Genomic DNA, 72,089 nt, shown 5'->3' with positions numbered 1-72,089 from the left:
TCTTTCCCTCTTTTGCAGGTGCTTTCGAAAAATCCGGCGATGGAAGAATCGACGGTGTTGATAGAGGCCTGAAGTCTGGCGGTGGTGTCAGTGAGGCGCTGATTACGGAGGCAGAGCCTTGAGTGATGACCTCGATTGGGGAGCTGGACAGACGCTCCCCGAACTTTCCAGAAGCAGTTGCGGCGCAAGGGAAAAAAGCTAGGGTTGGAAACCTAGCTGGAAATTTTTTGGTTCTGGGCCTAGTTTATTTTGGGCCGTTGTATTGGGTTAAAGGTAGGCTTAGAAATGGGATTGTAATGTAGTGGGTTGAGTCTGCCGGGTAATGTTGTAATTGGGCCTCGCGTGTAATGGGTTTATGGGGTATAATTTGGGCTGTAAAAGGACTGTTTGGGGTTTTGGGTAGCAACAGTGGGTCAATGTAAATGGACTGTTTAAAAACAATTAATTATTTATTTATTTTTCAATTTTAAACCCCGGGCAAATTTTGGTTTCTACAGTCGGGATTCCCCAAAAAAAGTTCATGAAGCTTAGAATCAGCACTTAACCTTCTCAACGAGTATTCATCATTTCTCCGCATTATGAGACTGACGCTTCTGTCCATGTCCTTCCAAAAGTGATCTTTACATCTTGTGCAAAAGTGACTGCTTTGTATGTTTTGGGAAGGTTGCACAGTCGATTCGTTAACTTACTACATCAGCGGTTGTTGAGCCCAAGAGACAAAATGGCGTGGCATTCGCCATTGAGAAGTAATGATCTAGTGTAAGACGATCCCACAAAAGTGACGGTTGGCTAGAGTCAGGTTCTTTCAAATCGTAAGTCTAAAATCTAAATGGAGCTGGTGGTCGTAGGTGTTCTTTTCCACTATAACTGGCTTATTCTGTTCGAGAAGGATCATCTAAAAGCCTAGGAGTGAACCCAAGGAGGATCGAGATAACCGGAGGCTGAAATCTCTCAATCAAATAATTTTTTTTCTCAATTTTGTTTCTCCTTACAATTTTGATTTTAATGTATACAATTTCAATCTCTCTATATTTTTAATTCTGTTTTTTTTTAATGTACGCCGTTTTTCTTGGGCATGACTGTGCTCGGGATATCGAGGAACAAGAATTTGTGCAAATCCAGTCCTTGAGGATTTGACCCTACTTCCCTTATACTATTCTTTTCGTTATTTTATAGGGATAGGATATTTTTTGTGCTCTCAACGACACATCAAGATTAGAAAAAAAAATTGGATTTACAATTCTATTCCCTTAATTTTCTATGATTAATGAAAAATTCTTCTCAAATTTTTGTTTGCATGCAACAAAGTGATGGTGAGGAAGATGTTTATGATGATGACGATAACAAAGAGGTGAAGGAAAAACTCATTCTTATTTTTTGTTATTTACATTTTTCTAGTATTTTTGTTTAGGTGCTATAATAAAATTTTACGAAAATTATAATCCTATCTAATTCTTACAAAAAATGATGATCTTGAAAAGAATTTATGTAACTTATCATGTGTCGATTTATTATTTGAAATACATTAAATTATTATTTTATTTTCACTCCAAACACTTGGTTCAATAATGGTATGGTCAAAAGGGGAGATTCGAATCGTTTCCCCAATCAATGTATATTTTTACTTTATAAATTGGAGAAGAATTTATTAGTAAGAGAGAAAGTAGTGAATTGTATTTTTCCTTTTCAATATTTTTTTATTGGAGCTTCCCTCATTCATTTTATCAAGCATAATTACGCAAATCAAGCTTTAATGAGTTTTAATATGCAACGCCAAGTGTAAGCACTAAATTTTTGTCTGACTAGAGTTTATGTTTAATTTTCAAAATTTCAAAAAAAATAAAAATAAAAATAAAAAATTTTTGAAAAATAAAAAATTACATTTTAACCCCTAAACTTTTCTTAAATTTTATTTTGACCCCTAAACTTTTCCTAAATTTCATTTTGACCCCCAAACTTTCTTTAGATTTCACTTTAATCCCTAAAATTTTCTTAAATTTCATTTTGACCTTAAATTTTATAAAAATTACACTTTGGCCCCAGAAGTTTTACTACATTTGTGATTTGGTCCTTCTGACAGATTACGTGATTTGGGGCACCCACTCTCCGGATTTTCAGGCCACCAGCATGGGTGGCTGCTCCTTCTTCACCCACTACCTACAAATAGCATGGGAAACAAGCAAAATGGTAGAAATAAAAAAGAAAAAACCACACCATAAAAGGGAGGGTTTTTTTTTCGAAAAAAAAGGAGGAGGAGGAGGATTCCCCCATTGGATATTCGGTGAAGAGCAAAAAAAAAGAAAGAAATTCTCCAGAAAAAAAACAAAAAAGGAACATTCCTCAATCTAAGTAAAAAAAAACTCCAATATCCGGCAAACAACCAAGCAACCAAGGACCAACCACCATTAACACAACAACCAAGCTCCCAAACCGAAACTCACTCCGAATAGCCGAGCCAATTGATTATCAGCCACCCTGAAATCCAAACCTCAACTACCCGTAGCTTGATTTCACACGGCACACACGATTGCTATTGGTGGCGCGCACGGTAGAAGGAGAAAGAGGGGTTCGGCGGCTTGAAGCTTGGATCTCTTCTTTCTTTCTTTGTTTGCTGCTGGAAACTTGTTTGTTTGGGGGGTTTAGTATTGAAAAAAAGAAATATTTTAGTTAATGGGTTGGTTTATGTTAGATTTGATGGGTTAAATTTGGTTTGGGTTAATTAGTGGGTTGGGTGATATGTTAAGTTAGTGGGTTGGGTTGGTTGTGTTGGGTTTCTTAAGTTAGTGAGTTGGGTTTAGTTTAGTTTGAAATATTAAGTTAGTTGGGCTGGGATTATTTTGTAATAGGCTGAAATGATTTGAATCTTTTGTTTTTATGTGAATTTTATGTGGGCCATGCAAAAATTTGGTCTAAAAAAGAAGAAAATAAATTTTAAAATAGCCGGGTCAACCCGACTCTATTTATGACAATCGATCCAAAGGATTGATCGCCAACAAAGGCCCATTTCAAAGATTTCGAGGAGAAAAGAGATTAATTTCAGCAACCCATAACATTGAGCTTCGGTATATTCTTACCCTTTTTATTATTATTTACCCATTCCGAATTTAATATATATTTTAGATCACATATTATTACAACGTTATTATTAGTTTTCTTTTTATTATTTTAGAAATATTTTTATTTTCTTTTAATTAATTTCAATAAATAAGGCTACGATCGATTTAACATTAAATGGGACGTCCTTTTAAAAAAAAATCGAAAAATTTCAAAATTCTTGTGTTTTGAAATAGGATATTTATTTTTGTGATTATTGGTAAGTGATCAAATTTTATTTTTAAAATGTAGATGAGGAAATGTAATTTTTCAAAATTCTAGTGTTGTAAACTTTTCGTGTTTCTAAAATTTTTCGTGTTTTTTATAAAAAAATTCGGGTTTCAAAAATTTTCGTGTTTTCAAAATTTTTTTTTAAAATTTCTCGGGTTTCAAAGATTCTCAGGTTTTCAAGAATTTTTGTGTTTTCAAAATCTCTTGGGTTTCAAAAAAAACATTTCAAGTTTCAAAATTTTCGTGTTTTCAAAATTCTCGTGTTTCAATCGGATCATGATTAAATATTAAATTGAATTCGTTTTTTTTTTAAATTAAAGACAACGCATGTTTAATGGGATACCAATTTTGGGTATCGCGAGGGTGCCAATACCTTCCTCGTGCGTAACCGACTTCCGAACCCTATTTTTCTCTAGATTTTGATATAGACCTAAACTCGGCCTTCTTCTTTTTACTCAAAAATAATTTTTTTTCTAAAAAGAAGATTTATTAGGTGTACGGTCACACCTAGAAAAAAGATCGGTGGCGACTCCCTTTTTTAATAAAATCGAAAGTTGGTTTTCAAATTTTCAATAATCGCCTCAATTAGCGACCAAAGCAAATTTTTACGTAGCTACACCAAGTAGGTTCGCTTTCTCTTTCCAAGAAGTGCATTGTTGGAACTGGGTTGGAATGCAAACTGGCTCTAGATTCAAGAGTTCCCGCTATAGCTGATCACGAAGGAAAGATCATTTCTACCAATACTGACAAGATTATTTTATCGGGCAATAGAGATAATCTAGGCATTCCATTAGTTATGTATCAATGTTCCAACGAAATACTTGTATGCATTAAACTTGAAACACCCCAAAATATATAGGGTTAATTGAAATTAGTAACTAATAAATGACCTAGATATAATGGTTAAGTAGCTAGTGCACTTTCTAGAGGTCTTAGGTTTTATCCACTTATGATAAAATATTAGTGTACTGATTCACTTATACAATGTGTATAGATATTAAACTGCTAAGATTTCCGTGTGTTTGGTCATTCATTTAACACTGCTTATTTACGTTTGTTTTAAAATCACATTGAACTTTCATAGCTCACTCCCTCAGTTTCCTCTTTTCAGGTAAACTGCAAGGTTAGTTCTCCGACTCAGCAAATCGAAGAATCTCAATATATTTCGTTTTGGTCTGTTTAAATAAGTTTTCTATAGTACTTTGTTTCGATTCAGTTGGTTTTGTAATTAACTTTAAATGAATTACATAATGGGATTTTTGGTTTAAGTTAACTTAATTGTTTTGGTACTTTTATGTCGTATAACTTTAATATTATGATTACCAAATTCAGTTCGGTTTCAAAGCTATTACATAATTATTTTTATATGGTTTTAAGATAACTAAATGACATTTTATTTTGAGTCATCTCGGTGGCAAATGTGACTCTGGTCGAAACTTCTAAGTCGGGTTTTGGGTTATTACATTTGTAACACCGCAAACTCGGCCTAGACATTATGGCTGAATCTGGCGATGTCACATGGAATGGAATTTGAAAATCGAATTCATCAAGTTAAAGCTGTTTCCGTTTATTAGCTTTTATTTATCTCTCGTCAATTTCAAAACTTATTTCCTCGCTAATTTGACTCGTTTAAAAACATATCTTGTGGCGGAAGCTATTAAACCATGATATTTGAAGAAAACCGTTCACATTTAAAAAAAACATTGATTTTAATAATATCGAGTTTTCATTGCATTTTAAAATCTCATGAAAATAGTTTAAACCCAAAACAAAAGCAAATAGTCCAAAAGTCCAAGTTACATCAAAACAACCCATAAAAATAGAGAATAAAACCATAAATGAAGTTTTAATAGTGTGATAAACATGTGGTCACTGTAGAGTCCTCCTCTGCGCCGAACCATCAAGTCTAGGGATTACCTGCACAGTTAACAGAAAGGAGTGAATTTATGTAAACTCAGTGTGTAATCCCCACAGAAAACATGCATACAGTCAATTAGCAGTAAACAGTCATATGCAACTTGAGCCTAAGCCCATTACAGTTCCAGTAGCAGTTTGGGCCTTAGCCTAGTTCAGTTTTAGTATTCAGTATCAGTTATGCACTAGGGTCTTAGCCCATCACAGTAACAGTCATGTATACAGTAACTAGTAACAGAGTCCTACCCATCTTCGTCTATCCCTACACTCCATGTGGGGTTTAAAAATTCCCACTTATCTCTACACTCTAAGTAGTACTGAATGCAGCACATTATCAGTAGATTTGCAACTATGTTACTAGATATTAGGCTTAAGAGTCTTTCAGTACACTTCCTTTATATATCATCATCCCAACCCAATGCAATGCAAACATACAATAAATGACATGCTATTTCATAATTAGCAATTACACATACAGTTCAGTATACATGCATAAGCATCATGCTCTGTACATTTATCATGCATTCAATTTACGCATATAGGGATCTAAATAGTGCTTATCGACCCCCACAGTAGGTTCACAGTAGACTTGGGCAACTCGTCCAACCTTAAGAAACTTTTCAGTTAAATGGGCCCACACGCCCATGTAACCTGCCCGTGTGGGCCCACACGACCTGGCCCAAAATCCCAGAAGCTCGTGTGGCCCACACGGCCCAAATCAATCTAGCCTGTGTGTCATACGTGACTTACCTGACCATTACACAGCCGTGTCCCAAGTGCACGGCCTGGCCTCATCGATCACACGCCTTTGTTATGGCACACGGCTTACCACACGAGTGACCATACGCCCGTGTGGCGTCGACAATAAGGTTTTTGGCTTTCGCTGCAATCACGTTTTCTGTACAATTAGGTAAACATCTAGTATCTTCTCGATGCGAAACCACTCCCGAGCCTTCAGAAACCTAAATTGACCAACAAATCACTCAATTAGCCGTTTTAAAACTAAACTCGAATCAAGTTATTCCTCCATTGAACAACTAAACCTTACCTTCGATCGAACAACGGTACTTTCCAAAGAACTAAGTCTCCGTCAGCAATTTTGAGCCTCCGAATCTTAACCTAATCGGCACTAACGATACTCATCAATGACAAAATTAATGAACGAAAACCAAACCATCTTACCAAAACTTTCCGATTCAAGATGTAATCAACCGCAACACAAGCGAGAGAGACGAATTGAAAGGAAAACGAACAAGGAGAAAGGAAAAAAAGGAAAAGGCGAAAATCAGCAGAAAGAAACAGAACATGAGATTTTTGCAGAAAAACGTCAAACTGAGTAGCAAAAATATGCAAGAGAGAGGGAATTTTTCAGAAAAATAATAAAATCAAACGAATAATTCCCATAACTCCCATATCCCTCAAATCTATCCACTAAATCCCACTACCCAGACTTTTCATTCCACCAAAACTCATACACTTATCTGAGCAGAAATAAACTCCCTTGCAGGGATTCAAACTCAAGACCTCCAACATATCAACACTCCACCTAACCACCAAACCAACAAACCCATTCTGATATGAGATTACAAGTAATTAAATATAAGTCTGCTGAACTAGTATCAGGCTTAATTCCAAAATAACCCAAAATTTGTCAAAAGCAAGGCTTGAACTTGAGACCACTCACACACACCCAAAACACATAACCATTAAAGCAAATACACAATTGTCACATTTTCACAATAACAAAAATAAGAATTTTGGGGCGTTACAACATTATTCAAGCAAAACTTATCTATCCTTGTCCTTCCTCTATGTGTCAAATAAATAGTTTTTCTTTAATAACCAAATATATTTTTTGACTTGATTATTATAAATTTCAGAAAAGTATGCAGATCAACAAAGAGTATAACATTATTTTTATTTGACAACTTTATTTTTAATATAAAATGCAATATATGCATGTAATAATGAAATAACTTCTTAATTTTCAAAAAACAATGTACTTTCGTTAAAAAACAATATGTACTTTAATGTGTTTTGTTCTCTCATTAATGATAGATGTAGTCTCTTACTAAGTTTTTAATGTTCAATGTGTCTAGAAAATTATAAATAAATAATTTTTTTGAAAATAATATAGATAAAAATATTTAAATAAAGTTTGAGAGAAATTTTTTATTTGAGATTTAATATGATTGCAAAATAATAGGGACTTGATATAATTATTGAATATTAACAAGTCTTAAATATTACAATTTTTTTTGTTTGGTGCTTTGGCCTTTATGGCATATCTTTCTCATTTGTTTTTTTGGTAAGCTTGACGATGTTGGAGATTAAGTGATGGAGACAACTGAAGGTTTGAAAGCAACCTTATTACTCAAATTTCTTTTTTCTTTTTTTTTTTCATCATCTTATTATCAACTAGCAACGAGAGGAAGAAGAAAAAAAAATGAGAGAAGGTTATAAATAACTTTGAATGAGAGAAGAATTAAATTTGTTTGAGTGAGAAGAGAGAATATATAAAGATACACAGTGACATTGAGTAATGCTATGTGTTAATATATATTACTAAAGAAAAAATATATATTACTTTTCCTTTAGTTATGCACTTTTATATTCTTTCTCTTCTCACTAAAATAAACTTAATCCCTTTCCCATTCAAACTTATTTCTTCTCTTCTCTCATTCCTTTTTTCTTCCTCTCTTTGTTAGTTTAAGTTAAGAATTAATTGTATCAGACATCCCCAAATTATGATTCTCATTTTAAATTGGTTTTAAATGTCAAAGTATCCTAATTACATCCCCAAACTATGAAGTTATATCAAATAAGTCATTTCATTATTAAAATCATTAAATAACACGTCAAATCTTATATAATTAAATTTAAATTGATCTTTTTTAAAAATATAGATATGACGTTACAACTTAACTTTTAAAAGCAAAACTAAAAACAAAAGTAAAACTAGAAAGAAAGAGAGCGAATGATAAAACATCAAGAAAAGTTTTGAAAATCTCAAAACCAATATTTTGGCAACATCTATTTTAACAATATTTCATTTTTTTCTTAAAATTTTCATTTTATATTATGTCATATAAGATCTTATGTATCATGTCACGCTTAAATTAATTATTTTAGTAATGGAAAGACCTAATTAATATACCATCGGTAGTTTGAAGATGTAATTAGAATGATTGGAAGTTTGAAGACCAATTTGAAATAAGAGCCATAATTTAGAGATGCATGATGGAATTAACTCAAAAGTTATTATAAAACATTAAGAGGTCGACAGTCTAGTTTGATCTTATCCAACTAATTAATCAGCGATTATCCTTAAATTACAATGCTTCTTTAGCTTCGTTTTTTGAGCTTTATGGCACACACACACACACATATTGTTGGTGTTCTTCCTCTATCTGCCTTTAAGTTGTAGAATTGAAATAATGAAAATAAAAGTCGATGTAGTTTCCTTTTTGTTTTTTTTCCTTTAAGTGTGTGTTTTAGTCGAGGTTTAGGGCTTTTAATGTTGTAATCTTGTTTTAGGGGTGTTGATCTTGTAAATAAAGCAATATATATATTGACATCTGGCATTACTCAATGCCAGTATGAACCTCTTTATAATCTCTCTTCTCACTCAAATAAACATAATTATTCTCCCATTCAAACTTATTTCTTCTCTTCTCTTCTCTCATTTCTTCATATTTTTCTCTTTGTTAGTTGATGTTAAAATGATAAAAGGAAAAGAAAAAGTGAGTAATGAGGCTGCTACCAAACCTTCAGATGTTTCCATCACTTAATCTCCAACACTGCCAAACCTACCACCAAGAAATAGGTTTAAATTTATGAGTAAAATCATCCAAAATTCCTTCTTAATTCTTGTTTAAAACAAAGGTAGTTTGTAATTGTATATTTTTTTTATCTATGTCTTTAGGTCCGACACAATTTCTAGACGATTCGTTGCTAATGAATCACAATGGGGCAGGTAAATCTCTCATCTTTGTCCATAGATTATAATACAAATTGGATTTACATTTCTATTCCCTTAATTTTCTTTCATTAATGAAAAATTCTTCTCAAAATTTCATTTGCATGCAATAAAGTGAAGAAGAGGAAGATGTTTATGATGATGACAATACTGAAGAGGTGAAGAAATAACTCATTCTATTTTTTTTCCTTTACATTTTGCTAGTATTTTTCTTTTGGTATTATAATAAAATTTTACAAAAATTATTATCCTATCCAATTTTGATAGAAAAGACGATGATCTTGAAAAGAATTTATGTCACTTATCACGTGTCGATTTATTATTTAAAATACATTAAATTATTATCTATTTTTCAGTCCAAACATTAGGTTTGGTAATGATATAATAGAAAGGGTAGATTCAAATCTTTTCCCCAATCAATGTAAATTTATATATGTATGTATAAACCCTTTATAAATTAGGGAAAAATTTATTAATAAGAGAGAAAGTAGTGAATAATTTGTCATGGTTTAATACTTGTGGTATAAATAGCTTAATTGATTGCAGATATTAGTTCAGGATTTCCAAAGATATCTTCAAGAAATACACCGAAGAATACAGGCAACGCTAAAGACACAACGGTATACATATATCTATATATTTTTTTGAAATAATACATTCCACTATTGTTGAAGCATGGTTATTATGTATTTCAGATGGAAACCATTTGCTGGTGCTTAAGCTTTGATGGATATGAAGATCAGCAAATAGCATAACGTTGTTTCTCTTTTACAATTTTGGTGTTTAATATAAAATGTAATATATGATTGTAATAATGAAATAATTTATTATTTTTCCAAAAATAATGTACATTAATGTGTTTTGTTTTCATCAACAATAAATATAGTCTCTTACTAAGTTTATCATGTTCAATATGTCTAGAAAATTATAGATTCAAAATAAAAGATTAATCTTGAAAAGTGAAACGTATTTAAATAAAAGTTTGAGAGAAAATTTTTTATTTGAGATTTAATATAATTTGATTACAAAGTAATTGGCACTTAATGTAACTATTGAATATTAACTAGGCTTAAAAATTATAAATTTTGAATTTCAAATTTTCATTAGTCGATTTAAAAAGAAAGTTCGTAATTAATTGTATTAGACATCCCAAACTATGATTCTCATTTTAAATTGGTTCTCAAACTTCAAAATATTCTAATTATATCATTAAACTATCTAAGTTATGTCAATCGGTCCTTTTGTTATTAAACTCATTAAATGACACGTCAAATCTTATGTAGCTTAATTTAAAAGGATTGTTTTAGAAAAAAAAAGACATTGCAACATAACTTTAAAAGCAAAAATTGAAATTAAAGTAAATAGTAAAAACTTTGAAAACCTCAAATTAAGATTTTGACAACATCTATTTTAATAATATTTCAATTTTTTCTTAAAATTTTCATTGCAGATTATGTCATTCAAGATCTTATATATCATTTCACAAATAAATTAATGATTTAAGCAACAAAAGGCCTAAATAAAATAATATTAGTAGTTTGAAGATGTAATTAGAATGATTTAAAGTTTGAGAACTAATTTAAAATAAGAGTCATAATTTAAACTCAATAATTAATATAAAAACATCGGAGGTCCACAATCTAGTTTGAACTTATCCAACTAAATAATAAGGGATTATCCTTAAATTAGTTCAAAAATAAAGCAAGCGAGTTAATACCATTTATTAGTCCCCAAAAAAGGCACACAATTTGAAGTGACACACCCCAAAACAAAAACAGTTTTAATTTGATTTCCATATAAGCCAAGGAATCTTTGTTTCAAAGTGTGAAACCTGGCATTAGTTTGGTGTAGTGTAACTAACCAGAAAATTAATCTTGAGTGTTGTTTGGCTGTCCCAAATTGAAAAATGTTCGCTCCGGTAAGGTCTTACTTACCTTAGACGTTAAAATTTTCCATTAATCCCTGTACTTTGATAAAGCTTTAGATTTAGTCCATGTACTTCAAAATTTACAGAATTAAGTCCTACTTTTGTATTTGGGACAATGATTTCATCGAGAAAGTTCAGATTCTACCCAAAAAGGTAATGGGATTTTTGGGATTTTTTAGATTTTCCTCTTTTTAGTTCACTCGGAGGTCACAAGCCTCGACCCATCATCGTTGATGAGGTCTCCTCGGCGTTTAGTCAACTCGAAGGTCAGAATCTTCATCCTCATGACTCAAGCTCAATCCACTTGCCTCCAATGTCGCCATTATCAAGCTCAATCCACTTGCCTCCAATGTCGCCATTATTGAGTACTCATCACTTTGCTTTCCCTTTCCCATCTTGTCTTCTACGTTTCAATGGCCTAGACCTTGAGGTGCATCAATGGGTTGAAGTACCAGAGATGGTGCCACAAGTTGACTCTTGGCCTTGCTATTGCTATTGATAAGCTTAGAGGAATGAACAAGGGCGAGTTGATGGGTTTGGAGAAAATGGTGAGTTTGAGATTCATTACCAAGAGGAACTAGGCAGTTTCATCAAAAACAACATCTCTGCTAATCACAACTTTTCTATTTTCAGGACACCATAACTTATAGCCTTTTACACCAGCTTTATAACTAAGAAAAACGTATTTAATGGATCTCGGTTCCAATTTTCCATTATCAACATGAGCATACGCAGACACCCAAAAATCTTTAAATCGTAATAATTAGCAGGATTACCGCACCATACCTCTTGTGGAATCTTTTTCTCAATGGCAACGGATGGAGATCGGTTGATCAAAAAACATGCAGTAGAGGCTGCTTCTGCCCAAAATGTCTTCGGTAAGTTGGAATTTGACAACATACATCGAACCTTCTCCATGATCGTTCTGTTCATTCGTTCTGCAACGCTGTTTTGCTGTGGAGTATGACAAACTGTCAAGTGTCTCATGATCCCTTCTGACTTGCACGATCTATTAAGCTCATCAGAACAGAACTCTAAGCCATTGTCTGTACGGAGGTATTTTATCTGTTTTCCCGTCTGTTTTTCAATCATAATTTTCCAAGACTTAAATGCGAAAAACACATCACTTTTCTCGCTTCAGAAGAACGCCCAAACTTTTCCGAAAAATCATCAATAAAGGTTAGCATATAATTAGCTCCACCTCTCAAGGCACTCGGATGGCCCCACAGATCGTAATGAATATACTCCAACGCTTCCTTCGTGTTATAGATTCCTCTAGTGAATCGAACTCTCTTTGCTTCCCAAAACACAAAGTGCTCACGTAAATTCGGTTTGCAAATTCCTTGCCCATCAAGAAGTCCTCTTTGCTCAATTCACCATGCCATTCTCACTCATATGCCCTAGGCGATATGCCAAAGTTTAGTAATATCATCATCCGAAAAGGAAGAGGAAGCGACAATTTGCATCACCAAGAATGAGAGAACACGCAAAACATATAACTTGGCAATTTTTCTCCGCCTTTCATCACAACAAGGACCCTTTGAAAATCTTTAAACTCCACTTTCAATCACAGATTCTGCATTCTTTTGAATCAAGAGTACTTAACGAAATTAAATTTCTTTTCAATTCTGGAACATGCCTACGTTGCTAAGTGTTCTGACAACTCCATCAAACATCTTAACTTTAATTGTTCCAATACCTGCGATTTTACACGAAGCATTATTTCCCATCAAAACAACACCTTCAGACACTATTTCGTAAGTTGTAAACCAATCCCGATTGGGATTCATGTGGAAGGTGCAACCTGAATCAAGTATCCACTCCTCACTTACTTTAGAATCATTGACAGAAGCGACTAGAAGTTCACCATCGCTGTAGTCTTCTACAACATCAGCTTCACCAGAATTTTCTGGTTGTTTTCCCTTTTGATTCGCAGCCTCTCTTTTAATCTTATTTTGTAGCTTATAACACTCAGATTTAATGTGCCCTTTCTTCTTGCAGAAGTTACAAGTTTTACTTCTATTTGAAGACTTCGATCTACCCTTAGATTTACCACGAGGATTCCGTTCCTGTGTCCTACCACGATCATTATCAGCATTCCGATCTTGTCTCCCACGAACAATGAGACCCTCTCCCGAGAGTCGGGTTTAACCATAAGATGTTTCATCTTATCATACGAGGTTAAAGAATCATAAACCTCATCAACGTGAGAGACTCATGCTATATAAAATCGTGTCTCTAAAGGTTGAATAAGACGGGGGCAACGAACAAAGTAGAATCAACCCTAAATTTTCCTTATCATACTGAACCTCCATGGCCTCCAAGTTTGAGAGAATTTCTTTAAACACTGTTAAGTGTTCGTGTACAGACGCACCTTCCTCCAAACGATGAGCATAAAGACGCTGCTTCATATGCAACTTGCTTGTTAGAGTTTTCGACATACATATTTGTTCTAGCCTCTTCCATAATGCAGCGGCAGTCTTCTCTTTCATTACATCTTGCAAAATTTCGTTGGACAAATGCAGATGTAATTGTGTTAATGCCTTTCGATCCTTACGCTTCTTCTCTTCATCTGTTAATATCGAAGGCATCTTATCTATCCCTAGCAGGGCATCCTCCAGATCCATCTGCGCAAGAACTGCTTGTATCTTAATCTACCACAATGCAAATCTGTTGTTGCGATCCAACAGCAGAATTTCATACTTCAAAGATGCCATTACTGTGATTGAGATGAACAACCCAGAAGCTCTGATACCAATTCGTGAAAAAAATAAAATAAAATAAAATAAAGAAAAAATAAAATAACACACAAATTTTACGTGAAAACCCTTTCGGGGAAAAAAACCACGGGCAGAGGAGAAGAAAATTCACTATGTCGAAAATTTGACTCAATACAAGAGGAATAGACTATATCTATTTATAGGCTTGTAAAGCCATATTCTAGTAGGATTGAAACACCTTATCCTAATTAATATAAAATAGATGGAGTTTAATAAGGTTTAAAACCTTATTCTAAAATAAAATAAAAGAAGTCTAGTTCTATATGGATTTTACTTTTATTTTATTTTCTATCGTATTTTATTTAAATAAGAATTTGGGTCACTTAATTCTAACAAGGATGTTGTTTGGTCAATGTTCTTGAGGCTTAATTGATTTGAATATTTTTTTCCAGTGTTCTTAAGAAAGAAGAAGAAAATAGAAGCAAATTAGAGAGAAGAAATTTGTAAAAAGTTTCAATTGTGGTAAAAGTGTTTGGAATGATTTTTTTAAAAACATTTGATTTTCTATAAAAGAAGAATATTATGCATAAAATAATAAATTATATATAATATAAAAATAAATAATTGATAACAAAAGACTCTCCTAAATTTTATAATTACAATTATAAACTTTTTAACTACGTAAAAATTATATTCTTTATAATACCTAATTAAAATTATTGATTTATTTTAAGAATTATAGTTTAAAATTTTCACTTATGATTAAATTAACAATTATATATATTTAAAATTATTATACCAAATCAATTAATTGATTTTTATTGTAAAATAATATAATATTGATATTTTAAAATTCACCTGTAAATGCATATAAAAGAATTTAAATAAAGAAACTTTCATGTTAATTTTATTGATTATACTTTAAATTTATTTATATTTTGAAATTAAATTTAAACTTTATATTAATTTTATATAATGGTGATTATTTTAATTATAATTTTATAAACATGATTAAATCATAACTCAAAATTTTAGGGAGCGAAGTTTGCAAAAAGCTACAAATCTTGCAGAAGAAACAGGGTCAGTCACCAGAATCCTTGCTTGCTTTAATCTAACAGGGAACTAATACTTGATCCACAAGGAAGAACATACAAATGGATTGAAACTTTTCCTATTCTTAAGGAAAATATTTAATTACATTAACAAGCGCAGTTGGAAAGTGTCTTCAAGGATTTTAAACCAGAGAAAAATTTGTACACTGGATATCAATCTTCCATGCTTTTCCAGCCATGAAACTGTGATTGACTGTAATTAACTGGAATGGTAAAGAGACAGATTTAAAACAGCCTCTAAGTTTCCTTTTCAAACCAATACACACTAAAGTAGCCAATTATTAGGACAAGTTGGCCGACTTTTATTCAACTTGCTTGAAGTTCTTGATTAAGTAGTAGTTAATCAAGAACTGGTATTGTACAGTATGAAGCCATTAATTACAAGTTGTTGATTGCTAATTTAGAAGCAAGGCATGCATCCACAGCTTCAGCAACTGTGAGGAAAATCCCATCAGCTCCAATTTTCTCCACAAGTTTTGACAGCTTTAGCTTGTGGATCACTTGCCACCTAAGATTCACCATTACCAACTGCAAAAAAAAAAAAAAAGAAAAAAGAAGAAAAATTGTAGTTTTAAAATCAGTCATGTAATTCCAGGAATAGTTAAAAAGATCACAATCTCTATTGATGTTATAATAAGCTTACTTTCATGCCTAGTGAAACCAGCTCGGTGTGCAGTTCTTCTAGCGCCAGAATTCCAGAAGTGTCAATGTTCATCACATCTGTCACAGGGGAGAATCAGTTATACTCTGACATAGGCTGTTCTTTTCTTGGAAACTACAAGAAGATTATTTAAACTTACTGGTCATGTCGAGGATTAAGACTTGAACTCTGTCTTTTGCAGTTTCTTCTGTTCCATTCTCATCTTGTGTAAGGAGCTTTAGTATTCTGAAACAAACAAGTGCAATGTTATGTTTGGGAGTGGAATGGAGCCAATTGTTTGTTTCTCTTGTGAATTGCAGCTATACACCTACCTTTCTCTCAGGAAATTGGCATTGGCAAAGCAAAGTAAGCTCGAGTTTATGCGAAGTGTGAATAGTCCTGGTGTTTTAACAGCCATGGGATATTGATCCACCTCACAAAAGATATCTGTTCTTGGAAGTCTTCCTAGTTGTTCAACGGCTGGTCGGATGGAATTCAGCAACACCTTGGCAAATGAAATAGCTACCTGCAATTTATTGCAAATTTAATTTCCCTATTAGTAAACAATTGATCCCTCTCCAAATTCTACATGCAAAATTGTAATTAATTATTTATTAAAAGTTTCAAACAGGATGGTTTTATGTGAGTAACACAAAAAAAAAAAAACCCCCATTTATACAAATCACGCCTCGTTTGAAAAAATGAAAAAACAAACAGTTCAATCTGGAAAGTTGAATAGGTTTTGAAGAATGAGACGGAGAGAAATTTTGTGAAATTTGTAGGCATGGAAAATCAAAGCCACCGAGTATAGGACTAAAAGAGTTGTTGAGTAAAAACTTATTTGTTTTATAGGGGACTGAAACACGAGTAATTACTGTGCTGTATATGCTACTTACTTTTTTGTCTATACATTAGCTTACAAGCAAACCGTGATCTACTCGTTCCCATAGCTGGGTGAAAGCAATAGTTGCAAGTAGTGGATAACAGACCGCTGGGGGTCCATAAGTCTGGTAAAAAAAATAATTACGGGTTTCAAGAGGGTGTGAACTTTTGACTCTCTGTGTAGGTAATTGTATGGATCAATCAAAAATCAATTATGAGATGGAATAGAACCCACAAGTCGCAATGAGTTTTAATTTCTTTCAATTCTGAACATTCAATGTTTGAAATAACATAGCATCCCCTGTTGATCATATCCACATGTTTTTTAGTTGGTAGTGAATTTATAATATCGTGTGGTCTGGTTTGTGCCCTTGTTGCTATTATCCAGGCTGGGAATATTAAATAGGTAATGTACTATTATATATTAGGTGTATGATATATATATTAAGCTTTTTATATATTTAAGTGTAGAAGAAAAGGACAAGAAATTACCGCTACTAGAAGACCGATCTCCACTGATTTGAACAAGACTCCGATAAAGGCACCGAGGCAAGCTAGGAAATCTAGTTTGTCAACCTTCCAGATACGGTAAGCTTCATTGATGTCAATAAGTCCAGGAAGTGCAGACATGATGATGGAAGCAAGGATGGCGACAGGGGTGTAATACAGTAGCCTGGTAAACAACTCCAATGCCAATATCACTGTAATCGCCATCACTATATTTGACACGACAGTTTTGCAGCCTGCGCTAAAGTTCACTGCAGTCCTGGAAAATGAACCTGCCAATACGTATATAATTAATTTTATGTATGACGGGAATATGTGATATAATTTATGGGATTCAGTTTACCAGTGGCTACGTAGCAAGAAGTTAGAGATCCTGCAAGGTTCATGAACCCCATTGCCAACATTTCCTTTGTACCGTCTAAATGGTATCGATTAATTGAAGCAAATGATCGGCCAACTGCGATGGCTTCCTGAGAAGAATATGTTTCAATGGAGTTGCCGTAAACAAGCTAAAAAAGAAAGATGGGAGTGAGATGAAGAGTAGTTACGCACAGTGAGAGCAACAATGGCAGAAATCAACCCGATTTTGGCTGCTTCTGAAACATGTGTGCCATTAAATTGTAAACGATGGACTGAGCTTGGATTGAGGCCTCCTTTCAAGTGTTTTACTATCTTCACCCCATGATTGTCAGCCCTGGTTAAATATACAATCAGGGTGGATAATATGACTGACAATAGAGGAGCTATTGCTGGGAACCAGAAGAGCTTTTTGTTTCTTTTTCCCTGAAATCAGTTTTTTTTTTTTAAATTTACTGATGAAACAAATTAAATATCATTACTTTAATGGGAAAAGCCTGCCAGAATTCGATTACTTACGATAAACCTGGCGACAAGGAGGAATACCAGGAAGGATAAACCGAGGACGAAATTTAGAGGATACCACTGTTTAAAGAAATATAGAAAGGGTGAGACAATGAAAGCGAAAGATTTTAGCAATCATACTGAAATGATTGATGGCTGCAAAGTTAGGTTTCCTTGACTTCTTACTTCATGTTTAACTGATTTGGAAACCGAGGTCAAAACTGACACTACATCGGTTTTAGTGGTGAAGTGACTCAGTCCAAATAGTCCCTTCAGTTGCTGAAGCCCTATCACAATGGCTGCACCCGCCATGAATCCAACTACTGCAGCATGTGAAAGAAAATCCACCAGGAACCCCAGTCTGTGAAACAGCAAAACTGTTTTCAGAGAAGAACATGTGTATTGATTTTTTTTTTTTAAAGGACCAAAAAAAAAAAACTCAAAAGATCTCACTACCTAAACAATCCAAATATGGCTTGGAAAGTTCCAGCAAAGAATGTTACGGTGAACACTAGACTTGTGTACCCAATGGGGTCAATTGCAGGATCCACCAGGCCTGGAATCATGGAAGATAGCAGCATTGAAACCACGGCTACCGGTCCGATAGCTATCTCTCTTGAACTCCCCATTAGCGCATATATAAGAGGTGGGACGACGCTTGTGTCTAGATGAAACAACCCCCACACAATTTCATCAAGAACAAGAAACGTCAAGCTTAAGGAAATGAAAAGCTCAGTTTTTCAGCAACTTACATAGACCGTATTGGGGATCAAGTTTCGCTAAATTAGCATATCCAATACTCTGGGGAAAAAGAAAATACAGTGAGTCATGAGAAAGCAAAGAGTGACACAGAGAAGCAAAAGAAAGTAGGTACCTGAGGAATGCTAAGACTTGCAAGTGTTAAACCCGCCATTAAATCATGTTTAAAAAATGAAGCCTTGTAATTCCTTCCCCAGCTGAGGATCGGAAACAGACCTCGGAGGAAGGACATGGCATGTTTCCCCGTGGCGTTGGATGAGGAATTCTTTTTTCCAGGAGTTAACAAACTTCCTTTGACTGTACCAACTAGTTCTTGCCATAAACTAGGAGGCTCAGGTGAATTAATCAGCCACTGCACTCTCTCGTTTTGACTGGAATCCTCCAGGTCTAGCTGCTGAGCCTCCGCAACAGTGTTAGGCAAGGAACCCATGATTAATGTTTGAAGCGTTTGGGTTAACTCACTCAATGATTGTAATCTTCTGAAAACAAGAATAGTTCATGAATGATTTTTTTTATTTGGTGAACATCAAAATGGTCTCGTCAATAAATAATAGTCACATGCGATAATGACCCGCCTATAAATGTAAAATTAATTCAAGTGTATTTTTTTTTATAATTTTATAATTATTTAAAAGTAATATGGAATATACAAGGATAATGTAATTGTTGTGCACGTTTAAATATTCTGTGTACTAAATCATATGAACCCCTCTTTTCTCAATGCAGAGCATGTGTGTTGTTCACATGTTAACAATGCGATTTCCAGTCTTAAGCTTTAAAAATTTTAGGTTGACTCAACAATTATAACCTTTAATTTAATTTTAATCTATTTCTAGTTATACTTCACCATCAACATCTTAAAAATAAATATTTTATTATATCTATTTTTTATACAATATCTGACTTAATCAACAATTAATTCAACAATTATTTTTAACAAGGACAAATTATTAATAAACAAAAGTATCCAAAGCATTACCAACATTATAAATTACACAATTGCTATGTGAATTCAAGCTCAATTGAGTTTTCATTACTTTTTTTTGGTAAAATTCTAAATAATTTTAATCCAAAAACATTTATTTGAGATTTTAGTAATTAAAATTAAATCGCTAGAATTATTCCGTTAACAAAAATTATTATTGATCCATTTGATTATAACAAATGAAAATATTGAGATACCATATGGATTAATATGTTAAGGTGATTATTTTTTTTTTACTAAAGTCTTTTTGCCTAAAAATATATAAGAATTTATTTAAAAATTTGAAAAATTAAAACTAAAGGTAAATTAAAATATGAGAATTTACTAAACGTCACAATTTTCAGAAAAATAAATTAAATTGAAAGTTAAAATTATTTATTTACAAACTTTCGTACGATGATGTCCGACAATGGACTTTCAATTCTTTTAACACTCAATTTCGAGTTGAGTTAAAATTTTCAATGCTATAATTAAAAATAAATATATATTTAAAAAAACAAAGTTTAATCAAGTCCTTGAAAATTTGGTTCATAATATTTTAATTAAACAAGGGAAACCTAAATGATTTACATGTATAAGGATGTGGTGTAAATTTAAAATGATATTCTAACATTTCGTCGACAAGTTGTTACAACAAACCTTTTCGGATTCTCAATATATAAACCACGGCTTGTTTTTACATGTTATCCTCATTCATTTGGTACCAAACAAATATAAGAATGATAAAATTAAGTGCGACACTACAGCCTATAGGGGGGTCCATTTTTGCAATTGTGGTACCAAAATATGGTAAAATTATTGGTTGTCGGTTTGAATTTGAAGAGGAAGACACAACAATATCATGTTGCATCAAAGCTTCCACATTTTTCTCTCTAAATATTGATTTTTTTACGCTAACAATTATTAAGAAAATGTCAACAACAATAATTTATTACTAATATTTTTCATCATATGTGTATGTATGTAGACATAACGTATTTGGGATATAGATGTGCGTTTGAATATAACGTACAATAAATAATTCAAACGTAAAGTTTGAAAGTAATTAATAGTAAATAGTGTTGTTATTAATCTTTAGTTAGTGTGAAATTGACTTGTGACATCAATTCAATTAAGAATTTAAATAATAATATATAACTATTAAATTTTTGTGCCATCAACTAAAAATTTTGAAGGATGAGTTACGTACGTCATCTTCTAATTAGGCTTTAAAATTTTTGAATTGGATAGAATTAGGACTTAACCATTTTTTTACTGAAAATTAGAAATGGACTCAGAAAAGAGTAAAGATATCCCCTTAAAAAAAAAGTAAATAATAAACTTTATAGATAAAATCTAGTTTTGTTGAAAATAATCAATAAAATAAATATAAGCCAAAATCTAGTTTCGTTGAAAATAATCAATAAAATAAATATAAGCCAAAATGGTGAGGCATGGTGTTCATAATGTTACAACACACATTACAATACTTGAGTGTAACTGATTGCATCAAATATGATATGGGGTTTGAAATCTTGTGTTATCAGAAAATGAAATCCATTTCCGGTTGCATACTCACTTGAGGCTTAGGGGAGGGACAAACATGTTTGATGGGTCTCTTCAACTGTCTATGATGTAATTAATATGGAACCTCTACCAGTCAAAAACGGAAAGCAAAAATTCTTGAAATAAAAATGGAGGCGAATGGAGGAGATTCATAGATGGGTCTGGATCATGGCTTTCCGTAACTCTTAGCCACTTTGACTCAATAAAAAAGAAAAAAAAAAAGAAGGAAAAAGATTTGAAGGGCTGGCTTTCATTCATCCTCAAACCCTTGGCTTTAGTTAAGATGGAACATATATCATCTCCATTTCGCTCTTTTCCTCTCACTAAAAAGCAAAGGCAGCATCATTATGAGCCAAACGTTTGGATTTGGTCTGCTGCCAACCCACTATCTCCAGATACCTCACCCCCTTCCATATCTTTCGAGTTTCGATATACTCCCCCACACACCTTTCTCTCTTTTGTATATTATAATCATGTTTGATCGTATTATATAAATGTAAAATTTTGACTTGAGTTATTGACTCAATTCATAAGCGTGGAGGTTTAAAGTCTCGAGACTTACTATACGCAATAATGCATAAGTTTTAATTATCTTTATGTGCGGTCGTGTTAAATTTTAGTATAGAGTCAATTGGATATCAACTTGGTTAGAAAATAAATAAATAAAATTTTTATAAAATAACAAATATTAACATGAGAGTATTTTTTTAAATAATTAAAATTTTCATATAAAATAACAAATATATATATAAGAATATATTTTTTATAAAAGACTTTTATAAAAATATTACTATGATAAAATTTAAACTTAAAATACAATAATTTTCAAAAAATTATTTTAACCTTTTAATTAAAGCAATAATTTTTTTATAAATTAACTTTTTCCCATGTGCCATATACTCCATATTAGTTTCACACTATATATTTTCATAATTTAAGTTGACAAGATTAAAATTATGTTTCACATATTTTAATCAAGATCTGCTTTACCAATTTTATTAAAAATCACATTTAATTAAAAAGATAATTTAGGAAATAAAATAAAATTTATGTTGAAACGATATCACATTCTAATTTAAATTCCTAAAAAGCCTTTAGGTGGTGAATGTTATTTAAATTAGTTTTGAATAGTTTCATTATTTCACTTAAAAGTATTTTGTTTAGCACAAGAATTTCAAAAGAAGTCTCTAAAAAAGTTTAAAGAGAATTTTGCTTTTATTCACCAGATGGATACAATAAAAGCTGATAATTGCGGTTCAATTTTTGCATTTAAATAATCTTACCAAACTCGATTCAATTTACTCAAACTCTTTATCCTGGATGCATTACCTCACACATGGATCTATAATCTGCTGTGCAAATGGTGCTCCAGTGAATCAACACAAATATCACGTAAAGCACAACCAAATGTCACTCCAAAATATGGCAATAAGTCCATTGCTTAACAACCAACAAGCACTCTTTTGAACCTCCTCCCATACTTTTGAAACTAGCCTCCATACAAAAGAATTGTTTCCTTTCTCAATTGAGTCGGGAATGGTGAATGACTTTCACCTTATATTTAGAACTCATGACTTTCACCTAGAAACTCTTAGTGTTGGTGAGTTCTTTTAACGCAATCTTCATCGTAAAGGATCTGTTTTGTTCTCTCAAATGGCAAAAAAACCATATCTCCATTTTCTAGAGGTCGGCAGGAATTATCCCACGAAATTAAAGCTTGCTTATTGTAACACCTTACCCAATCGTCCAATTCGAGATGTGAAATGTCACATTCATTATTGCAAGAGCAATTATAACTTCGTTTCCATATCAAATAAACAATTTAGACAAGTCATTAGGTTCAATTAATACTTAATTATAATATGTTATTTAATCAAATCTAGGTTATAAACGAGCTTACGAAAGCTCTTATGAAAAACCAATGTTAATTGAAGGGCTAAAATGTAAAATTTTCAAAATACCGAAATGACGTCATGGCCATGTGGGAATCATGTCGCCACATTGAAGGCAGAAGATCGACATCATGACTTCAATCGAGGTGAGTCACGATCTTAAAGACAAGAAGCTGAGGTCATGACTTCAATAGGGGACGTCATGACTTAGAGGACAGGGGGATTCAATGTTACAACCTCAACAGGAGAGGATCGCAACCATGGAGATAGAAGCTCGATGTCGTAACTTTCAACACTTTCAATATACCATTCATGTCTCATTCACCAAAATTTATGCCACATCTCATTTTGCAACCACATGAATATATCATATTATGTTTTCTATCATCATATCACACTTGCTTATATTTCATAGCATATCACTTATTCAATTCATTTTCTCATCTATTTTTTGAATCTATTGATTCGTTTTGTATCTATATTGACCTTCAGACTTATTTAAACCGATTTGCATCACATGCTATCGTTTCACATAAATGCAAATTTCTCCATTAGTAGCTTCATCTATCATGTCAATATGCAAGGTTTATGTTTTATTATCCCTATTAACCGGACACGGACTCGGACTCAAGACTGATACATGGATTCAACCATCACACTAATATATCTGGCACTCAGTGCCTCATCAGAACGTCCGAAGTATAAATTACACTTCGCGCCTCATTAGTATAAACTGAAGTAAATCTCGTACACTAATCCTATTGCATGCTAACTATATCCAACTCTACCTGAGACAATTAATAGGGTAACAAATTATTCAAACACACACACACATATATATATGTTCATGATCACATATCATAATTTCATATAATTCTCGTTTTTACCATGCTCATCCCTATTCAATCCACAACATTTCATATCACCTCATATAAACTGAATTATGAGACAAGTAGAATGTTACCTCAATTAAGCTAGTTTGCAACAAATCATGTATGTGTGTATATATAATTCAAATTATGAAAGTACAAGCCGTATTTGTTACTCGCATTCAACTCTCACATTTCCTTTCTCTTGAGAGGACCTAGCGTCGTCTTTAACTACATTCGATAATTCAATTATAAAAACAGTATTAAATTTCATTCTTACACATGAAATCGTATAATCAAGCATATTTTGCATTTTATTCATTTTAGCCCCTATATCTGAAATACTCATTTTTTTTTTTGTATTTAACATTGAATCAAAATCTGATTTCATATCCATTCATTAGGGGTCTTGTACTACTAATCTATAGCATAATTTCTTAAAAACTTTTAATTTATTCAATTTGGTCCCTAATGTCTTCAAGTTATCTAATAAACTTAACTTAATTTCTAACTTAATTCTTAACATAATTCAAGCTTTCTAACTATCAATCTCTTCAAATTCAAGAAAAATTCATCAATTTCACTTTAATGACAACTTGCTAGTCATCTAATAATTGAAAGAATTAACACATGGATTAGCTGATTAAGCTCTCATGATTCAAAATCTATAAAATTTGAAAGAATTAGCTTGAATGCCTAAGTTGATTTGGATCAAAATGGAAAAGGAAACAAAGAAGTTTTTCTCTTTCCTTTTAACTTGAGCCTCTAATCATAAGGAGGAAGATGATAACTTAATCTTTCTTTCCACTTACTTGCTTATATACTAGGATTAAATTTTAATTAATCTTAATTAATTATGCTTAATCCACTAATATAATATATACATATCTCTTAATTACAATTATGACATTTAAGTGGCTATCATCATTTCTTCCCACTTTCCCATGGAAGAGAACAATGGTTTGTTAATTATTTTGATCCTTTGGATAATTATTAACTAGGTCCTCAAGTGTTTTTTAATTTAAAATTTAATAGCGATTGGAATTTTATAATTTAATCCCTAAACTTCAATTAGTGATTTTCTCGGTTAAATTACTTAATCGATCTTTAATATATTTTCATACCAACTCCGTAAATCTTCTTATTTTATCCTTCCAGACTCAGTTTATGGAAATAGAGTTTCCAAAACTGTATTTTTCGATACAGCCTAAAATCGAGTCGTTAAACTTATATTTATCATTCATCGTAAAATATGAGACAAATTAATATATATTATCTAAATATTATAAAACATGAGATAAATTAAAATGCATTAAAACATGATATAGTAACTAAGATGTTTCATATACTAAAAATTATGTGCTAAAATAGAACTTTTAATATCAATGTACATAATTTATAATTGTTTGGTAAATTAATAGTATGTTTTGATAAAAGTAAATATTGATTTTGGAAAATTATTCATTTCTTAATTTTAATCTTATTATATATATAAATACTATACCAATATAAGGTTACATAAAAAGGAAATAAATGGTCATGTTCACATTATAGCTTTTTGACACGTGAAACTCTTCATTTGAAGTACTTATTTATAATTTGGGTAAATTACTCATTTACTCACTACTTAAATTTTTATCCCATGCCTAGACTTGATCAGCCGGGTCTAAGTCAGGCCGATGCAAAATTTTAGGCCCAGTGGAAAATAAGTCTAAAATTCTTCTCAAGTTTGACCTAGATTAAAAATGATAAACCCAAGCCCAACCTACCGATATTATTTTTAGATTATTTTTATATAAAAACAAATTTAAAAATATAATCCATCAAATTTACTAAACACATTAAAATAAATATTTCTCAACAAATTAAAAATAGATTAAAAAGGGCTTTTTACTTAAATAACATTAAGATAGTTAAAATTTAGCAAGCAAATGCCTCTAAAATTGTAGCAAAATTAACAATAAAAAAAGAGTTATACAATCCCCAAACAATAACAAAAAAATAGTAGTAATATGATAACGAAATGGTACCAAAATAGCAACGAAATGGCAGCAAAACAACAACAAGATAGTTGCAAAACAACAAAATCGGGCTAGACCAGGCAAAAAAACCTCCTTGAGGCCCGACCCGTTTAGAAAATGGGCCTTATTTTTTGTCGAAGCCCATTTTATGGGCATATATTTTTTTCAAACCCTCTCACTTTTTGCGCAGACCTTTGGGCCTAGGCGGGTGGTCCAGCCCATGATCAGGTCCACCCATGCCTTTTGTTTAAAATTTTTCTTTATAATTTTCTATAGGTTAAATATAAAGTTGGTTTCAAATAAATTATATCTTTATTTTAAATTTTTACTTAATTGAATTAAATGTTAATATTATAATATTAAAATTAATGGATATTAAATTGTTAAACTTAAAATATAGTTTATAAAAAAGACATTATTAATAAAATTAACCAAATTAAATATATTTTTCAAATATAATAAGAGTTAATTACATTCATTGATTAAAATAAAGTAAATATAAATATTATAAAATTATAAAAAGAATCGAATATTAAAAATTTTAACATTAAAATAAATTAATTTAACAATAGATATAATAAATATCTTGTAAGAAATTAATAATATTATTATTTAAATTATAATATATTAAAATTAACATTCAAATTATGGTGAATTTTTTATTATTTTAATATTAGATATTTTTAAAATTAACTTTAATATAACTGATTCTAATTTAGTTAAATATTTTTAATAATATTGTGATTACATTTTTTTCAATTTATTAATGATTTTGAAGAAATTCATTAAAAAATTAAGCAAAAACTATTGTTATAAAAATATTATAAACTTAATACACACAATCATTATTCATTGCATGAGAATACAAATTAATTAATAGAATATATATTCTTTTGAATAGTTTTAGAGTGACAAATGGCATACCATATGGAAATATGTTGATTAGCATGTCATGTTATAATATATTTAAATTTTAAAATACTGAAAAATTAATAATTTTAATATATATATATACATCCAAAATAAACTTGGACAAATGGATATCTAAGTTCATTTGTAGTTAGTTATTCATTTCTAAATCCATTTCTAGACTTAATGTTAAAAAATTATAAAATATTTAAAAAATAAAAGTTAAGAAATTGAAAAAGTAATTATAAAATATAAAAATAAAAATATTTAAATTATAAAAATTAAAATTATAAATTATAAAAACTATTAAAAATATATAAAAATCATAGAATAAATAAAATTTCTAAAAAATAAAAATATATATATTGGCAATTTCATTTGTAAAATTCTCATATTTCTGGATAGAGGGGAGTAGGCAATGAGTTAACGTAAGAGAGCAAAGCAATGATATATAGGAACTACATTGATTAGCAAAATTATAGTATTTTGTGAGAAAAGTAAATTCAAAGTGCTAGAATCGAGTATTGAAGAAGCCGTAAGAGAGCAAAGCAATGGTAGGAACTACATTGATTATTGCAAATATGTAACTAAAGTCATTGTTGTATTTTTTTCATGTAATTCATATGAAAAATAAATATGAAGATCTTTTAAATGATTTTCTTGAGACATTTTGATGAATATCCCATTAGTTAATTTTTATAATTTTTAAAGCAATTATAATTTTAATAAGTTAATTTATTTATACTTTTTACAATTTTTATATTTTCATCATTTTTAATAATTTTTAGAAAGATGTGTTATGATTTTTGTTAAGGGGGATCAACTTTTTAAAGAGAAGTCTTCAAAGTATCATCTGTCGAGCAGTCGATACGGCCCCCAACAATTGTAGACATTGTCCCAAGATATGAGTTTTGTCTCCCAACTCTGCGGAGAGCCTCGAGAGTTTACAAAGTGAGAGCACCTCAGTTGGTGGGGAAAGTACATACATAATTAATCGATAAAGTTGTGTATGATGTGGATCGAACCACCAATCAAGGCATAACTAGCCTTTTCAAGGAGACATGTTAATTATGCATTGGTTGGTGGTTTGATCCACATTGCGCGCGACTTCATCGATTAATTATCCACATGTCCTTCATGTACATACTCTCCCCACCAACCAAGGTGCTCCCACTTCGTGAATCCTCGAGGCTTTTTGCGAAGTCGGGAGCCAGAATCTGTGTCAGCCAAGTGGCACCATGTCTCCTTGAAGAGGCTAGTTATACATTAGTTAGTGGTTCGGTCCACATTGCGAGCAACTTCATCGATTAATTATCTACGTGTCCTTCAAGTGCGTACTCTCTCCATCAACCGAGGTGCTCCTATTCCGTGAACCCTTGAGGCTCTTCACAAAGTTGGGAGACAAAACTCGTGTCCTGAGACAATGCCTAAGATTGTTGGGGGCCGTATTGATTGCCCGCGAACAATGCTTCAGAGACTTCTCCCGAAGGAGTAGATCCCCCTCAACAATTTTTTAATAACCATATCCAAAATGAACCTATACAAAAGGATGTTTAGATTCAAATGAAGTTAGATGTCATTTTGGCCAAATATATTTTATAAGTACATTTTTAAAAGAATTATTTTTCATTTTTTATTTTTAATTATATGTTGACATGGCATATCATGTTTTAGATTGTCATCGTTTATGCCAACCACACCAGCGTTCCTTAACAATCAAACCGATCGATGATTATCTTCATTAACGAAAGAATCTAATTGACTTTGTTTTCATTAGGGGTTCAATTAGATACACTTTTTCTATTAACAAAAAAACTTAATTGAATACACTCAGAGCTGGTTTGAACCTTTAGCTTTGTAAAATATAAAATTAACTTAAATTTTAACATTAAATAATAAGAAAATGTCTAACTACTTATCTTATTCTCTTTTATTTTAATTTTTTTTGAATTTTGCTATTAAGTAAAATTGAAATGATAACTCTTAATTTTATAAATAAAAATAATGATTTATTAAACACATGATTAAAAAAAAATTGAATATCACGAGCATGCAAATATATATATAAATATATATAATATAGAAATTTATATTAAAAACACTAATACGAGCCCATGAAATTTTTTTGAAATTGAATCTTATAACAAATTTTACAAAATGTACTATAAATGAAAATATAATGCAAACACAACATAAAGATACAATTCTCTTTTAATATTTAAAATAATTCAAAGTCTCAACCCATGCTTGAGATGGGCCTGCAATTGAATACCGACGTCAAAGGGGTAAAGCTAAACATTTGGTATTAAAGGACTGAAATAAAATCTTAAAAAAAAGAAAGATTTTTAAAAGTAAAGGAGGGAGGGACCAAAACCCTACCTGGTGGGGGTGGTGGGTCAAATGAACCTTGGTTGGACGACAATCACAATATCCATACATCTTTGATGTATAAGAAATCTCAAGTCCATGTCGTTCTGAAAAAGCTGAGAAATCATGGGTGCACAACAACCCCAGAATGTGGTAACAATATAGTACTGGTGCTCTCTCCATTACCACCAAAGTCAATCTTTCACTATTCTTTTTTCAAGTTTACGTCTTCTAATGGCACTCCTATCTCACCCACATCAAAGATCATCCTATTTATTGAGAAGAACTACTGTGCATGACATGTTGGGTAATCTGCTGGGTTTACTTTATGGGCAGTACATTTTCCATTATAAAAAAAACTAAAATAACTATATTCTCCATCTTTCTTTTTGTCTGTCCGTAAGTTCTAACCCAAAGAATAAAAAACCCAGAACTAGAATCTTTAAAATTTTCATCTATGAATTATGATTTATTTATATATCCTAATAAAAACTACATCCGACTGCCCGCTTACTTAGTAGACCCCTAAAGTTGGGATCTTAAACAAAGGTTTTGTTTAAGTTAAAAATAAAAGATTATTATTTCTAAATTTAATTATAATTTATTATTCTGAAATGAATTATCAAACTAACTTGGTAGGACTTAGAAAAGGTAGAATGTTAAAATACAAAAAACTTGGGTTAGTTTGGATGCATGGACACGAAGAAGTGGCTCACGATGTTTAAAGGAAACATATCATTCTAACTTTATTCTTACAATAATGAGCCAACACAAAGATATCATTTATAAACTTATACTTTCTTTCTGGGGAATGATTATATATATATATATATATATATATAATGATAGCTTTAAGGTATATTGTTTTTCAAGGAAAGAGAACAAACTTAGAAAAAAATATTTGTCAATTGATATTTTCTATAAATGGGCGGTAATTAAGAATTTTGTAAATTTAAAAGTTAAAGAGAATCTTTAAAATATAAAAATAATATTTTTATCTAACATATTAAAATTATAATATTAACAAAGCTATCAAATTATTGTGTCCATTGCTCAACTAAGCCCAAAACCGAAAATAAAGTTAGAACAATAAATATTGTTTTCATGTATTGATTATGAATTAATTTCAGGACTTTTCTATTTTAATTAATAGCATGCAAATAAAATTGTTTATGAAATCTAAAAGTCAATACAATTATACACAATATATAATTATAATTTATATTGGCTTACCAAATAATGATCATATATATATATATAAGACCATACGAAAGCATGAATCATATAAATTTTTTTTTAAAATCAACATTTTTTTTCTTTTGTAATTCATTAATAACTCCGGCCATAGTAGCTAGATTCTAATATTTATAACAACATATTATTGCCTTTTATCGGTTATCATATATGGTGCTGTTGTGGATTGTCATTGTCAGTATATATTAAATAGCTGAAAATAAGTCATGTAAGTGTGGATATTCGATAATGAGACCACATTTCAATTTTTAATGGTTGATATCTATAAAACTTAATTGGAGATGTGCTTCATTCAGAACCCAACACTTGTTTTATTCTTATTATTGTCCCCTCATCATTGTTTGTTATATGTTGGATTAAAAAAATGAAAATGAAGAGAGAGAAAAATTATGGAAAATTTTATATTTTATTTTTTATTTTTAAAATTCTCTTTCTTTTTATTATATTATAATGGTGGAGTATTTTAATTATATAAACGAAATTAAAAATCTATCACATATTAATTGATATTTAAAAGATTAAAATTAAATAAATGAGACATGCGAGTTAGACTCACATATCTATTCACAAGTTGATTTATAATTTACATTTGATTTATTTTGAAATTTATTGAATAAGGTATTTACCTTTTTCAAGAATAGTCCTGATTCAATTCTTTGTTGTACCAAAAAATTTATCTTAATTAAAATAATTTAAGAGACTTATTATTTAATAATAAAGTATATCAATATTATGATAAAATAAAGTTAAGGCTATGTTTGATAAATTAAAAAATAAGTATTGAATTTAAGTGGTATATTCTTTAAAATTAAATGTGGATTACAATTATATTATTTGATAAACAATAATATAATCTTAAATGAAATGAAATAAAATAAAATAAAATAAAAAGTTGAATTTGATTCTTTATTAAGTGATAAGGAGGTGATATCTACTCATCATTTTCTACATTTTTGTTGGTAGAATTATATCCAATAAATGTGTCTAAAAAATTTAGTTATTATTATAATAATATTGATAAGGACAAGGTGAATGATAGTGTTTAAACCGGGTTATCTAGATATCGGATAAAATTTTAACTATTACTCCAAACAAGTCTTGACGATAAAGTAGAATTAATTATTCTTTATTTATTTGTAGTTTATGAAATTTAATATTTTAAAATATTTTTAATTTTATATTAAAATTATTTAATATATGCCATCTTTATTTAAAATTAAATTATTTTTAAGGTTAATTAAAACGACGAAAATGAAATCATATTGCGAAACTGCAGAGAGAAAAGCCCGAGTATATTACGTATAAATAATAATTAGGGTTTACAAGGAACCAGTTGGTGCAAGATCCCATCAGACCCCAGTTAGCCTATTTGTGGATATGTTTTTTTTTTTTTTTTCTAACAAAAGAATGTATCAATAATTACGCCTTTAAAAACTATTTGACTCCATCAAAATTAAATTAATAAATAGACTGGTAAGAATAATACAATAGACATAATATTACCACCACCAATTTTAATATTCATTTGATTATAATTATTTTCAATTGAGTTTTTATAGTCTACAATGATCCCAAGGGGCAGATTGGAGGCTTTACGTCTTTCTGGTGGATAAAGTATATTTTTTTCTTTTTTTTTTCCTTGGAAAGATTTTAACTTGACATGTTTATTTTTTTAAAAAAAATTAACTCGAATAATTTCACTCAACCCGACTCGAATTTTATTTTACTAGACTTAATTTAAAATGTTAAGATAATAAAATAAAACCCATCAACTTAAGTCGTAACTTGAAAGATTTTCACTCAATTATATCAAATATTCACCTTTTGATGTTACCGGGAGCCTTTTTCAATATATTTTCTGTGGATTGTATGGGCCTATTGATGGTGGTGCTTGGGCAAACAATAAATGATCTAAATAATTTCAAGTTATTAATATATTTTAATAAATTTATCTAACTAATTATCTAAACAATATATATATATATGGGGGAGGAGGTCAGCTTTTGTAGTGGTGGAAGTTAGTCTTCGGGAAGATAAAAGAGAGACCAATATAATAGTATAATTAGTCTCGAGATATTCATTAGAATCTCGATGGGTGCTCTCAGGCGAAGACGACTCTAAAATTGAGTACAAGAAAAATGGAGGCGATAATGATGTGCCACATTAAATTATGATGAACTCTAAATAAAAATAAAGATAATCTGGAACACCATTTGATCCGCATTGAACCACAAGTGGATTCCTTCAAAGTCGAAGCTCTTGAAGTCCATGGCGCGCATAGGCGGCTACTAAATATATTGTTGTTTTGTTTTATGATTTAGACTATTAGACACACGTTCATAGATATAACTCTATAAATATGCATAGATTTTTAATCATTTTACTATTTTAATAAATAATTAGATACACAATATTTTTCGGATATTATTTATATTGAATGTATACTTAAAATATATAATGTGTATAAATAATAATTATTTGTGTATAAATTCACAATAATATACCCTATAATGCACATATATTTATTAAATTTGCATAGACAATAGCTATTTAATTATTTATCCTTAAAAATATAGTTTAATATTCAAAATTCAAAATATAATATAATATAATATAAAAATGATAATAAAGATAAATAATATTTAATTAGAATAAAGATAATTAATATTTATCTTAATATTTAAATAATATTTATATTAAATTCGTAAAGATAAATATTATTCATCTTAATATTTAAGTTTCTTATCACTAGATTTTTAAAAATTATAATTATAATCATGAATAAATTTAAATTTTTAATTATTTCATTAAATTTAAAATTATCAATAAATTTAAATTAAATTTAAGATAACTAGATAAATAAATTTATTAATTTATAAAAATACAAAAAAATTTATATAAATGTTCACAATTATTATATAAAAATATTTTAAATAATAGTATTTTACTCTCTTTTGTTTTTTTTTACTATAAATTTAAAATTAGTTGATTATGGTATACTATATTTCTTCATTTATTCAAATACACCATTACTGCAAATGAAAATGGTTCAATAAGTGATTTGATTGGATTGCACATATGTTAAGAAATTTTGTATATTTTTATTTTTAATAATATTATGATTAAATATATGTATTATCAATAAAATTATATTAATGTTTATTCGTGAGAAATTCACATGTTAAATTAAAATAAAAATCAACCTATGCATCTGCCAGATATACAAACTAATTAAAACTATAACTTCCAAAAGGAAAATTCAATGAGGAGTAACATAAAACGATCAATACTACATTAGAACCAATATTTAAAATCTAAAATATAATATTACTGAAATTATAAAAGTGATTTATATGACAAGTGGCCAAGACTTGGCATGATTTTTGGCCAACCAAATTGTATATTTGTATGTACATTGACATAAATGCATTATTTGAGACCGACCATTTCATTCCTGGAGTTCTTGGAATTCAACCTCCAATATCTAATGGATAAGATTTTCATTATATTGTATATTAGTGGTATAATGAATTAAATATTCCATCAAAATTTAAATTAATTGGTGCATCATTGCTTACCTATTTGCCATGCTACGACTTTCAAATATTTCTATTCACTTTTAATTTGCTTAACCTATCATCACTCATCATCACTCTTTCCAACAGTGATCCAAAGCCACCCACTTATATAAGTAGCCAATATAAAATAACTCAATAATTATAAGATTATTTATTTATTTATAATTCCTTTATTATTATTTTTATTTAATAATGAGACGTCATGTTATTATTTACGATAATGCATTATACTTATACACTAATAATAAATCGTATATTTTATTTTATTAATCAAAGAATTAATTTATTAACAATTTAAAAAGAGAGCATAAGATAATACAAATTAAGGATGTCTTTTCAACGATTTGAATAGACGTTAGTATATGATACATAATGAAAAATTATCTTTATTTAAATCCTTCCAAAACCAATTATTTTTATGCTAATCGGATATTCAAACCTAATTATTTTATTTAAACTCTATACAAACCCAAGAAAGTTAACCAAACCCATCGGATTATTTATGAAAAAATGAATCTACCCTTGGAATCGTCCATGTTCAACCATTTTTGGCCTACGTTTGCTACTACATGCCACGCCTTTATCTCTGACTTTTTGGGTTATTAAAAAAAGAAAAAAAAAATAACAAACCGACCAACGTGGGCATCAGCTCCTTTGATATCCCAACACTTGCTTGTATGTTTGAGTGCCTGGAAAGGTTAAATCTGTTGAAAGCATATAAAAGAAAACAGTATATATAGTATTTCAGTTGAAGCAGCTACAGTTTATTTATTCATGGAAACGCACTGTTGGGTTCATTGAACCTGGATGAGATATGGTTCTTTCAAGGTCATCTCATTGCTGTCAGTTTATTACAAATAGTTTATTACAGAGACAGATTATGACCCTCTGATTTTGAACTCATTTTTGAGCTTTTTTTCTTTGCATGTATACATGTTTCATTTCTTTATTATTTTTGGGAAAGGACTTTACAGAATTTCCTTTTGAAGCAAAGCTTGGCCTTCGAAAGATATATGGTGGATAAGATTTCATTAGTTTTCTTTGACCAAAATCATAACTCAAGAAATTCACAATCAAACTATTCATATACCCTTATCGCTAACTAGCGACCAAATATAACATCTGCAATCAAAGCAAACAAAAATCTAATAAAAGCAAAGGTAAACTACGCCTAAGCTTTTTTCTTATCCTTTTCCACTAAATGTGATTAAGTTTTTAATGGGAATATGAAGTGGTAATTAAAAAAATGATATAATAATAATTTTAGCTCTAAATTTTTATATATTGTGTTAATTTAGTTATAGTTTTAAAATTAATCTTAAATATTTACATATTATCTCAATTTGATCTTAATTATAAAAATAAAAATCTAAAAATTATAAATATTATAAATTTAAAAACAAAATATATAAAATTTTAAAAATCAATTTACTTCTAAACCCCAAAAAATCGTGTTCTAATAGTTATCTTCTTCATGTTCATCATGTTATTTTTTTTCTTAAATTTAATTTTAATAAATTCTAAACCCAAAAACCTTCACCTTCACTAGTCTACCGAACCCAACCCTCCACCTATCATCACAACTCAAAAATAGATTCGGATTTTTCTAAAATGAATAAAGAAAACCTCCAACAAAGTTCTAAACTTAGAAAATTGATTTAGAAATTTCCTTTTTTTCCTTTCATAAATGGGGAATGCGGTTTTTTTTTTTTTTTATAACTTTGTGTCGGTCCTTCGTCCCCTCTTTTGAAGAACAGAAAGTTTGTGGATACGAAAATCAATGATGAAATTTTTGTGGGTTAAATATATTGGGTTTAGAATTAAATTGATTTTTTTAAATTTAATTTTTTTGTTTTTAGATTTTTTAAAATTATATTAAAATTTTAAAATTAGGATTAAATTATTATAATATAAAATGTTCAAGGTTATTTTTAAAAAAATGATTAAATTTAAATAATATGTAAAAGTTAAGGGTTAAATTTATTATTATACTAATTTTGAGTTGTCACCTCACCTCAATAAAAACTTGATGACATTTAATAGAAAATGACAAAAGAAATAAACTTGATTAGTCGAGTGACCATTTTAAAAACTTTTATAGTTGGGATTTAATGTCTTTAGTGTAGTTTTCGTCATATATACTTATATTTTTCGAACAGATTAGTTTAATAAAAACCCATCATTTACATTATTATCGATCATATTTCTCCTCAATAGTTTTTGCACACAAATTAAAATATATAAGCAAATATTGATTCATTGATTACCTTTCGTTTAACTAATATTAAATTGCATAATGTGGTCAAATCATCGTGTGAGAAAATAATTTATATTAGTAGGTAATCTAAATGATTCGTCTTTTGATGAATCGAAATTGAGCAAATCAATTTAAGGATATTATGTCGTTTATCAAGTCTAATTGGGAGATATTTTATTTTCGGCATCAGAGCGGATGACTTCTAGAATATAGAAACTTATGTGTGATTGTATTGACTAACAATACATTTGTCATGACCAAGTTGGATTTATTTTAGATCCATTTATGGATTTGTTCACTTATGATGTTTATATAGTGTGTAACTATGCACGTGTGACTTATATACTTTAAGGTATCAAAAGCATGTGTTCAATTAGTAATAAAGCCGAAAACTGGTACGTTAAGTATATGACTTTTGCATGTTATGACTTCATTTGCGATAACGGAATTTGTAACCCAATAAAAGATAAATAATATTCTCTCATGGGCATTACATGGTTGATGAAAAAGTGAAGTGACCACAAGTCATTTGTCTAGGACGAATGATTTGATTATTATATGTTAGTAATTGACTTTTTCATGAAGGAAGATGTAATTGTTACTGTAAGATAAAATATAATCATATTGGGTGAACAAATTTTACCCAAAGAGATTAATGATATCTTATGAGGGTAACGCATATATAACAAGATCATTAGACGTGCATAAAAAAATTACTTTTGTAATGGTATATAATGGGGAGAGTTTAGCCATGGTACTTAGTTTCGTGAATAAATAATGTTGTTATTAATAAACGAAGATTTTAAACTTAATTACAAATTATTTGAACTTGAAAACACAAATACTAATTTTTCCAATCGAATTTCGCCTGCCCGTAAGAAATTGGTTGAATATTTTGACTAAGGGCAAACTATTGAGCCTAAATTTAAATATATATGCCTACTAATTAAAAAAATGTAAAAAAATATACTAAGAATTAACTTAGATAAATGATTGTCTAAAATCAAATGTATCTGATACTGTAGAGGTAACAACTTAATTGATAGAATATAAATTTAAGAATCAACAAAGTAAAAGAAGAAGAAGAAACTAACTAGATACAAATGGGCAATTCATGAGGCAAAAGATATATTAACCCCAAAAAAATCATTCACTCTTCTATCTTTTGCAAATTTCTCTTTTGAGTAAATGATAAAAGTTACAAAGATTGGATTTATTAATTAGTTGTGATTGGAATTGTTAAACCAGTAATTTTTTTATTTTAAAATGTTATACTATTAAATTTAATAAAAGAATTTCAATAGTAATAACCGTTGAACTTAAAATTTTAAATCCAAAAGTAAATAATTTAAATTTTAGAAATAAAATAGAATTAAAATGTATTAACTTTTAAATTTGTACTCCGAATTTAATGGAAACTAATACAATATAAAGAGATAAGGTTGACTTTAATTAGATATAAGTATAGTGTATAAATAAACAAAAATAATCTGTTATATAATTAAAGAGAACTTACTTGTATTGAAATCCTTTCAAATATATATAATTTTTTTAAACACTATTCAAACCCAACAAGAATTTAAAAAGAAGTTAACTGAACCCATTGGATTATGAAAAACTGAATTCAACCTTAAAATCGTCCATGTTCAACCAACGTGGACAACTAAATCGGAATCAAAGTAGATGCCACGCCATCATCGCTGACATTTTAGTTTCTTTAGTTACAAACAACCCAACGTCCACGACAGCACAGTTGATATCCTAACGTTTCAAAAACAGATTAATGGTTGACTAAGAGAGTTTCCCTTACTTATCCTTAAACATATTACTAATCTAATTATTAAATTATAAAATATATTTTTAAAATTTTTAATTAATATTATTATAATATATTTTATTTTAAATAAAAATATAAATTTAAAAAACAAACATGCATTCAATAATATTAAAATATAAATTTGACATCACTTTACATATATATATATATATATATATATATATATATTAAAAAATACTTTCAACATAAAAATATTTTAGTTTTCCTCGACTTAAATGCTTTGAAAATTTCTTTTAATATACTATTATGTGTGTACAATTTAATATATTTATATACTTAATAAAATTATATGACTATAATTTTAATTTATGCATTAAAATAAAATTTTTAAAATATATTGTTATTTATCTTTCCATTTCACCACCCATCCTAGTGGGTTTGAATCCAGTAAAATAATTTCTACTAAAAAGTATAATATATTTTGTAGAGAATGACGAGCAGGTCGTATTATTAGTAGGGATTTGATCAGAATTCTGCTTTTCTAATAAAACAAATTAAATATAAAAGGTAAAGGGTAATTTTCAAATTAAAATGACTTACTTCACAATTTTATGCTTTAAATTTATTTATTTTTTCATTTTGATGTCTATTTTTTGTCTAATTTAGTAGTAAAGTCTACTTATTTTTAATTTGTTATCTAAACTATACCTTCGTTATGTTTTTCTTACTCCATCTTTTACAAATGTTAAAAATTTGATAACCAATCGCAAAGCACCTCATGATATAAAATTTTTCTTTTATTAAATATATATAAAATTAATAAATAAAAAATTCAGAAATATATATAATCTAGAAAAAGTATAAAAAAATAAAATTACAAAAAAATAATTGAAAAGAAATTAATTGTATTACTATAAAAATGTAAAAATTATAAAAAATTTAAAGTTTAAAATTTATTAAAATATAAAATATTTTATAATTTTTAAAAATTATAAAATATTTAAAAAGATATTTAATAATTTTTATAATTATTTAGAATTTTTAATAAATTTAGTATAATGGCTTCAGCTTCTCCCGTACATGAAACAACCACCAAGTCACAACACAAGTCCCTAAGCCGCGAGCACCAATCCTTCTGATGTTCTTGTTCATTAGTCCGCCAGTAGAAGTGGCCGCGGCGCAACGACCTTCTTTGCCAACCACCGCGCAACCTACTGTTTAAGGGGCGTAGAGGTTGATTGGCAATTTTACTATTTTTCTTTATAAACTTACAAACTATTAAATATTTTATTATTTCTTATAATTGTTGCAACTTTTTATATTTTTAAAATATTATTATTAATTTCTACTAATTTCTTTTCGATGATTATATTTTTAATTTTATATATTTTCTGATATTTTATATTTTTAATGTATATATACATTTAATAAAAAGAAAATATTTGTTTTTTCACCTAAAGATGCCAAGTAGCATTTTGTGATTGACTAACAACTTTTTAATATCTCTAAGAAAAATAGACTAAAAATAGGAAGTGAATTTACTTTTTAAGTATCAAATTAGGTAAAAAATATTTAGGTAACAAAGTGAAAAACGAGTATAATTTAAGAGTTAAATAGTAAATTAAGTCAATTAAAATTGTGAAAAGAAAAATCATAAATAAAAATTAAGAAATTAATATAAGCAATCAATCTCATTAATTATATCTTTTATCGATAAACAACTTTAAAAGAAGCATCTAAAATTTAATCTATCAATATCATTAAAAACTGAATATTTATAATCTAAATTTTCAAATTTCTTTACTAGAAAAGAGTAGCAATACATGTCGAGAGAAAACCAAATAAAAATAAAAAAATAAAAAATCAAAGTAGCTCTCCTAATTCTGATCCTAATAATATGTATCATTATAGGTTAAACCTCGTATAAGAGCCGAAAAAAGAAGAAGAAAAAACTCTCCTTAAAATAATTTTTAGCATTACACCACATGTGTATGTATAGTAGAAAGACGTAAAACATATTTTAATTATTGAATTATTCATAATCATTTAATCTTAAACTAAAATTTTAAAATATTAGTTGTCTCTACGAAATTCCAACCAATAGTTTTGAAAAGTCAGGTGTTTTTTTATAGCTTCGTTATACTTGTTTTTTCATTTTCAAAGTTAAAACATTCCTTAAAAGTTTAGAACCAATAAAAGTGTATATTGATGGATTTATATAAATGGTGAAGAAGAAAAAGACACTGAGATTTATTGTTTCATTTTACTATTAATCTTTATTCACACACTCTTTTCTTCTTTTACATGAATAAAGTTTCAACATTGGTGATTGAAATATCAAACAAGTAACTTCACCACTGTTTCAATATTCCCATATATTGTTGCCTTCATTTTACTTTTTATTATTATCATTTGTTTATCTAAACATTTTCATTAAGTTGTTGATGAATTTTTGCCTCTAACCCTTTTGGATTTTGAATGTTGGCTTATGGGTATTTGGGCTTCAAAGCCTCAGGCTAATATTTTCAATCTTTGATCTGAGCAAGATTTGAGATTTGGTAATTTTTTTTATTATCTTTTTTTAGTCTAAGATTTGAAGAGCGATGGTCTGAGCCATCGAGAATCGAACATCAGTAACAATGGTCGGCACGGTGGTTTCCATCAACAATGGTGGTTTTGAGTACGACAGAATTATTGTGGAACTAAGTTAAAAATTTTAAAAATAAAATAAAACTTTAGAAGAGAGGGTTTCTAAACTTTAGATTTCCCTTTCTCTTCTTTTCTATTTTATTAATTAGTAAAGGGGACCTATTTTTATTTAATTTAATTTTGGCAAAGTAAAAATTATTTGGATTAATTGGTAAGCTTGATTGCTTTGCGTGTCACATCAGCACAAATTTTAATGGTACTAGTGGCAGGTACCTTACTAATAAATGGAATTAAACTTCAAAGGAATTTTTTTTCCTGACAAGATAATGAAAGCCTGCGAGGCACATATGGAACTCCCTTGTACTAGTGTTGGACATTGACACACCCCGAGACACATTTGACAAAAGTTTTCAGATAGGATATGGTCTTGGCACGATCTATTAAGCCTGGGCAAAGAAGAAGAAGAAAGGTTGGAATCGATGATGAGAGAAGCATTGACAGTGAAAAAAAAGAGGGCCGCGGGGTTTTGGGGGGCGCAATTTGAAAGTGAAAGTGAAAGTGAAAAGCATCTCGAAGAGAGAGTAAAAAGAAAAGAAACAATAGTAAAAAGGCATATAAAAGTCTGAAGTTTTAGAAAAATGAGTCTTTTATTAAAAATAATAAACAAAACAAATATAAACTTTTTGAACATTTCATCTAGTCAAACCTTTGATGAGTCTTCACATTATGGATGCTGCCACCCGCGCATATATAGTGAATATCTTCCACAGCTGCATATCATGGAAGAGAGATGATCAGATGCTGACATCGAATCATCTCACATGCTTGATGGCTTTGTAATATTAAAATCTGCTACGGGACAAGTAAGAGCTCCAGGTTCATAAATTATTGCTGATTATAGCTTGTAAAAGTTTGACATTGGAATTCCTTCCGTACTTATATAAGCACGATCTTCCTTTGCTTCTTTCCAAGTTAAACAACTCTTTTGCTTGCACTTTCTCCACCCACTACCTCCATATCCACTTTCTTTGGTTAGCTTCTAATTTCATTTTTTCATTATGTTGTCTTCTAGTTTCTTTGGTTACCGAGTTCTAGGGAAACATTTTACATGTAGTAATAGCTAAGAAATATTAGTACGATTGTGTTAATTGGTTAGCTAATCTTTCTTCATTAATACAGCTTTAATTGAACTCGGTGTCTTTACATAAATTCTAATTAATAAGAGTCGGTAATTTACTAGATAACCCGTGCCCGTAAAGGAGTTTTTAGTTGTTTATGCCTGTATATACAAGCAATATGCTTGTTTGAATAACTTCTTCTACCCTCCCTTTATTTAAAAAACAAAGACCTGCGAGTAGTTTAAAAATTCCATTAGTTTAGCATGGAGATCCTGAGATAAGGTTTTAGGGTTTCGTTGGACGTAGGTATTAGTCTAGTTTTTTTATCCCTTTGAGATTATATTAGTGAATTTTGGTTACCCTCTAGTCCACCCGTAGACTGTGAACTCCATATCGTCTGATCAATATATTTGATCTTTTAGATATTTTGTTATGCAATGATATTTGTTTTATAATGGATTGCATGCATGGGTTTACTTGGTAAGTGCTGTGTTTATGGATGAGGATTACTTTGGCTGTGGTACAGGAGAGCTAAGTGGGCGTGGATTCGATGTCTCACTCAAAAAATGAGGAAGTTGAAACCAAAGAAATGGACATTAAAAGCATGTCATCCTCTCGGCGTTACGTGCACAGTGCACGTTATCTTCACAAGGTGGGAGTCCCCCCTAAGCAAAACCTGTTCCAGGAATTCAAAGCCACTGTGAGAGAAACATTCCTAGCTGATGACCCACTGCGTCCCTTCAAGGATCAACCCAGGTCTCGAAAGTTCGTCCTGGCAACGCAGGCCATCTTCCCAATTCTTGAATGGGGAAGGAGTTACAGCTGGAGAAAATTTAGGGGTGATCTCATTGCTGGACTCACTATTGCCAGTCTCTGCATTCCTCAGGTGGATATTCACACTCCTACTCCTCAAACATACTCCTTAAATCACTAATTTTGATCATATGATATGATGTCAGATTTATTTACCTATATATTCATTTAAATTACTTGGAAAACAGGACATTGGTTATGCAAAGCTAGCATACTTGGATCCACAGTATGGACTTTGTAAGTTTCCATTGTATTATTTATCCTCGTCTTACATTGTATAAAGTAGCTTTTTGTTGCCTTTTTTTATATAAAATGATTGTTATTCTTCGACCGTTACAGACTCCAGCTTTGTTCCACCATTGATTTATGCCTTCATGGGAAGTTCAAGAGATATCGCCATTGGACCAGTCGCTGTGGTATCTCTTTTATTAGGGACAATGCTTTCAGATGAGCTCGACCCTGTCCAAAATAAACCCGAGTATCTGCGGCTTGCATTCACTGCTACCTTTTTTGCAGGCGTCACTCAAGCAACTCTTGGTTTTCTTAGGTATTTACCTCTATGTATTTCACTCGTGGAAGTCTCTGATATATATATATATTCTGATAATTTTGTGCTACTTCACTGAACTTTAACTTCGTAAACAAATAATTAGGTTGGGATTCTTGATTGAGTTCCTTTCTCATGCTGCCATCGTCGGTTTTATGGGCGGAGCTGCTGTCACAATTGCCCTCCAACAGCTTAAGGGACTTCTTGGTATAAAAAATTTTACTAAGGATACAGACATTATTTCGGTAATGAAGTCTGTATGGAGCAACGTCGAGCATGGAGTAAGCATTTATACATCCATCTCTCTCCCTTTTCCTAAAAAAAAAAATAGCATTTCAGTTCTCTCTTTTTAAAGAATTACTAACCAGTATCAATGTTATCATTGATCACTACATTCAACAGTTACTAAAGTTGTATGATACTATATATATTTTGCAGTGGAACTGGCAGACTATAGTCATTGGAGTTAGCTTTTTATCCTTCCTTTTGTTTGCGAAATACATTGTAAGAGATCAGTCTAAACTCTTATATATTCTGTTGTCGACTATAACAGGCTTGTAACCATTTGCTAACTTTGACATGCTTTGATTTGTGAAATAGGGAAAAAGGAACAAGAAATTCTTCTGGGTGCCTGCTATAGCTCCATTGATATCTGTTGTTCTCTCCACCTTTTTCGTTTTTATAACACATGCAGAAAAGCAAGGAGTTGTGATTGTAAGCATTACTGTTTTTTTCTTTAACCTCTAATGGTACAATATTGCAATTTAATAGTTCAGCTGTTCAAAGTGATGGCACAAATCATAGTAGTTATTGTACTAATTGAGTATTGACAGCAGAACCACTGTTCTTTCATCTTTGCAGGTGAAGCATATTGAAAAAGGAATCAATCCCTCATCTGTAAATCAAATTTACTTCACTGGTGAATATCTTGTTAAAGGCATGAGGATTGGTGTGATAGCTGGTATGATCGCATTGACGGTAAGCCATTTTTGTTTATTCATCTTCACTAACCAGAGAATTAACTATGACATTGCATCTACATAGACCCTTTAACGTATTCTTCTTTGTGCGTCGATTATATAGGAAGCTGCTGCCATTGGAAGAACTTTTGCTGCAATGAAAGACTATCAAATAGATGGAAACAAAGAAATGGTGGCACTAGGAACAATGAATATCGTTGGTTCCATGACTTCCTGTTATATTGCCACAGGTGAGATAGGACACATGTAGAGTCACATAAACATATAGGCATATATAATATGACTGATGTTATTCTTCTTGCAGGTTCATTTTCTCGATCTGCAGTTAATTTCATGGCTGGATGCGAAACTGCAGTCTCAAATATCGTTATGTCCTGTGTTGTATTTTTGACCTTGGAATTCATAACACCTCTTTTCAAGTACACCCCAAATGCTATCCTGGCTGCTATCATTATATCAGCTGTGGCTGGGCTTTTGGATTTTGAGGCAGCAATTCTGATATGGAAGATTGATAAATTTGATTTTCTTGCATGCATGGGAGCCTTTCTTGGAACAGTCTTTTCATCGGTTGAGATTGGCCTCCTAATTGCTGTAAGAACTTAGTTGTCCACTACCTAAACTTCCTTTACATCAACTATATAGATATATATTTTATGTGTTTGATATAAATCTTTTGTCACTGTAACTCCATGCATGGCAGGTCATAATATCCTTTGCTAAAATCCTCTTACAAGTTACTAGGCCTCGAACTGCTATTCTTGGGAAGCTCCCTGGGACTACTGTGTATCGAAATATCCAACAATATCCTGAAGCAACTAAAGTTCCAGGGATTTTGATAATCAGAGTTGATTCTGCGATTTACTTTTCCAACTCTAGTTATGTCAGGGAGAGGTATATACATTGTTCTTAGCCTTTCTCTCTAATTCTGATATAGGAATTCTAGAGTTTTAGAATTGTGATGGGGTTTGGATGTTTAAGAATTTGGCTAAATTCAGCCAAGTTTCGATTAGATCTCTCAAGATGCTCAAAGTTAATTGGACATGGTTTGCAGGATATTGAGATGGTTGATGGATGAAGAAGAGCAAGTAAAAGCTGAATGCCAATCGACAATCCAGTTTTTGATAATTGAGATGTCACGTAGAATCCATTGACTTATTCTCAATCTTTACGTCTTTTAATTTTTTTTTAAGCTCATTTTTCCTAATTTCCTGTATGTTAGCTGTAACTGACATTGACACCAGTGGAATCCATGCCTTGGAAGAACTACACGGTAGTCTCCAGAAAAAGAATATTCAGGTAATTCCAAAAATGATGGTCAAATAAATAAAAAATTAAATTTATAGTAAAAGCTTACTGAAAAAATTAATAAAGACTAGCTTTTAATTAACATTTACCTGATTGAGGCTGCCTGCATTTATTGAACAGCTGATTCTGGCAAATCCGGGACCAGTGGTGATAGAGAAGCTTCACGCATCGAATTTTGCGAATTTAATCGGGGACGACAAGATCTTCCTCACTGTTGCAGATGCAGTGTCATCATGTTCTCCAAAACCGGTCCAAGAACAAGTATGAACATTTTAAAAACATGATCCTTAAACTATGACTCTATAATGTACATATATATAGTAAGAGGGGAGGTGCATATAATTAATAATGAAGGTTTCGATTATGAGAAGTGGTTTAAGTGGGAGGAGTTGAGTGTGTCTGAGATTATTCTCCAATGCAACAAGTGTACAATATGTTTGGTTTTTTTTTTTTTTTTGGCCAAAAGCAATATGTTTGGCTCGAATATATTGCTATTTGCAAAAAAAAAAAAAAATCCATATAATCCAGTTCTATTTTTTTATTCCCGATAGTTTGTTAACCAATGGAATCACTTATCAAAACCCAAGTGTTTGGTTTTCTTCGAGGTAGATAACCAGTTTATATATATATATATATCATTCAAACTTCAAACCAATTTATATATGTTAATAATGGTCGGCAACGGAATGAACATAGACTTAAAAGGAGAGCTATCTTCATTAAGAACCCTACCCACTACATATGTTATAAAGATTGTCGTCACTGAAGATTAGATACGTAAGATTTTAGCCGACTCTTATTACTATCATAATTATTTTCATCGTCGTCGTCTTCCTTTTTTATTTAAATTTGAATAACGCGTTTTAAGGATAACATTATACAACTCAGTGGTTGCAAATTTTTAAGGTCATTTTTTATTACATGATAGTTTTTTTTTAGGTATCCAAAAGTCAAACATAGGATACACTAATTTGTTGTCACTTTATCTTTGATTTTTTTTTTTTTTGGAAAAGGGAGAGCTAAGCTCTAGGAGAGACTATGCATGACTTCTTCTCTCAGGGGAAGTAGCTCTAGCATTGGACCTGAGGATAGCATGAATCCCTTGCGGAGGCTGCTCAAACCTGTTACACAAAGTGTGATCTCTGGAATGTAGGGCTGCCGTAAAATCCGCAGCTTGATTAGCTTCACGAGATACCTTCTTGAAAGCTAACTCCCATGGTCTATTTTTAAAAACCAAAATGATCGTCATCAGACTAAGATGACAGAAATCAGCATTATCATCTATCAACATATCCAAGGCATTATGACAGTTCGATTCCACTACCACCCTGCGTCAACCTAAATCTCAAGCCATAATCCCCTCCAAAATGGCCCTGAGCTCAGCTTGTAACAGGGAACACAATCCAACGAATCTGCAGAAACCGATTGTCGAAACCATTTGATTTGAAAACGGGGATCGACTTTGGTTTTGAAAATGATAAACGAAAATTGAGAGTCGACACCAATCTTTTTTTATTGAGGTGTGATCGGGTCACCTCGTAATTTTATTGTTTTAATGAAATGTTTTGTTTTAAAAAAGGTTGACTTTGGTCCACAAAATTCGAGAAAACGGGTTCGGGAGTCGGTTACGTACGAGGAAGGATTAGCACCCTCATAACGCCCAAAATTGGTACCAAATTGGTTAATTAATGCTGTAGAAGCCCAAATTACCTGGGCCCGATTATATCAAAACCCAACCAAACCTCTAAACCCACTAAAACCCTTAACTCATGACCCATTTACATCTACCCAAACCCATTACAAAACCCAAATATTAAACCCAATTCAAAAGCCCATTAAGCCCCCTCCCAAAAAAAAACCTAACCCAAAAAAAAAAAACCTAACCCCCCCCCAAAAAAAAACCAAGAAACCCTAGCCACCTAGCCACCTAGCCACTTTCCCACTTGCCCCATTTTTCCTCCCATTTTTTATATCCATTGTCTACCACCATCACCTACAAAATAGAAAAAGAAGTAATAGAAAATCATGTAAAAGATAGCTATAAAAAGCCATTCAAAAATCATGTAAAAGGGGGGATTTTACAAAGATTGAAAAAAAAAACACAAAAATCCCTTCAAATTTTGAACACAAAAGAAACATCAATAAAAAAGTTGCATCTTTTTCTTTTTCCTCTTCTTTCAATCTTTTTTTCTTTTTTGTGTTGTTTTTTTCTTTCTTTATATATACATATATTGTTAAAAATTTTACCTTTTCCACCACTGTAGGTGATGGGCTTATGGTCGTTGACGATGGTGACGACCGACGATCGACCGGTGACCGCCCCCTTGGTGGATTTCCTTTCCCCTCCCTTCTCTCTTCTTTCCCCTTCTTTTTTAGGTATTTTATATATATTATGTATATATTTTTAATGCCATTAGTTATATATTTCTTATGTATATATTCTTAAATACTATTATATATATATATATATATATATATATATATATTTTAAATACCATATTGTGTATATATTATTATTACAAATTATTACTATTGCTAGTATTATCATAACTATTATTATATTAGTGTATATTTTATGTACATGTATATATATATATATTTGCACATATCATTATTTTATATTATTGTTGTAAATTTTTATGTACGTTTCCTAATATTTTCTTTTATTGTAGATATTATTATTATTATTATTATTATTACATACTTTTATTATATGCATATATATATATATGTATTTTATGTACATATTATTATTTTATATTATTATTACCAAATATATCATTTTTCCTATTTTATTATTAGTACATGATTTGTTTTTATTTTGTAAATATCATTATTATTGTGATTCTAATATTCTAGTATTCCATGTTAATATTTTTCATTAATGATATCATTTTTTTCGTCATTTATCTATTTTTAATTTCTCACTTTAGGAATATTTTTCTCATGTTTTAATTAATTTCAAAAATAAGGCAATGTACCGATTTAATATTAAGCCATCGATTTCATCGCTATGTTGGGTGAAATTCGTCACTTGTGTTAAAAAGCAGGACACCCTTTCTAAAAAATCGAAAACTAAAATTCTCATTTTTCAATCGGATCACGATTAAATATTATATTGAACTCGTATTTTTGAAAATCAAGTCAACACATGTTTATAAGATACCAATTTTGGGCGTCGCGAGGGTGCTAATACCTTCCTCGCGCGTAACTGACTCCCGAACCCCAATTTTTCTTTGGACTTTCACGTAGACCTAAATTTGGCCTTCTTTTTGTTTTAAAATAATTTTATTAGGTGTTTGATCACACCTATAAAAAAGGATCGGTGGCGACTCCCTTTGTTAATAAAATCGAAAGTTGGTTTTCAAATGTTTAATAAATCGCCACAATTAGCGACCGACTGAAAGAAAATTTTTTTTTTACGTCGCTACAGCTGGCGACTCCACTGGGGACCCTTTTTGAGAGTCGTGTCTGGAATTAAACTCGCGTTGTCAAAATTTTCAAAGTTCCTTATTCAAATTAACATTTAGTCGTGATCCTCAAATTTTTTATTTTCAAAAAAATCATGCATTTGCATCGTGTTGTATATATTCTAACTTGTTTTATCCGGTTGTTTTTCAGCTTTAAATTTTTGTGATTTTAGTTTTGGTTTAGTTTTTCTAAATAAAACGTAAAGGTTTGCAAGTTTCTCCCCACACACCGTGCACGTGCATTTTTGTTGCATAACATGAGCTCTATACCCGGGCTCCGTCTCTGTTAAGTGAAAGTAAACGCTACGCCTTCGTGAGTTAACTCGTTCCTCCGCACAGGCTAGTGAATACTTTCGGGTTACATATGACTTATGCTTTCGTGAGTTAACTTGTCCCTCCGCATAGGCATAAGTAAATGTAATCCCTCGAATTGATCTCGTAAGCCTATGATGGGCCATGACCGAGGCTCTGTACTAATCTTAGTAGATGACAGTGCAGACAATTCGAGTACTCATCTAGAACCAAAACTGCATATAGTGAACCACACGAGCCATCCAACTAGAGCCATGCCGAACCTCCGCTCGTTTAGTAGTCACCGAAATAAGTACACGGGAAAAGCACATCTTACCTTCTATTTCTTTTACATTTGTGCTTTCTAAGCAAGGGAATCGAGTCCACTGGACCAAGTAGCTTAATTTGTTAGATTTTCCACAGTTTTTCTCTGTTTATATGTGTTGCGCTAACCAAGGTCATTTGTCTGTATTTCTATTTTTCATCATGCATCGAAGGCATCTTGTTAGGAAGGTGTTGATTAGAGATTGGTCGCCAAAAATGGGTTTCTAATGGAGGAGTCAATTATACGAGTGACCGAAACGTTGTGTAATAGACTCCTTTGATTAAGTAAATACCTAAATAGGGGCTATCTTGAAATTAACACCAAATTTTTGCATATTCATTCATGACTGACATTCATTTGACATTCATGCATTCATTCATGCATCCATTCATTCATTGCATATCCCATACTCGTTCGCTGAGGTTAAAACGTACAATTCGCAGTTACAATACCACAAGACTGGAACCACGTCATTCGTATAGAACGCGTCGACAAACTAGAGTAATGGAGGCCGAATTCAATGAAAGGATTGAAAGGATGGAGAGAATTCAAAAGGAATTACAAGAGCAGTTGGCTAGGTCACAGCAAGAGACGAGAGACTTAATGGTGAGATCACGAGAAGGATCGCTCGAACAGAAGGATCAAATGGCCAAGATGATGGAGATGATGTCAGCTTTAGTTAAAGGAAAGGGACCCATGCAGAGCCCTAACATTGAGGAATCTCGATCAAGAGTTAATCACAATCAAGACCCGCTCTATCCCCCCAGATTCACTCCACCACACGCCCGCGCAGCACAAAGAGGGTACACCCAAGGAGAACCCACAGACCCAGAGCAATGGCCGGTGCCACATACTCATTTAGGGCAAGGAATATTCATATCAAATTCTGGGGCTAATCCTGCCAATCCAATTATTCCAGATTCGGACGATCCAATGAGTAGCGAGGTTGAGAACGGACGATCGTGAGGCTCAAGAGAAGTATAGGAGCTTAGAGGAAAGACTCAAAGCAATAGAGGGTACTGAAGCCTTCTCTACATTAAGTGCCAAAGAGCTCAGTTTGGTGCCCGATCTAGTTCTGCCTCCGAAGTTCAAGGTGCCTGATTTCAAAAAATACGATGGCACGAGATGTCCAAAGGCGCATCTTGTCATGTTTTGCCAAAAAATGACCGGTTATGTGAACGAGGATAAGCTACTCATACATTGCTTTCAAGATAGTCTAACAGGGTCAGCTCTTCGGTGGTACAACCAACTTAGTAGAGAAAAGATTCGATCTTGGAAGGACTCGGCTCGATTCTCATGAAAGCGGTACAAGCATGTATCGATATGGTGCCGATCAGTATGACCTTGCAAATGATGGAGAAAAGCCATCGAGCCTTTTTAGGTATCTTGCAGAGATGGAGAGACGTCTCAGCTCAAGTGGAACCCCCACTAACAAAAACAGAGATAACCGTTCTCTTTATCAATACTTTAAAAGCACCGTTTTATGACAAACTAGTGGGAAGTGCTACGAAAGACTTTGCGGATATTGTAATATCCGGTGAGCTTATAGAGAATGCTGTCAAGAGCGGTAGAATGGAAGGTCAAGAATGTTCAAGAAGAACAACGCCCATGAAGAAGAAAGAACCAGAAACTCACATGGTGGGAATGGAAAGTCGTTATGCCCCTAACCCATATCCAAACCAACCCCGACCTCGAAATTATCCACCTCTGAATTTCTATTACCCTCCTCAAACCCTTTACTACCAAACACAGCCTCCTTACTCTTCTTACTCCGTTTACGCCACAAGTAACCTGAGACCAACCGCCACATTCCCACAAAATACAATACCCGCCCAAGGTCAACCCAAAACGAAAGCAGAGGCCAAGAAACCCAATTCAGAGACCACAATTTACCCCTATTCTGTGTCATATGGGGAATCGTACCCAAAACTTTTGGAGAAGCAATTGATATCCCGTATTATATGGCACCATTGAGGCCCCATACCGAAATGGTACGACTCAAATGCTAGTGTGCATACCATACGGAAACCGGGGACATTCTACGAAAAATTGCCTAGCCTTTAAAAGGAGAGTTCAAGGACTAATTGATACGGGTATCCTACGATTCGATAGTGCCAGTAATATAACTAGGAACCCGTTCCCTAACCATACTGAAGGGAATGTGAACACAGTGGGGAAAGAAGATGAATGGCAAGTCAGAAGATGTGTTTGAGAATAAGGGCGCTCTGCAGAAAATCTGGGAGGCTTTGGTTAAGAAGGATTGCTCGCCTGACGGTAATCTCGAAAAAATGTCGAGTTTTTGTGGTTTCCATGGAATCATAGGACACAACATTCAGTCATGTGAGGAATTTAAAAGGGTACTTCAAAACATAATGGATAATAAAGAGATTAAGATATTTTATAAAGGCGAATAGGCTGATGGAGGAGAAATATGAGCCTCTGACCATCAATCGTCAGGTTTTCCATATAGCACCGACCGACCGTTAATAATTTATTATGACGCGAAGAAGGAGCCGGTGAAACCAAAATTGACAATCGAGGTACCATCTCCTTTCCCCTAGAAGGACAATAAAGCAGTACCATGGAAATATGACGTTAATATCGTCACACCTGAAGATGAAAAACCCAAAGCCATGACTGGAAGCGTCGGGGAAGTAGGTCATTTCACTCGTAGTGGAAGATGTTATTCGAAGGAGGTGAAGAAGAACAGTGACTTGAAACAAAAAGGAAAAGCACCGATGCACGTGACTGAAGAGGAGCATGAAAGCGTGATCGAACAAGAAGCTAAAAAGCCTGTGGACGAGGAAGAAGCACAGGAATTCTTAAAATTTATCAAGCACAGTGAGTACAACGTGGTAGAACAATTGAGCAAGCAGTCAGCGCGAATCTCGGTATTATCTCTGCTGTTGAATTCAGAACCACACCGGAACGCTCTGCTGAAAGTGTTAAATCAAGCTTATGTGGCAAACAATATATCCGTTGAAAAACTGGATAGATGGATGAACAACTTGAATGCGGATAATTTTATTTCTTTTAGTGATGATGAAATACCGCCCAATGGTAGAGGCTCAGTGAAAGCATTGCATATCACAACCCGTTGTAAGGGCTATATAATACCAAACATGCTTATCGACAATGGATCGGCACTCAATGTTATACCTTTGGCCACACTTTCCAGGATTTCAATAGATTTATCCTATCTAAGGCCCTGTCATTCTACAGTAAGGGCATTCGATGGAACAAGACGAGAAGTTATGGGAAAAATCGAGATCCCTCTAGAAGTGGGTCCCTACATATACAATGATTGAGTTTCAAATCATGGACATTACACCATCATACAATTGTCTCTTAGGAAGACCTTGGATACATTCTGCTGGAGCAGTCCTATCATCCCTCCATCAAAAGGTGAAATTTATCATGGATGGTTGTTTGGTCCTTTGTCGAGGAGAAGAAGACATTGTAGCATCTATTTCGCCGACGCACCATATATTGAAGTGAGTAAAGACGCTCTGAAATGTTCCTTCCGATCTCTTGAATTTGTCAATGCCACATTCGTCGCTGAGGGAAACAGAATTCCCGAGCCAAAACTGTCGAGAAATACCAAGATGGGTGTCAAGTTGACTGTAGGAAAGGGAGCCCGAGCAAGGAAATGTTTGGGAAGGTACCTGCAAGGAATAGTCAGGGCTCTAAAGCCAGTATATCACAAGGCCCGATACGGTTTAGGGTTCCAGCCGGACATGTGTCAAAGAAGAAAGCAATGAAAGAAAGATCAGGAAAGAAGGATCGCGAGAACACTAGGTCGAGAACCAGAATGGGAGCCCATGGAATTCCTTCCTTTATCAAGAATATTTACGTCTACGGGAATGATATACCAAGGGCAGTATAGTGCACAAAGCACAATGTTAATGATCGAAGAGGGTTTTCAGAATATCAGTATAAATGTCATTGACAAAGGAGCTGACACAAGTAAAGATGTCTCAAAGATACGCCTTCGTCCCCCAGGTTTTATGTTGAACAATTGGACTACCGAGAACCTTCTTATAGTTTATAAGTCTTCAGAGTAATGCTCAAACATTAACATTCTATTGTGTCCTTAGATATAATAGAATTCTTTTGTAAGAGCTTGCATTCGCTCTTTATCATGAAGATTAATGAAGATGCATTTTGTCATGATCTTTCGCATTACCACTAATTTCATAATCATTTTCTCATTTCATAGCCTGTCCTTACATTTGCCTCATGCCATGCCATAACATTTTGTTTGGATGCCCCTCTATAGTTTCCTTTTCCATTCAACTTTCAGGTGCTCAGATGTCAACAGCATGAACAAACCCGTTACGAGTCCTGAAATCGATTTTGAGAAGGTTGTTTGTTTAGGAGAATTCGAAGCCGAAGAAAATGCTGAAGACTATGTCTCGTCTCCTGACTTGCTAAGAATGGTGGAACAAGAGGATAAACAGATTTTGCCTCATCAAGAATCTGTTGAAACAATAAATCTGAACCGAAGAAAGGAAGCAAGAAGTGAAGATTGGGACTTCTATTTCGGGGCACCGGGCATAATTTGATTGTTTTGCTCATGAGTACAAAGATGTATTCGCATGGTCATATCGAGGACATGCCAGATTGGATGAAGATGTAGCGGTCCATAAGCTCCCATTAAAGCGAGAATGCAAGCCCATTCAACAAAAGCTAAGGCGGATGAGGCCTGAGATGTTGTTGAAGATAAAAGAGGAAGTCAAGAAGCAATTTGATGCTGGCTTCCTACAAGCCTCCAAATATCCAGACTGGGTGGCTAACATAGTCCCGGTACCAAAGAAAGATGGCAATGTACGAATGTGCGTGGATTATTGTGACCTGAATCGAGCAAGTCCTAAAGATAATTTTCCCTTACCACACATTGATACGTTGGTGGATAACACAACAAAACATTCATTGTTTTTTTTCATAGACGGATTCTCGGGGTATAATCAGATCAAGATGGCCCTTGAGGATATGGAGAAAACTACCTTCGTAACAACGTGGGGAACATTCTGCTACAAGGTGATGCCATTTGGGTTAAAGAATGCTGGAGCAACATATTAGAGGGCTATGGTGACGTTATTTCATGACATGATACATAAGGAAATAGAGGTCTACGTCTACGATATGATTGCTAAATCCCGAGGGGAGGAAGAGCATGTAGTGAACCTGAAGAAATTGTTCGACAGACTGAGAAAGTTCCAGCTAAAGCTCAATCCGGCCAAATGTACGTTTGGGGCTACCTCGGGAAAGTTGCTAGGCTTCATTGTCAAGTGAAAGAGGTATCGAAGTTGATCCAGATAAAATAAAAGCCATCCAAGAATTACCACCTCCGCGCACGCAAAAGGAAGTTAAAGGATTTTTAGGGAGATTAAACTACATCGCCCGATTTATGGCTCAACTTACCAACCAATGCGACCCAATCTTTCGGCTTCTTCAAAAACATAACCCGGAAGAATGGAACGAGGAATGCCAGGTGGCCTTTGATAAGATAAAACAATATTTGTCCAGTCCTCTAGTGCTAGTACCGCCAACTCCTGGAAGACTATTGATATTGTATTTAACTGTGTTCGAAAGTTCAATGGGTTGCGTCTTTGGGGCAACACGACGAGTCGAGAAAGAAAGAAAAGCGATCTACTACCTCGGCAAAAGTTCATGAATATGAGGCAAAATATTCGTCCATTGAGAAATATTGTTGCGCTCTGGTTTGGGTAGCTCGGAGACTCAGACAATATATGTTGTATCACACGACATGGCTAATTTCAAAGCTGGACCCAATAAAATACATGATGGAATCGCCGGCACTATCAGGAAGAATGTCACGATGGCAGATCCTCCTTTCGGAATATGACATTGCCTATGTAAGTCAGAAGCCGATAAAAGGGAGTGCAATAGCTGATTTCTTAGCAACTCGAACGACAGAGAAATATGAGCCTTTAAGATTCGATTTCCCAGACGAAGACTTAATGTGCATCACAGAAATAGAATCCGAGTCATCAAAAGAGAAGTCATGGAAGATGTGCTTTGATGGTGCGTCAAATGCTTCGGGGCATAGAATTGGAGCAATCTCGGTATCACCAGACGGAATCATTATCCGTTCAACGCAAGATCGAATTTCTTCGTACCAATAACATAGCGAATATGAGGCTGTATCATGGGACTTCGTGCAGCTATTGAACGAAACATCGAAATCTTAAAGGTGTACGGGGGCTCAGCCCTAGTGGTTTACCAAATCCGTGGAGAGTGGGAAGTGAGGGACCCAAAATTGATTAAGTACAGTGATTTAGTGGCTGAATTGATCAAAGAATTCAAATAAATAACTTTTCATTACTTCCCGCGAGAAGAAAACCAATTGGTCGATACCACGCCACCTTGGCTTCAATGTTCAAAGCAAGTAAAGAAGCGAAATAATGCCCTCAAAATGAGCATATCGAGGTCCCCGCACATTTTGTAGCATTGAGAAAGAGGCGACGGACGGCCATGGTTCCATGATATCTTAGAATATATCAAGAATCAAAGCTATCCCGAACAAGCGAATGAGAACGATAAAGAACAATCGGAAGAATGGCGGTGGATTTGTTCTTGATGGGGATATCCTGTATAAAAGAGGAAATGATCAAGTACTTTTGAGATGCATGGATGATGTTGAAGCCAGAAAGATACTTGAAGATGTCCATAAGAGAATCTGTGGGACACATGCCAATGGTTTTAGTATGGCTAGAAAGACTATGAGACTCGGTTACTACTGGTTGACGATGGAAAGCGACTGCATTAGTTTTGCCAGAAAATGCCACAAATGTCAAATCTACGGCGATAAAATTCATGTAGCCCCTTCACCCCTTCACGTCATGACTTCTCCGTGGCCTTTTTCTATGTGGGGCATGGATGTCATAGGGCCTATTTTCCCGAAAGCTTCTAATGGACATCGATTCATTTTTGTGGTCATTGATTACTTCACAAAATGGATAGAAGCCGCTTCGTTTGCCAATGTGACCAAGACTGCAGTTTGCAGGTTTTTGAAGAAGGAAATCATTTGTCGATATGGTTTGCCTGAAAGAATCATTTCAGATAACGCCATGAATCTGAATAACAAGATGATGAAGGAAGTAAGTGAGCAATTCCAAATAAAGCATCATAACTCCTCGCCCTATCGCCCAAAGATGAATGGGGCTGTTGAAGCAGCCAATAAAAATATTAAGAGGATCATTGGGAAAATGACTGAGACATATAAAGACTGGCACGAGAAACTACCATTTGCTTTGTATGCATATCGCACATCTGTACGGACATCTACGGGGGCAACTCCTTTCTCTCTGGTCTATGGAATGGAAGCTGTGCTACCTATCGAAGTTGAGATCCCCTCTCTACGAGTCTTAATGGAGTCGAAATTAGAGGAAGCAGAATGGGTTCGAGCTCGATATGACCAGTTAAACCTCATCAAAGAAAAACATCTAAAGGCAATTTGTCATGGACAGATGTACCAGAAGAGAATGATCGCGGCCCATGACAAGAAGGCACGGCCAAGAGAATTTCACGAAGGAGAACTCGTGCTGAGAAAGATTCTCCCAATACAAAAAGACTTTCAAGGAAAATGGGCGCCAAATTGGGAAGGTCCATACGTCGTAAAGAAGGCATTCTCGGGCGGAGCTTTGATTCTCACCGAGATGGATAGAAAGGAGTTACCTAATCCAGTAGATTCAGATGCTGTAAAGAAATATTATACCTAAAAAAAAAAAAGGGAATCAAGGTGAAAACCCAAAAAGGGCATCTTGATTAACACAAAAGATTAGGATGAAAACCCGAAAGGGCATTCTAATGAAGTAAACCCGGGCTTAAAGAGCAAGGCGGTTGAACTGTGGGTTAAACAGCGAAACTATAGTATTTGAAGCATTTTTCAGTAGCTCGAAATCTTCTACGCAAGAAGCCATGCTAGAAAAGATTTTTGATGAGAAACGTGGAAGAGTTCGTGTGTTGAATATCTAGAGCATCTGTATCCATTGAATGCGATCCATTTTCTCTTTATGACACTTTCTCATTATCATTGGTTAATTTTCTTTGTTTGCCACGTTTGAAATAAATAAATGTGAGGTATCCCTTTGTCCCTACCTGACCATTTTCATGCATCTCATTATTTACATGATAAATGGTGAAATGACATACTCTAAACAAAAGAAATGTTAAGCATTACCTGGATGAAAATTTGATAAGCACAAGAGTCTCAAAGTAAGAACAAAGTTCAATCGAGGGCAGAAGAGTGATATCTGAGAAACGTCGATTTCTCGTGAAGCTTGAAGACAGGTATAAGGACTGAAGAGAAAGTCGAGAATCAAAGCAATGAACACAGATCCTTAACAATCGTAGCTAAATGGACATACGACAAACATGCTTAAGGAGCACTGCATAATCATGTAGGCATAAAAGCATTTAAGACAAACATGTGCATATCATGATAACATCATACATGGCATATCTGGTACTCCAACGAGCAAGAAATCTTGAATGAGAGTCGCACTGAATCAAAGGAAAAGACACCCGAATTCTACCAAAGGACAGGTTTTGGTATTTTGATGTTTTTAATTCATGCTTTTCAAGGAAAATCAACTCATATTGCGAGAGATGAGTTGAGCCTCAAGACACGTTGATGTATTTTTAATTGTTGTTTTCAAAATCAGCTCATATTGCGAGAAGTGAGTTGAGCCTCGGGGCACGCTGAGGTATTTTTAGTTTTAAATTGACTCATATTGCGAGAGGTGAGTTAAGCCTTTTAATTTTTGTTTTTCAAAATCAACTCATATTGCTAGAGGTGAGTTGAGCCTCGGGGCACGCTAAGGTATTTTTAGTTTTAAATTGACTCATATTGCGAGAGGTGAGTTAAGCCTTTTTATTTTGGTTTTTCAAAATCAACTCATATTGCTAGAGGTGAGTTGAGCCTCAGGGCACGCAGAGGTATTTTCAATTTTTGTGTTTTAATTTCAACTCATATTGCGAGAGGTGAGTTGAGCCTCAGGACACGATGAGGTAATTTCAATTTTTGTTTGTCAAGAATCAACTCATATTGCGAGAGGTGGGTTGAACCTTTTAATTTCTTCTTTTTCAAAATCAGCTCATATTGCGAGAGGTGAGTTGAGCCTCAGGTCACGCCGAGGTATTTTCAATTTCTGTTTTCATTATTATGTTTTTGAAAGAATCAACTCATATTGCGAGAGGTGAGTCGAGCCTCAAGCCACGCGCTGAAGTATTTTTAGTTTATGTTTCAAATTTTGACTCAAACTGTGAGAAGTGAGTCAAGCCTTAGGTCTGTTGAGGTATTCTTAATTTTGTTGTTTCAAAATCAACTCATGTTGCGAGAGGTGAGTTAAGCCTTTTAATTCTGTTTTTCAAAAAATTCAACTCATATTGCGAGAGGTGAGTTGAGCTTTTTAATTCTGCGAGAGTTGAGTTGAGTCTTTTAATTTCATTTTCAAAAATCAACTCATATTGCGAGAGGTGAGTTGAACCTCCATCACATATCGAGGTATTTTCAAAATCGCTTTTCAAGTTAAGTTTCAAAAATCAACTCATATTGCGAGAGGTGAGTTGAGCCTTGGCTCACGCAGCTAAGCTATTTTCAATTTCTATTTTTAATGTCTGTTTTTTAGAGTCAATTCATATTGCGAAAAATGAGTTGAGCTCGGGATCACATGCCGAGTAGAGAATAAAGATTGAAGTCGATCAAGGCGTCGATTCTCTCCTTAAAGTTGCAATGGAGTTGATCGAGGGCATCAGATATTGCCTTTCTGAAGTCGCAGAAGAAAAGACCACAAACCTTATCTCACTGAAGCGATAGAAGAGCATATTGAAGTTGTAGATCTTATCTTTCTGAAGTTACAGTGAAGCGGATCGAAGCCACAAATCTCATATCCTTGAAGTTACATTGGAACAGATTGAAGCTACAAGGCCTTTCTCTGAATTTGCAATGGATTGAACCAAAGCTACAAGATGCGGTGGACTGAAAAGGGACTAACTAAACAAGAAGAGTTCCAAAGCAAGTCAAGACCTAGCAAGACCAGGCAACTTTGGTCTTCCTTGAAAGTCTTTGCTCTATTATCGTTGCACGACAATGAGCAAAGAGGGGCAGTTGTAGAAGCCCAAATTGCCCGGGCCCGATTATATCAAAACCCAACCAAACCTCTAAACCCACTAAAACCCTTAACTCATGACCCATTTACATCTACCCAAACCCATTACAAAACCCAAATATTAAACCCAATTCAAAAGCCCATTAAGCCCCTCCCAAAAAAACCTAACCCAAAAAAAAAAGAAAAACCTAACCCCCAAAAAAACCAAGAAACCCTAGCCACCTAGCCACTTTCCCACTTGCCCCATTTTTCCTCCCATTTTTGATATCCATTGTCTACCACCATCACCTACAAAATAGAAAAAGAAATAATAGAAAATCATGTAAAAGATAGCTATAAAAAGCCATTCAAAAATCATGTAAAGGGATTTTACAAAGATTGAAAAAAAACACACAAAAATCCCTTCAAATTTTGAACACAAAAGAAACATCAATAAAAAGGTTGCATCTTTTTCCTTTTTCCTCTTCTTTCGAATCTTTTTTTTTTTTTTTTGTGTTATTTTTTCTTTCTTTATATATACATATATTGTTAAAAATTTTACCTTTTCCCGCCACTGGTGGTGGTATATATATATCGACGATGGTATGATGACCGACGATCGACCGATGACGGCCCCCTTGGCGGATTTCCTTTCCCCCTCCTTCTCTCTTCTTTCCCCTTCTTTTTTAGGTATTTTATATATATTATGTATATATTTTTAATGCCATTAGTTATATATTTCTTATGTATATATTCTTAAATACTATTATATACATATATATATATATATATATTTTAAATACCATATTGTGTATATATTATTATTACAAATTATTACTATTGCTAGTATTATTATAACTATTATTATATTAGTGTATATTTTATGTACATATGTATATATATATATATTTGCACATATCATTATTTTATATTATTGTTGTAAATTTTTATGTATATATTTTTTATGTACGTTTCCTAATATTTTCTTTTATTGTAGATATTATTATTATTATTATTACATACTTTTATTATATGCATATATATATATATGTATTTTTATGTACATATTATTATTTTATATTATTATTACCAAATATATCATTTTTCCTATTTTATTATTAGTACATGATTTGTTTTTATTTTGTAAATATCATTATTATTGTTATTCTAATATTCTAGTATTCCATGTTAATATTTTCATTAATGATATCATTTTTTTCGTCCTTTATCTATTTTTAATTTCTCACTTTAGGAATATTTTTCTCATGTATTAATTAATTTCAAAATAAGGCAATGTACCGATTTAATATTAAGCCATCGATTTCATCGCTATGTTGGGTGAAATTAAATCGGCTTGTGTTAAAAAGCAGGACACCCTTTCTAAAAAATCGAAAACTAAAATTCTCATTTTCAATCGGATCACGATTAAATATTATATTGAACTCGTATTTTGAAAATCAAGTCAACACATGTTTATAAGATACCAATTTTGGGCGTCGCGAGGGTGCTAATACCTTCCTTGCGCGTAACTGACTCCCGAACCCCAATTTTTCTTTGGACTTTCATGTAGACCTAAATTTGGCCTTCTTTTTGTTTTAAAATAATTTTATTAGGTGTCCGATCACACCTATAAAAAAGGATCGGTGGCGACTCCCTTAATAAAATCGAAAGTTGGTTTTCAAATGTTTAATAAATCGCCACAATTAGCGACCGACTGAAAGAAATTTTTTTTTTACGTCGCTACAAATGCCTTATGTCGAAAGTTGAAAAGATTTTAAAATAAATTTTAAAACACGATCCCTTTTTTATGCATGTTTAGATAACTTGAAGCAGATATTGAGATTTTCTTATTTCGAAGAAATAAAACGACATTTCAAACCTTCGATATCGGAATCACCTCATAATTCCCTAAATTTTATACATTAAAATTTTAAAAAGGATATTCGGTTGTTCGGCCAAATGATAAATCAAAACCCAACACGTAGGGCGCGATTTCCTCGAAATTTCTAAACACGAAATATTGCCTTGTTTTAAAAAAGCCTTGAATAACAGTGCAATAGTATGAAATGATTAAGATTCTCTTGTTTCGAGGAAGTAAAATATCACATCCAGCACGTAGGACGCGATATTTCAAACCTTCGACACCAAAATCATCTCATGATTTCCAAAACTTATGCATTGAAATTTTAAAAGAATATTTGGTTGTTCGGCCAAACCATAAATCGAAACTTAACACGTAGGGCACGATTTCCTCGAAATTTCCAAACACGAAATATTGCCTTTCTTGGAATAAAAACGAATGTGACATTTAGCAATGTGCATTATTTTGTTTGAAGCAAAACAAATATTTTGGAGCATGATGTGCGGTATGATTTGAACTGGATAAAACTAAAATATACATAGAGCATGGAATGATACAACACGAATTAGATGGAACGATACAATACGAATTAGATATAATATCAATGAATGTCACAATATGAAGATGTCGATAAGTAGTTTGTAGCATATATAATGGTCATATTCACAATGTATATTATTTTTAATACCAACCAATAATCAAAGACAAACAAAGTAAAATAATAAAAAACGATTTAAAGTAAATAGGATAAAAGTTTAAAATAAAAAGCGAATGAAATAATTAAGATTTTAAACACATAATACCAAAGAATGGTTCAAAATGAGCGACATGTGAAAATAAAATATAAACAATGAAATAATGTATAAAGTAAATTTTAAATAATATGTTAAATACATTAAAATGAATAATACAAGTAAAATAAAAAAAACTCTTTAAAATAACATATAAAAAAGCTTAAAATAAATATGTAAATCAGAAATTTAAAATAAATAACATACAAAAACAGCTTAAATGAGTATCCATATATATATACTATAATCCAAAGTAATATATATATATATATATATATATATATATATAAGTTCCAAAATGACGAGTATATAAAAGAATTTTAAAGTAAATGATGTATAGAAAGTTTAAAATAAATAACAATAAAAGGAATTTAAAATATTAACATATAGAATAATACATATCTAAACAACGCATAAAAATTTTAAATAGATAATATATGTGAAATAGTTTAAAAAATAAAAGGTGTCTAAAATACATATGCATAATAATTAAAACAAATAATGTATATGAAAATTAAAATGAATAATAGTTTAAAATATGTAAAACTTAGAATACATGATAATAACATAATTTAAAATAAATAATACAAGAAAAACAAGCTTAAAATAAATAAATAATAAAATAATTTCCTAAAAAATAAAATAATAAATAAATTAAGTGAAATAGTTTAAAAAAAGGTGTCTAAAATATATATGCATAATAATTAAAACAAATAATGTATATGAAAATTAAAATGAATAATAGTTTAAAATATGTAAAACTTAGTATACATGATAATAACGCGATTTAAAATAAATAATACAAGAAAAACAGGCTTAAAATAAATAAATAATAAAATAATTTCCTAAAAACTAAAATAATAAATAAATTAAATAGATTAGGACTAGGTGAAATTGAATTAAAATTAAGGTGCAAATTGTAAATAAATAAAGAAGCTGCGAAGGTCAAAACGAAACATGCTTAAGCTAACAGGGACCTATTCGACAAATAGCCCAATATTCGAACATGTGTCCTTTCCCCGAGAGTTCAGCATGCCAAGGACTAAATTGAATGGCAAGCAAAATAAGTGGCCGAATTTACAAAAAAAATAAAGTACATAAAGGACCAAATTGTAGCGCACTATAAAGGTAGAGAGACCTCGCGTGAAATATCCCCTCCCCTACAAAATGCGCGGATCCCAGGAGAATCCGGGTCGAGTCTGCGGGTCAGCCCCAAAACGACGTCGTTGTGGGGCTCTTCAGGACACCTTGAAACGTTGCCGTTTTGTAAGGTTATAAAAGCCAAATTTTTGAGAAAAAATCACTTCTGCTCCCTTCTCTTTTCAAAAAAAGCTGATAACTCTCCTCTCTCTCTCTCTTTCTCACGTTCCCTGATCCGATTAGGGACCACCGTGTCAACCACCGTGTCTCCGCCATAAGCGGTGGTCGGAATCGAACAAAAATGGTTTTTTAACCCTTTTTTAATACCTTTTGAAGGCCAAGCCTTCAAAACCGGAAGAACCGAAAAGAGATGGCCCTCAACCCCTCTTTGAGTTCGATTTCAATGATGGAGGAGGGACCCTCCGGCGTCGCGATCGCAGAGAATCCGATAAGCCTCTCCCTCTTCCTTTTTATTTTTTGTTTTAAAATGGATTTGAAACCAAAAATAAGAAAAAAGAATCGAAAAGAAAAAAGAAAAGAGAATAGAATCCAAAAACAACCTTTTTCTTATTTTTGCTTTTGATTTCTCCGATATCTCGTGTAATACAACCTTTTTTGTATTAAAACCCCCATTACAAATGATTTCTTTTCGGCTTTATAACCGATTACAACCTTAGAAAAATATTGTTTTTCTTTGTCTCTGCTACTGTTTGCGTCTGTTGCTCTTTTTCTGCTTTGCGTGTTTCTTTTCCATTTTGCAGGTAGAGTCGGAGCTGGTAGTACGGGAAATGGGACGGGGCTCATGTCTCGAGCGTTGTGCGCGCTGAGGCCAGCACATGGAGGAGCGGCGCGAGATGCTGGTATAGGAACCCTAGGGTTTCTTCTTTTTCTAATAAATTTGGGCTAGGGATTGGGCTTGTAAAATTGGGTAATGACTTGGGCCAAGCATACTTTGCATTTGGGTCGCTCTTGTAATTGGACTGTTTCTTTGTCTTGGACTTTATTTATTTTTTTATTATTGTAATGGGCTCAGGAAAATTTGGGCATTTACACCGACAACCCAGTCGCCCCTGCAATCTCTGATGAGTCCTCCAACTCTAATTTCTTTCGTTCTAAGGTTAAACGCCCTAACTCTGTGAAGCTTCACCCATCCGACCTGAGGTTTGAACCATCCAGGAACCTAAAGCATAACCGTATCGCACCCAAAGTTACTCTCCATAGCCATAGTTAACAAAAGCTGAACTCTTAGATATAACTGAGTTACTAGAGCCATTATCATTACGGAATATGAAATTATTCCTCTGAGACCATAATTGCCAACACAAAAAGAATGTCCCAATCCCGCCCAGCATGATCAACTTGTTTTCTATTTGAAAGATTGCTTAATTACCAACCTTGAATTGGCATCCTAAAGAAATCGTCTCTACAGGAAATTGGAACAACTTTATTCCAACGGTTGGATGCTAGATGGCAATCTCTCAGCACATGAGTGACTGCCCCAACATCTCCCCCAAATACACTACAAAAAGGATGATCGACAATTTTTTGTTTGCATCTTAATTTCCAAGTTAGTCAACAGTTTACCATGACAAGCTAACCACAACAACTCTTTTAACCGTGGAGGTCTTACTCTTCTATATGCTTCCACATAAGGTCCCATTTAGAGTCTGCACTACCCTATTGGTGTTGATTCAAAATTTTATAACCATCCGCTACCTTTAGCCTTCCATTGTTGGTTCATCACCATGAGCACCTGTCATCCATATCATAAGCTTGTAGAGGTTTAGTCCTTGCAATCTCTAGAAGAACTTGACTGCTAAATCAGCCTACAAATTTTTGCCAATTCTAATGCCCACTATCATTAATCATCTCCCTTACTAAAGTATTATCCTCACCATGACCACGACATAAATGACGTTGCTTTTAAGGGTCCCAAGTCAGACACCAGGCATCATAACAAAATTTAATCCGGTTCCCTTGCCAATGGACCATGAGATACCATTCTTCAGGACACCTCATACCTTGAAATAAGATCTCCAGAAAAAAGAAGCTTTTGGCTTACTATTATCGTCCGGCATTTCACCACCAACTTATATTTATTCTTAAGAATCCAATCCCAGAATTCATAACTGTTAGTCAAGGTATGAAAACCCAGTTTCATGATGAATGACATATTATGCTCTTTCAACTTCCGCGCCAAGGGCGCCATTTCTCAACTGTTTACAGCGATTATCCCAGTTAACCAGTGCTATCATCTTGATAGTCCCCGTCGACCCCCTAAATAAGTCTTCTTACCATCTTTTCTATTTCAAAATAGATTAAGCTGGAATGAGTGTCGTTTGCATGAAATAATTCGGATTGCAAGAAGAATAACGTGACCAGCTCTAGAAAAAAGTTTGGCATCTCACCCATTTAAATGACCTTGGACTTTATCAACAACAAATTGGAAGGTTTCTTTTGTAATCTATTTATGAAACAACGAAAGACCGAGATATTTCCTAAGATTATTAGGTTTTTGAAACCCAGTCTTGAGTTAATGTGATTAGAAATGAGTCATTAATATTACTCGAGAAGAAAATCTATGCCTTAAGGGGATTGATGCGATGCCCAAAGAAATAGCTAAATTGATCAAGGATTCCTTTGATGGCAGCATCCTGTGATGACTCTACCTTGGAAAATAAAATAAGGCCATCTTCAAAGAACGAAAGGGAAATATTTGGACCCTCTCTAGCCAATTTAATCAGCTTCCATAGCCCATCCTCAACTAACTTATTAATACTATGGATTAACCATTCTATACCAAGGACGATAGGTACGGTGTTAAAGGGTCACTTCGCCTCACCCCTCTCGACGGTAGAAACACATCCATCATCTTTCCATTCCAAAGAACTTGCAAAGACACTATGGAAATATAATTCATAATAACACTCATGATTGAGAGGAATTTGTTTAAGACTTCAATAATCTCATGGAATGTAAAACATTTTCGGCTATAATAATACTATTTGTTATATTCCTACCGGAGACAAAACTGACTTAATTCAGTCTTACCAACTTAGGCATAAGGGCATCACTTTATAAGTACAAAGCAGAGATTAATGGGCCGAAAATGGGACATACCTTCCGAGTTATTGATCTTGGAAATGAGAACCAACCATGTACTATCCATTTTTAGTCAATTGGCTTGTCCGAGAAAACTTCATGAACCATTTTGCAAATCAAATCACTTACAACATCCCATGGCTAAAAAAACAAAGCATGAAACCCGTCAATACCAAAAGCTTTAAGCAGGCTCATCTTAAACAATGCCTTCTTAATCTTTTCATCCAAAACTAGATTGCCAAGCATTTTGGATTCATCAACGGAGATCCTAGGAAAAGCATCATGAATCGGAAAGTAACCATGTACCGTACCGGTAGTGACGTAAAAATTTCGCTTTCGGTCACTAATTGAGGCGATTATTTAAAAATTTGAAAATGGAATTTCGGTTTAAAAAAAGGAGTCGCCATGATCTTTTTCTAGGTGTGATCGGACACCTAATAAATCATCTTTTAGAAAAGAAAGTTTATTCTTGAACAAAAGCGAAGGCCAAACTTGGGTCTACATAAAAATCACGAGAAAAATAGGGTTCGGGAGTCGGTTACGCACGAGGAAGGTATTAGCACCCTCATCCCGCCCAAAATTGGTATCTTTATTAAACAGTGTTGTCTTGATTTTCAAAAATACGAATTCAATTTGCCATTTAACCGTGATCCGATTGAAAAACGAGAATTTTTTAAAACACGAAAATTTTGAAAACACGAAAATTTTTGGGATCCGAATTTTTTTTTAAAACATGAAAAATTTTGGAAATGCGAAAAGTTTATAGCATTAGAATTTTGACAAATTACATATCCTCATCTACATTTTAAAAATAAAGTTTGATCACTTACCAATAATCACAAAAATAAATATCCTATTTCAAAACACGAGAATTTTTAAATTTTTTGATTTTTTTTGAAAAGGACGTCCCATTTTTAACACTAGCCGATGATATTCACCCAACATAGCGATGAAATCAATGGCTTAATATTAAATCGACACGTTGCCTTATTTATAAATAAAAAGAAGAAGCAAAAATGAATAAACTATTTTTTAAAATAAAAATTCATAAATAAATAAGCAGTGCAAACATGATATAATAAAGTGATTAATAAAAACATTATAACATAATATTAAGATATTAGAGTAATAACAAATAATATTTACAATAAAAGAAAAAAAAGTAAAAATGTATTAATACCATAATAAAATAATATATGTATAATAACAATATATACGAGAAAGATGTATGTATACCAAATAATACAAAATAATACTAAAATAAAATAATAAGTAACAATAGTGAAAATAATAAGCATAATAATAAATATAATGATATATAAAAATAATACTATATATAAAAGTATATATATCGTACAATAAAATATATACTAATATTAATAATAAATATATGAGGGTAAAAATAAGTATAATAATATATTAGATAGTAAAAATAATAATAATAACAATAATAATAATAATATGTGAAGGTTGAGAAAATAATAATATAATAATAACCAAAGTTTTAAAATCATAAAGGGATATAAATAAATGGTAAAACAAAGTAAAATAAATGTATATAAAAAAAGGAATAGATAAATAAATATAAAAGAAATATAATAGTAATAGTAATAGTAATAATAATGCAAAGCTAATTAATTTAATAATATGATAATAATAATAGTAAAGTAAAAGGAAAATAATGACAGGAAATACGGGAAATATATAAAAGGAAATAAATAATAGATGGATAGACAAATAAATAAATATTAGCAGCGTGAAAATGATAAAATAACAAATATTTAAATGAAGATAATAAGAACAGCAAATATTTAGAAAGTAAGCATTAAAGTCCTTAATATATATGTGAGAGATATAATGTAACAAACAGATGAATAAACAAAAAAAAGAGACTGAAATGAAATACGCGCAAAAGTGGAGGACCGAATTGGGAATATTCTCATACCATCAAAACGGTGCCACTCCAACCAGTACTAAAATGTAATTAAAATAATATTTTGGGCGGAATTTAAAAGTAACAATGAGCTGATTTGAAAGGACCAGAAAGGAGGAGAGACCATTTGCACAATTTATTCCAAAAGCATAAACATGCTTGGCCTAGTATTTGTGACGCCATTTCATCTTTGTTATTTTTTTTTATTTTTTATTCTTTACTTCATTTTTGTTTAAGTAAACAAAGAACACCCCACCTCCTTTCCCCTTTTTCGGTTAAGGTTTCTAAACCCATTTTTGCCGTCGTCATTGTGGCTCTTTGAAGCCGCCGGGGCTTCCACCGTCGACAGTGGTCAGGGCCACCAAAATCCAATTAAATTTTTCTTTTTTCTTTTTATTTAAAAACGATTTATAATGAAAAACTATGAGATTAAATCGAAAGAAAACAAAAAAAAAAGAAAGAAATACACTAAAGGAATAAGAGAAATAGAGATTAAAATCCACCTTTTTTCTTCTGTTGTTTTGCTTTTTGATTTTCAATACATTTGTCTAACAGTCTTTTTCTTTTTTTCAAAACAGAACAACAGCCAAAGGAAATCAAAACTAAAAAAATCCTCCCCCCTTTTTTCTTTTTGCTTGGCTTTTTATAGCCATTTTACAAGTTTTTTTATTACTACTTTTTTTTTTTTTTGTCTTGCTTGTTTGCTTTACTTTTTTGCAAGGTATGGAAGTGACTGGTGGGGTTGTCAGTGGCAAGTGGCACCGAAAGTTGAGGCTAGGGTTAGGTTTTCCCTTCTTCTTTTTTTCTAATTTGGGCTATATTATTGGGCTAGAGATTTTTATATTTTTTTTAATTTTGGGTTTGGGTAGTTGGGTTAATTTAGATGGATGTGGGCTGATTGAGGTTTGGGTAAGTTAGGTGGTTTTTTTTTTTTTGGTTGTAAATGGGTTTAATTTGTGGTAGGCCAAAATTGGCCTGCAACAGCTGCCCCTCTTTGCTCATTGTCGTATAACGGGAATAGAGCAAAGACATAAAGAAAGGCCAATTTTGCCCGGTCTTGCCGAGTCTTGACTTCTTTGGTGCTCTTATTGCTCAGGTAGTCTCTTCTTAGTCCACCGTATCTTGTAGCTTTGGTTCAATCCATTGCATCTTCAGAACTATGACTTGTAGCTTCAATCTACTCGTATCTTAAGGGATATAAAATTTGTTGTGATCTGCTCTTCTGCTGTATCTTCAGGAGGATAGGATCTGCAACTTCAATGTGCTCCACTGCAACTTCGATCAGCTCCATTGTAACTTCAAGGCTCTGCTACAACTTCAGGGAGATAAGACTTGTAACTTCAACCTGTTTCACTACAACTTCAATGAGGCAAAATCTGTGTCTTCGATTGACTCCAATCTTTATCCTCGGCATGTGACCCGAGGCTCAACTCATTTCTCGCAATATGAATTGACTCTTTAAAACTAGACATTAAAAACAGAAATTGAAAATAGCTCAGCACGTGAGCCAAGGCTCAACTCGCTTCTTGCAATATGAGTTGATTTTTGAAAACAGAATTTGCAAAATAGATTTTGAAAATACCTCGGCATGTAACCCGAGGCTCAACTCACCTCTCGTAATATGAGTTTATTTTTGAAAAGCATAATTGAAAATACCTCAGCGTGCCCTGAGGCTCAACTCACCTCTCGCAATATGAGTTGATTTTTGACAAACAGAAATTGTAATTACCTCAGCGTGTCCTGAGGCCCAACTCATCTCTCACAATGTAAGTTGATTTTTTTGAAAACCAGAAATTGAAAATACCTCAGCGTGCCCTGAGGCTCAACTCACCTCTCGCAATATGAGTTGATTTTTTTTTTAACCAGAAATTGAAAATACCTCAGCGTGCCCTGAGGCTCAACTCACCTCTCGCAATATGAGTTGATTTTTGACAAACAGAAATTGAAATTACCTAAGCGTGCCGTGAGGCTCAACTCACCTCTCGTAATATGAGTTGATTTTTGAAAACAGAAATAAAAACTAGGTGTCTTTTCCTTTGATTCAGTACAGCTATCATCACATACTCTTGCTCTACTGGAGTACCTGTATATGTCATGTATGATGTTATCATGATATGCACATGTTTGTCCTAAATGTCTTTATGCCTAAATGATTATGCTTTGCGCCTTAGGCATGTTTGTCATATGTCCTTTTTCGTCACGATTTTTGTGATGATCTGCATTCATTACTTCGACTCTTGACTTTCTCTTTAGGCCATGTACCCATCCTCAAGCTTTACGAGTAATCAACATTTATCAGATATCACTTTTTTTTGTTTTTTTTTTGCCCCTGGTTGAACTTTATCCTTACTTTGAGACTCTTGTACTTATCAAATTCTTATCCGAGTAATGCTTAACATTTCTTTTGCCAAAGTATGTCATTTCACTATTTATTATTTAAATAAACCACATAATGAGATGCATGAAAATGGTCAGGTAGGGACAAAAGGGGTACCTTATATTTATTTATTTCAAATCTAGCAAACCAAGAAAGTTAACCAATGATAGTAAAAAGTGTCATAAAGAGAAAAGGGATTGCATTCAACGAATACAAACGCTCTAAATATTCAATGCATGAACTCTTCCACGTTCCTCAATCAAGGATCTTTTCGAGCATGGCTTCTTGCGTAGAAGATTCCGAGCTTTCAGAAATGCTTCAAATACTGTAGTCTCACTATTTGACCCACCGTTCAAAACGCCTTCTTTTTAAGCCAGTGCTTGCTTCATTAGAACGCCCTTTCGGGTTTTCATCCTAATCTTTTGTGTTAATCAAGACGTCATTTTTGGGTTTTCACCTTGATCACCTTTTTTTTTTAAGATGCCCTTTTTCGGGTTTTCATCTTGATTTTTTTTAGGCATAATATTTCTTCATAGCATCTGAGTTCACTGGATTCGGTAACTCTTTCCCATCCATCTCAATGAGAATCAAAGCTCCATCCGAGAATGCATTCTTTACGACGTATGGCCCTTCCCAATTCGATGCCCATTTTCCTCGCAGGTCTCTTTGTATTGGGTGAATCTTTCTCAGTACAAGTTCTCCTTCGTAGAATTCTCTTGGTCATACCTTCTTATCATGAGCCGCGATCATTCTCTTCTGGTACATCTGTCCATGACAAATTGCCTTTAGATGTTTTTCTTCGATGAGGTTTAACTGGTCATATCGAGCTCGAACCCATTCTGCTTCCTCTAATTTTGACTCCATTAAGACTCGTAGAAAGGGGATCTCAACTTCGATAGGTAGCACAGCTTCCATTCCATAGACCAGAGAGAAAGGAGTTGCCCCCGTAGATGTCCGTACGGATGTGCGATATGCATACAAAGCAAATGGTAGCTTCTCGTGCCAGTCTTTATATGTCTCAGTCATTTTCCCAATAATCTTTTTAATATTCTTGTTGGCTGCTTCAACAGCTCCGTTTATCTTTGGGCGATAGGGTGAGAAGTTATGATGCTTTATTTGAAATTGCTCACACACTTCTTTCATCATCTTGTTGTTCAAATTCAAGGCGTTATCTGAAATGATTCTTTCAGGCA

General features: G+C 32.4%; 2 protein-coding genes across 2 annotated transcripts; one reads left to right on the top strand and one right to left on the bottom strand.

Annotated features, from left to right (window-relative positions):
- Positions 1-15,076: 15,076 nt before the first annotated feature.
- On the bottom strand, positions 15,077-19,181 carry LOC108450828 (low affinity sulfate transporter 3). Its single transcript, XM_017748600.2, has 12 exons — positions 18,741-19,181; positions 18,619-18,667; positions 18,323-18,530; positions 18,053-18,227; positions 17,882-17,947; positions 17,558-17,788; positions 17,349-17,475; positions 16,991-17,277; positions 15,949-16,142; positions 15,777-15,862; positions 15,620-15,696; positions 15,077-15,504 (listed from the first exon to the last, which is right to left on the bottom strand). Exons 1-12 carry the CDS (start codon positions 19,053-19,055, stop codon positions 15,355-15,357), a joined length of 1,965 nt encoding a protein of 654 aa, XP_017604089.1. The 5' UTR covers positions 19,056-19,181; the 3' UTR covers positions 15,077-15,354.
- A 22,332-nt stretch (positions 19,182-41,513) lies between these two features.
- On the top strand, positions 41,514-45,861 carry LOC108452200 (sulfate transporter 1.3). The gene is made up of 14 exons (XM_017749968.2): positions 41,514-41,759; positions 42,373-42,732; positions 42,848-42,896; positions 42,999-43,206; positions 43,313-43,487; positions 43,645-43,710; positions 43,807-43,920; positions 44,068-44,184; positions 44,290-44,416; positions 44,491-44,777; positions 44,887-45,077; positions 45,238-45,323; positions 45,406-45,482; positions 45,612-45,861. The coding sequence occupies exons 2-14, from the start codon at positions 42,397-42,399 to the stop codon at positions 45,756-45,758; spliced, it is 1,980 nt and encodes a 659-aa protein (XP_017605457.2). The 5' UTR covers positions 41,514-41,759; positions 42,373-42,396; the 3' UTR covers positions 45,759-45,861.
- The last annotated feature ends 26,228 nt before the right edge of the window (positions 45,862-72,089 follow it).

The sequence above is a fragment of the Gossypium arboreum genome, chromosome 5 (assembly GCF_025698485.1).
Source record: "Gossypium arboreum isolate Shixiya-1 chromosome 5, ASM2569848v2, whole genome shotgun sequence".
NCBI lineage: Eukaryota > Viridiplantae > Streptophyta > Magnoliopsida > Malvales > Malvaceae > Gossypium > Gossypium arboreum.
The sequence above is the reverse complement of the archived record's forward strand: the minus strand, read 5'-3'. Positions and strand labels throughout refer to the sequence as shown.

Excerpts from the sequence above, each read along its gene's own strand:
- LOC108450828 (XM_017748600.2), bottom strand. The coding sequence starts at position 19,055 with ATGGGTTCCTTGCCTAACACTGTTGCGGAGGCTCAGCAGCTAGACCTG. Across the intron at positions 16,143-16,990 it reads AGATCGGTCTTCTAGTAGCG|GTAGCTATTTCATTTGCCAA; the intron begins GTAATTTCTTGT and ends AATAAATTGCAG. Across the intron at positions 15,863-15,948 it reads GCCAATTTCCTGAGAGAAAG|AATACTAAAGCTCCTTACAC; the intron begins GTAGGTGTATAG and ends TGTTTGTTTCAG.
- LOC108452200 (XM_017749968.2), top strand. The coding sequence starts at position 42,397 with ATGTCTCACTCAAAAAATGAGGAAGTTGAAACCAAAGAAATGGACATT. Across the intron at positions 45,078-45,237 it reads TCTAGTTATGTCAGGGAGAG|GATATTGAGATGGTTGATGG; the intron begins GTATATACATTG and ends CATGGTTTGCAG. Across the intron at positions 45,483-45,611 it reads TCCAGAAAAAGAATATTCAG|CTGATTCTGGCAAATCCGGG; the intron begins GTAATTCCAAAA and ends TTTATTGAACAG.